The sequence below is a fragment of the Trichosurus vulpecula genome, chromosome 8 (assembly GCF_011100635.1).
Source record: "Trichosurus vulpecula isolate mTriVul1 chromosome 8, mTriVul1.pri, whole genome shotgun sequence".
Lineage (NCBI taxonomy): Eukaryota > Metazoa > Chordata > Mammalia > Diprotodontia > Phalangeridae > Trichosurus > Trichosurus vulpecula.
In genome coordinates, this window is record NC_050580.1 from 2,398,078 (window position 1) to 2,467,011 (window position 68,934).

General features: G+C 47.6%; 1 protein-coding gene across 1 annotated transcript; it reads left to right on the plus strand.

Annotated features, from left to right (window-relative positions):
- Positions 1 to 30,639: 30,639 nt before the first annotated feature.
- Positions 30,640 to 53,411, plus strand: BNIP3 (BCL2 interacting protein 3). Its single transcript, XM_036734736.1, has 6 exons — positions 30,640 to 31,040; positions 41,221 to 41,374; positions 44,858 to 44,942; positions 46,943 to 47,049; positions 47,990 to 48,139; positions 51,975 to 53,411. The coding sequence occupies exons 1-6, from the start codon at positions 30,992 to 30,994 to the stop codon at positions 52,018 to 52,020; spliced, it is 591 nt and encodes a 196-aa protein (XP_036590631.1). The 5' UTR covers positions 30,640 to 30,991; the 3' UTR covers positions 52,021 to 53,411.
- Positions 53,412 to 68,934: the final 15,523 nt, after the last annotated feature.

Here is a 68,934-nt window from a genome sequence, read left to right on the forward strand (position 1 = left end):
TGACACACAGTAAAGTGACTAATAATTGTTTGTTGATTGACTATTGAACGAACATTGGATTTGGAGTCAGAAGACCTGGTTTTCCAACCCACCTTTGTCCCTTACCACCTTGGGTGATCACAGGGAAAATCTCTCTGGGCCTCGGTTTCCTCTGTGAACTGGTGAAAATTGAGTTGGTGAGTCTGACTAGAACATAGAATGGAGAGTTGTGGGAAATCAGACATGAAAAGGTTGGAGCTAGACTGTAGAGGGCTTTAAATGCTAACTGAGGGCTAGGGGCAATAAGGAGTCCCTGCAACTCCTAAGGTAAGGAAGTGTTGCCTCAGAACTGCACTTTAGCAATAGCATGGTGACAGCTGTGGATGGGAAAGAATGGAGGTCGGAGAGACTGGATGCAGGGACAGCAGGTGATGAGGGACAGACTAACCAACCAAGCCCTTGCCTCCTAGAAGAGCCTGGTCTCCATCTTACACTGGCGAGCAAATGAAGATAGGGTTTGGATCCCTGGAGAAAGAGCCAAAAGGCAAACAGATTCAGGAAAAAACCATTTGAGTTTTCCTAGGGAAGAAAAACCACTTTGAAACCTAACCAGCCAAGGAATGATAACACAGTGGGGGCTTTCCAAGGAAGTGGTCTTATTAATTATTTCAAATCTCTTAATGGCCCATGTGAGCCACAGCCTGCGAAGGGACTATAAAACCAGGGGGAAGGAAGCAGACACCTGTTGCTCTATTGCCCCCTAGATAGCAAAGCTGGAGCTGAACCTTGGCAGTGAAGATTGAAACATCAGGACCAAGGACAGCTCTACTGTGCGGCCTCCAAAAGCCAGCAGACCCTTTGGGGCTTACACCAGCCCTTCTCTAAGCACTGGGGCATTGGGGTGAGAGATGGCTAAGATGTAGCCCTCTCGAACCAGTCTCCAGGTCCCCAAAGAGCCAATTTGGGGCGAATTAAACCTTAAGAGTTAAGAGCTTGGCTCACTCATAGGTGGTCTACAGACAGCTTAGAAGCAGCCAATCCCTCGACCTTACTCCCTTCACAAGTACACACAAACATACAAACACACACACACACTCGCACGCACATGCATGAAGCTATATACTCAACTCAGTCACTCCAAGTTTTTGTGTCTGCATAAGCATGAGCCTGGTCACCTTCAGTGGGATTATCTGACACTGACCAAAGACACACATCCTAGAACCCTGAGGACCTTCATAATAATAACTAACATTCACATCGCACTTACAATGATTATCTCATTTGATCCACACAAGAACCTTGGGATGTAGGAGCTACTATTATCCCCATTTTACAGGTGAGAAAACTGAGGCAAACAGGTGAAGTGACTTGCCCAGGGTCATATGGCTGGTATGTGTATGAGTCCAGATTTGAATCCAGGTCTTCCACAGCACTACATAGCTGTCTCTCTCTTCCCTAAGAATCACATCCTTGGCTTCCAAATAGTGGGGTAATATATCCTTTACTTGCTTTCTGATAAGCTCAATCAAATTCCACTTGAAAGTAGAAATACTAAGTGCCAGGAATTAATGACAAAATGAAGCAAACCTTCAACTTCTTGTCCCACTGAAATTCACTGAATTTTCCAAGCAAACACTGGAGGTTGTTTTGACCCCCGCGACATCTCATAAACATATTAAGTTTCACTCACATACTAATGAATGCTCCATATCATGAATCTTGCTTAGAAAAAATGTCCATTACAGAAAAAGTCAATCAAAACAAAGGTTTCCCTCATGCCCAGGAAACTGACAGAGGGACATCAAGACATCATCAATGCTGGAGAGGCAGGGAAAGCCAGGCACATTAATTCATTGTTGGTGAAGCTGTGAATTAGCTCAATTATAGAAAGCAATTTCAAATTGTCAAACAAAGTGGTTTAAATGCTCATCCCCTTTGACCCAGAGATCCCGAGATCCCACTGCTAAACATCTACCCCAAGGAAGTCACTGACAACAAGAAAGTCCCCAGAGACACCAAAATTCTGATAGCAGCAGTGTTTGTGTTAGCAAAGAACTGGATACAAAGTAAAGAACCCTCAGCTGGGAAAGGGTTAAACAGCCCTCTGTAGTGCCAGAATGTCCTAGAACCTTATAGACTTGATGGCCACAGAAAAGCCTGGGAAGACTTTTATGAACTGATGCAAAATCAGGAAAACAAGCCACCCAATGACTACAGTAATGTAAATGGGAAGGATGACCACCACAAAACGACTGAAAATGAATGCTTCCAAATTGTAATGAAGCAGCCCGGCTCCAAAGGAGAGACAGGAGAAGACCCCTCCCCTCATTCCTCTGCAGAGGTGGAGATCAAGATCAGGCACCGTTACAGTGCAGTTTTGTTTCATTACGACCAGTTTTGCAGAGTTTTTCTTTTTCTCCTTTTCTTTGAACAGAATGATACAGAGGAAAATCTAGGTAACAAGGTAAAAACAAAAAAAAAATCAATACAAATCTCTTACAAATAACAGGGGCTACTCAGGAGATGTTGAGACCCATGGGAAAACATAGTCATTTTCACCAAATGCTGTCAGGTCAGGGAAACACCCATCCGAAAGCCAAAAGGGCCTTTGGAGGCTAGTCAGTCCAACCCTTTCCTTTTATGGAGGAGGAAATCGAACTTCAAGGACATCCAATGATTCATTCCAAGTTGTCAAAGAGAGAATTTGAACCCAGTCCCTCTGGCTCCAGAGTCAATGTTTTCCCACTGTACCACAGGTGGTCTCAAGCCAAATAAGCTTGGCACGGAGAACATGTGGCCAAGGACTCCCCACGATTGCAGTCAACTTTGGTTTCCAGGAATTGGAAGTTGTGGCCTACAGTTGGGGATGAATGATGGGGTGGTTTGGGGTGGCTCAGCAACTCCCTGAAGACACAGCTCTAAACTCTGCTCTTCAAGAGGACAGGGCTCCAAGGGATCTTTTTGTAAGGAACATGACACTTACTAAACAACCCCAAATCAAGCTGTGCCAAGGTAGAAAATCCCCTTTGTTGTCTTTGGGGAACAGCTCAACTCTGTGAGGAGGTGAGCAGGCCTGCCCCTACCAGAGTGCAAAGAAACACCTCGTCCTCTGAGCCTGGGGAAGCCAGTCTCCCAGCATCAAGCCTATTAATAGAGATGCCCCAAAGTGCATCCGACTCCAGGAGCTGCAGTTCAACATCACAGAACCAATGGCCTAAAAGAGATGTGGGAACATCTCAAAGAGAACAGAGGAGCTGTCACCTTGGGGAGGCCTCCCCTCCTCTCTGGGAACCTCTTCTGACAAACAGGGAAGGAGGCCATGGCCTTTGAGGGGTCCACATTCTACCTTCCCCACCTGTCATTATTCAGAAGTCAACAGAGGCCCCCGATGCCCAGCCCTCAGACTGAACCTGACCCAACTAATCAATCCCCCCTCCTTGGATCCTTAAGAAATTCACTTAAGCAGAACCCCCACCCTCCCCCACACACACACCATGCTGCATTTCTGGCTTGTTTTTCTCCTTCCCTTCCCAGCAGGGATGGAGAACAGCCAGCCACCCTCGTCCATGTCCTCTCCATGTCAACATGTTTCCCTTGCATGTACTCTCAGTTCCCATTCACTCATTCCCCCCTATGCCAGGGAACGTAAGAATTAAGCATGAATCACCCCTGGCCTGGAGATATTTTCAGCAACCCTCAAAATCCTACACAAGAAACAAGGGCAGGCAAGGGACAAAGACTTCTTTTCTATGAAGTGTCCCCGTGCCTAACCAGCAAGAAGGGCCTGGTCAGGGGCCTGGGGCCCCAAGCAGCCCCTTTATTCTGCAGCTCTTCTTCCAAGGTTTCTTTGGGCCAGAACTTGAAATGGCAACCACCTATGCTTTAAGGAAATATCTCTGCCAGTCAGGCTAGGCTCCCAGCCTCCCAGCCCCCACCCACTTCAACCACCCCTATCGAGCTCAGTACAAACGACATTCCCAGAGCAAACTAACATTGGAAACCTTGCCTCCAGAGCCCAGAGACTGGAAAGGAACAAGGGACCTCAAATTCCAGGCCAGAAACCCACCTCTCCTACAGCTACGTGGAGCAAAGGGAGGGCAGAGGATATGAGCTCTCCCCCTCAAAAAAAAAAGCAACCCTGAAGACCCACTAAGGGGGGGGCAGCCATTCTGTCCCCTAAAATGCCTGAACAATGTTGGAGATAAAATGTGCTCCTTGGGCCTTTCTTCTTGGTCACCCCAGGAGAGGGAGACTAGGTTGGCACATGGACATGGGACGGATGCCCCTGCTTCCAAAGGTAAGCCCGAGGCAATGCAGGAGCTCTGGGGAGCCCCACTTTGGGGGTCTTTATCCCTCAATCATCCCTGGGGGGTAGGGAAGGATGGCAGTGGTAGTGGTGCCTATGTGTGTGTAGTTCAGGCTGCTAAGGAGCAAGCTCCTCTTCCCCATGTGCACATGCCGACAGACCCTCCTCTCCTCCCCACCCCAAGCCAAAGAAGGAGGTGAGGCAACCCAGCCACTGCTGAAGCTCAGAAATTGGGGGGAGGGAGGGGCAAGGAGGTAAGGATGGAGGGATGGAAGGATAGAGGGAGGGATGGAGGGATTCAGAGATGGAGGGATGTGGGGATGGAGGGATGGAGGGATGTGGGGATGGAGGGATAGAGGGAGGGAGGGAGGGATGGAGGGATGCAGAGATGGAGGGATGTGGAGATGGAGGAATGGAGGGATAGAGGGAGGGAGGGATGCAGAGATGGAGGGATGTGGGGATGGAGGGAGAGAGGGAAGGAGGGATGCAGAGATGGAGAGATGGAAGGATGGAGGAATGGAAGGATGGAGGGATGCAGAGATGGAAGGATGGGGGGATGGAGGGATAGAAGGATGGAAGGATGGAGGAAGGGATGGAGGGATGCAGAAATGGAGGGATGGGGGGATGGAGGGATGCAGGATGGAGAGATACAGGCTAGAGGGATGCAGGGATGGGGGGATGAAGAGAATGAGGAATGGATGGATACAGGGATGGCTTGATGCGGGATGCGCGAAGCGAAGCGTCTGGAAGGCAGAGCGATGCGTGCCGGCCCCGCAGCCCCGCCCAGGCAGCCCCGGCCTCCGCCACACAGCTGAGGCTGAGTGGTTCTGGGCTCGGGTGCCCGACGAAGCTGGGATCAGGACCCCCAAGGGCCCGCACGCCCTGGCCTTGCCTCTCCGTCGCCCCCCGCCCCCCACTCGGCCGCGCCCGGGGCCGCTGGCTCTCTCTCCATCTCTCCCTCCTTCTTGCCCTACCTCCCCTCCTCTCTCCGTCAATCCCTCCGTTTGTCTCTGGCTTACCTGGCCGGGTCAGGGTGCCCAGGGCTGCTGGGGGGAGCCGGGCGCCCTCATGCCCCTGCGGGCGGGCGGGGACGGGGATCCCGGGAGCGTCCCGGAGCCTTCCAGCGGGTCAGCTCAGGTCAGGTGAGGCCACCTCCCATCCCTGCTCTCCCGGCCCGGGGAAGGGGGAAGGCTCGGCCCCCGCCCCGCCCCGGCCCAGCCCCCTCCCACGCCCAGGGAGAGCAGTGGGCGGCCGCCTGGCTGAGCAACGTCGTTCAGTGCTTCCGCGGCTGCGGCTCAGGTTGCGGCTGCTGCACCAGGAGCGCCGGCACACCGTCCTCCCTCCCTGGGGCCGGGCTCCAAGCGAGCGAGCAAGAGGAGCCACCCCGCGCCGGGCGCGTCATCCCCAAGCCCGGCCCAGTGCCCGGCAGGCCCACCCTTCCGGACCCGAGGGGAGGGAGGGAGGAGAAGGCTGGGCGGGGGAGGAGAGGGAGCAGGCACCCTAGGGAGCGTCAGCGCTGAACCAGCCCAGCATCCCTCCTCCCTCCTCCCCCCTCCTCCTCCTCCTCCTTTTCTCCCTCCTCTTCTCTTCCTCGCCTTCAGGCTCACTATCTTACCCCTGTTCTCCTTTCCTCTCCTTCCTCCTCCCCTTCCTCCCCTCCCTCTTTTGCCCCCTCCTCACCTCTCTCCTCCCCTTCTTTTTTCCCCTCCTCCTCCTCCTCTCCTCCCTCTCTCATCTCCCCTCCCCTTCCCTCTCCTCCTCTCTCCTCTTCCTCCTCCCTCCCCTCCCCAGCCTTCATCCTCTCGAGACTCCATACATCTCCCTTCTCCTTTTCCCGTTTTCTCTCCCTTCTCCCTCCTCCTTCTACTTCCTCCTCCCTTCCTCCCTCCTTCCTATTTCTCCTCCCCGCTTTTCTCCTCCTTCCTCCTCCCTTCCTTCTACCTCCTCCCCGCTTTCCTTCCTCTTCCCTCTCCCCCTCGTCTTTCCTTTACCTCCCTGTTGTTCTGTAGTGACTGTATTTCAAGCATTGCCAGAAGGAAAGACAAGATGTTTATGCCAGGGTCCTTCATGAGGGAGAAGTCTGGCCTTTCGCAGCAGCCCCTGGGTGCTGGAAAGGAAGGAGGGCTTAGAGGTATACCAAGCGGTCAATGGGTCAGCCCAGCCAAGCCTGGGCCACATTGGTCCAATGAGTGGCTGTAGGCAAGTCTAAGTCCTGGGATGGTCATCCTTTCCTCTTGGTCAAATGAGAAGGTGAAGTGTGAAATGCTAGATGGTGGGGATTGTTCCCTTTGTATTGGTGTCGCCCAGGGCCTCTTGCAGCGCCTACCCAGCACAGGGCCAGGCACTCTAGAAGCTTAATAAATTGGTTGTTCCAGTATGTCCCCAGTGTGCCCATTAGGGGCCTCCCTCCTTATCCATGGAGCCCTGAAGGCACTCCTGCCCATATGAGCCCATTCTAGTCTCTTTTTGGATGGCTTCTTAGCCTGGGGGTTTGCATGGGAGCTGAAGACCCCGTTGGCCGGCCAGCTAGCTAGCTCCGCGAATAGACTGCTAGACTTGGAGTTAGTAACTGGTGGTGTTCAGCCATTTCAGTCACTCTGTGACCCATTTAGAGTTTTCTTAGCAGAGATACTGGACTGATTTGCCATGTTCCTCAGCTTGTTTTACAAACAGGGTGAAGTGACTTGCCCAAGGTCACCCAGCTAGTGTCTGAGCCCAGATTTGAACTCATGAGGATGAGTCTTCCTGATTCCCAGCCTGATGCTCCATCCCCTGCACCAAGGGACTGAGGCAGGGTTTGAGCTCAGAGTTAGAAATACTAGTTCAAATTCTGCCTCAGATGCTTGCTGATTCTGTGACCCTGTGTCATATGTAGGGGTCACATCCCCTTCACTGGAAAGATGAAATACAAAGTCGCCGGCATGAGAGGGCTTGTGAGAAAGCAGGGACATGCGCACTCTGGTGGTAGAGCTGGGAATTGGTCCTTCTTTTCTGGACCTCAATTTGGAATTAGGTGAGAGAAGTCACAGACAGTTCAGACTCACTGCCATACCAACCCCCCCGAGGAAGCCAGAGACAGAAAGAAGGGTGCCGGCACACCATCACAAGCCATTGAACACCACCGGACCTGTTAAGGGATTGTTCGTGTTAGCAAATTAAAAAGAAAAACAACTAGTAATCGAATCAGTGCCCATCCATTGGGGTCAGACTGGAGAAATTATAGTCTGTGACTAGAACGCATTGCACACCATGACCCTATGAGAAATGGCATGACCAGAGCAGAGAAAAATGAGCAGAACAAAGATGATGCACGCAGTGACTGCAAAAGGGAAAATGAGGGGGGAAAGGAGCCCCACCCCCACCCCATTGTCGGGAGAGAAGCTGGCAGCTGTTGAGGTCAGAGTCAGGAGAGTGGTTCCGGTGTGAAAGAATTCACTTACACTTCTCTTTTAGAAGTCAGCAGCTTTATTTACGTGAAAGTACATGGCCCCTTTACTGTAGCCACCAGGATGAGTAAAAGGTACTAATATTTGGGTGCTAGGCTTATATAGACAGAAAACTACACAGCCTATGGAATTTTAGGGTCTTATGATGATTGAAGATTAAGGCTTTATAGTTGGTTAAAGATTAAGGACAGGGTGGGAGTGGGTGGGGGACACAGGTTAAAGAGTAAGGACAAGGGGGGCATGGGATAAGGGAGACAAAAGCAATTCTTTTGGTGCAGGTTAAGAAGTTTTATGGTATTTCAAGACAAGGGGAAAAGGACTTTAGGACACTATCAAGTTACAGGATGAGCTACAGAATGACTCCCCACCCCCCGCAGGAGGGGCCTCACAAAGTACTGGAAAAGCAACCCTTAATATTCTTCTTAACCCTTAGGGTATTTGTATCCACATCAGCAGCCACAGATGTAGACCTGTGCTCACTACCATGGGCTCTGTGCAGAATGGAGAGGAGGGCTGATCTCAAAGAATCACCGATATCAAGAACAACATGCACCAATAAAATGATTAAATGATGGGTCATTTCATTAATGAGACATGGGTCCCAGGGCCCTCCATAGAGCCCAGGCTCACATGGAGCAGATCCAACCCAGAAGAAGCTATTCTTCTCCCTCTAGTTCATTATCCTAAGTATTGCTTCCATTTGGCTTGTGTCTAGAGGCAACATGATATAACGGCTGAACCACTGCGCTTGGAATGTCAGTGATCTGGGTTCAAAGGCCTGCCAAATACTCTTTGACCCTATCCAAGTTGCTTAACTATTCTGTGCCTCAGTTTTCTCACCAGTAAAATGAGTAGGTCTCTGGCTTCTAAGGTCCCTCCCAGCTCCAAATCTAGCACCCTGTGATTTCTCCAGATGGGGAAGGAAAGGGTCCCAGCTCCCCTCCAGGCACTGGAGCTGACAATGCATGGAAGACAATCCTCATTGTCCACAGAAAAGGTGGAGTCCATGAGGGATCAACAGGGAGGAGTCCATGAGTTGACAGAGAAATGAAGAAAGAGCTTGATCAGCTCTCCTCAAAAAAGGCCTGAAATTGGGGGCCGCCATCAGAACCCCACCCTTTAACATTCTGGTGTCTTCCTAGCCCTCTGATGGGCTGCTTTCTGGATTCATGGGATTACCTTGGGGTAAGGAGGCAGACACACTTTGATGCTGCCAACAGCCCAGGGGCTTCTCTGCAGCAAGACAGTTCCAGGCCAATTTCCTCTGTGGCTTCCCACCAGGCCTTTGTCTGGGGCAGAATCTGGGGATGGGAGGGGATTCAGCAGGTATTACCTCTGTGCACAGAGCCTACAAAGTGAGGAAATCTAGGCATCCAAAACCTGCCTCAGCCCCTGAAAAGTGTCCAGGATTATGCAGTGGCCAATTAGGGGCTAACATAGACCCCACCCTCAGTGGGCAGAAGCTGCACCCAGGTGTAGTAGCTGAGTGGAGGGACCTCAACAATCCTTCAATCCATAAGAGTTTAGCTTCTGAGCTTCTCTTCAATGCACTCCCTTCTCTCCCCTGGCCCTCACCACCTCACACCTGGACCATTGCGGTAGGGAGAAGGGATCTGCCTCTCTCTGGTACATCCTCCATTCTGCCACCAAAGCCTGGCCATGTCACCCCCTCCTCAGTAAACTCCAGTGGCTCCCTATGGCCTCCAGGATCAAATGCAAAATGCTCCATTTAGCATTCAATGCCCTTGGCAGCCTGCCCCCTCCAAACTTTCCAGGCTTCTTACACTTTATACCATCTTCGCACATGTAATCTGTGATGCGGTAACTGGCCTCCTGGCTAAGCCTGGAGCAAGAGCCTCCATCTCATGACTCCGGACATTTTCCCTGGCTGTCCTTGAATCCTGGAAAACTCTCTCTCTCCTCATCCCTACCTTCTGACCTCCCTGGCTTCCTTCAGGTCCCAGCTAAAAACCCTCCTTCTAAAGGATGCCTTCCCTGATCCTCCTTGATTCTGGGCCTCCCCTCTGTTGGTTATGTTCAATTTATCCTGTCTAGGAGTTTCCTCCACTGGAATTCGAGCTTCTTGGGAGCATGGATTGCCTTTTGCCTTTCTTTGAATGCACAGAGCCCAGAACACAGCAGGTGCTTAATAAGTGCATGTTAGCTGACTGGCTGACTGAAGCAGCCTAATCAGGAAACCCTTCTACAAAATCTCCCCCAAGAGCCATCTCTCTTCTGCCTGCAAACCTCCAGAGAGGGAGTGACCATCCCCTCTTGAGGAAGACCCTTCCACAAATGGGCAGCTCTCACGGTTTGGAGGTTTTTCTTGCCATCCAGCCGACCTCTGCCTCTGCTTCTTCCACCCTTAGAGAGACCCAGGCTAAGGCCTCCTCCCCAAGATGGCCTTTCAGAAAGGCCCCATTCCTTTCCAGTGACCCCAGCTCCCTCCCCTGGACACTGTGCTTCAGGACTCTTTGGAAACAAGCTACCACAAAAAGCTCTGAAGCACAGTCCACGATGGGGCAGGGTAAGAGGCAGCTAAGAGTCTAACAGGTGTCTGCACCACATCTCTGGGACTCCTGTGGGCAAATGGAGTCGGTGACAGCCCTGAGGGGGAGCTCAGGGTGGGAGGATGGGGGTGGGGTGAGTGTTCTGGTGAGGGTGAGGATTCACTCCACATTTGTGCCAGTGTTAGATGGGTGGTTGGTCATTCTATTTGGTACAAGGGTGGAGAGATGCTGCTATTGTGCTGGGGCTGAGAACATCTACTGTGCTGGTGGTGGCTAGAATCTCCCTCCTGCCTCGGTCTACCCGGAGGCCAGTGGTGGGAGACCTGAGATCACTGGAAGCCAGGTCAGGCAACATGGTGGAGGCTGTATGAGCCTGGGGAACGGTTCATTGGGACCCAGGTTCAGGAAGAAGAGTCATCAGTGGGTGAGAAGGGGGCTGGGAAACAGCCCTGCTTCCCCGGGCTCTCGCACTCCCATCCTCAGTTCTCCCTCGCTCTCAGATGCGCACATTTTACTATGTTGTTTGCATCCTTTGACTGGAATTCAGAAGCCAGGCAGCAAGGACTGCACCCCCTGGAAGCTGCTCCCTGGGAGAATCATCAGAAACGCTGGTGAGGCCAGTCGGCTAGTAGCGCCACCTGCTGGGAAGATTATGCATCACTCTGCTGAAAGATGTGCTCTCCCTTTCTGCCCTGACCCCGATGGAGATGGAGAGGCAGCGTTGACAAAGTGCTGTAAGGTTTTCCTCAGTCTTGTGAGCATTATCTCACTTGATCCTCAAACAGGCCTGGGAGACTAGGTGCAAATACTGTCCTCTTTTTAGGGACGCAGAGACTGAGGGGGAGAGGTGATGTGACTTCCCGGGTCACAGGGCCCAGACCTTCTCTCTGGAGGGCTCTTTAATGGGCTCTTCTAAACCCTGCATTCTGCCCCCAGACACAGTCCTTAGCCTGACCTCAGTTCTCCAAGTTCTCCACAAACAGGCCTCTCTCTGTGCCCTACGCCAAGTGGACTCTTTCCGAGGAGGGGCAGACCCAAGGACCAGCACACGAGGTTGCTTCAGTCCCCAGGCCTTCACTGAGGGGCTTCATCCTGCCACGAGCACAGGCTTGGGCCAGTCCTGCTTCCAGGCTCAGTCTTAGTCTGCCCTTCTGGAAAGGCCAGGGCTCCTACAGAGATGAAATTTGTGGAAGATGCCCCCAAGAAGGACAATCAGAGCTGTGGGGTGGGAAAGGGGTGTGATACAGCCTGGCCTGGCCAGGGAAAATGTTTGGCAACTAGAGCTTAAAGAAGTAGGCCCTAGAGGGGCCGAGATGAAGGGGGTGGGGTGGGATCAATCAACCAGCCACCCAATCAATAATCATTTATTAGGCACCTACTATGTGCCAGCACTGAGGTAAGTGCTGAGGACACAAAAAGGGGCAAAAGATGGTTCCTGCCCTCTAGGGGCTTACACGGAGGAGACAACATGTAAGTAAACATGTACAAAGCAAGCTCTATGAAGGAAAAATAGGAAATAATTAGAGGGAAAATCCTGGAACTAAGAGAGATTGGGAGAGGATTCTTATAAAAGACAGAAGAGGTGCTGTGCATAGTATGGACCTATGGGTTCTCCCTCCTTGACGGGGAAATGGGGTTATGAGAGGGGAGAGGAAAAGCCCAGAGGTTTCACTGACCAGCCTGGACCCCTGCCCATTTCCTCTGAGCTCCATGCAACTCTTCCTCACCTCCAAGAAGTCACCAGTGGCTGCCTCTCAAGTACTGAACCCTGAAGACTTTGGGCAATCTCTCCTGCTCAGAGGCTAGGGCAATGAAACTGAGGCTGAGAGAGTCAGTGGGTACTACCTCCACCTGCCAAGCCAAATACCCCTTGGAAAATATAGACTAGAACCCATGATGTTTGGGTCCTGGGTCATCTGCCTATGTGTCTCACTGAGGCTTCCAGGAAACCAGAAGTGACAACAGGGATCTCTGGCTAGCAAATACTGACAGTCCCCTGCAAGGGCTATTGGCCTGAAGCCAGAAAGAAGGTGCCAGGTTTGGAGAATGCAGAATGTGCCAGTGTTGGAAATGCAAAAAAGGCCAGGTTTCCAACCCCCTTTGTACAGATCTTAGAGCAGCCCTGGCTCCTCCTCCCCTCCTTTCCGCCACCTCCCTTAGCCAGGCTGAATCCCATGAAAACGTTTGCTCAGCAGGCACTTCAGATGGGCTTCTGGCCTGGCAGTGACCTCCAGGGCCAGCAGCTGACACCCAGGTTGCTGTGAAGCCCTGGAAACATGTTCAATCTGGAGTCAGGGAATCTGAGTTGAAAATTAGTTCTTTGATTTACATCTCTGTGACCTTGGGCAAGTTGGCCAGATTCTCTGGGCCTCGGTTTCTTCACCTGCAGAAGGAGGGGTTGGACCACGAGACCTCTGAGATCTCTGCCAATTCCTGATCCATGAGCCTCACAGGCCATCTTCTTTAGCAGATCATGTTCCAAGACAAGTATTGGCCGAGCACGCTGCCCAGACTGACTAGCTCTTGGTCTCCTCCCAGCACAGCTGCTTTCTGATCCCTGGCCTCACATTAATTTGGGAAGAGTGGATCATGAATCACCTGCTGAGGAGCTCCCAGTGGTTCATGGGAGGGAAAACTACTGGGAAGCATGAGGATCCCAAAGCATCTTTTGAACATGTTCTGGTCTCTATGGTAATGTTCCATCTGTCAGGACCTTGGTCTCCCCATCACCCAATCAATGCCCCTAGTGGCCTCCATCTTCTGGTCCTGGGGCTACTGAGGCATTTTTGTGGGAAAAGGGTCTCTCCCCATGAGTCCTGGCCCAGCCAGAGGCTGGAGAACAGCATGGAAAAGGGCTGGCCATGATGCTGGCCAAATCTACCAGTTAGAAGGGGAGGCTTAGAGAGCTGCCCCCCAAGGCCAAGGTGGGAGACAGAGGGAAGAAAGGCCAAGACCAGACTCCTGCCCCCCAACCAAACTAGCACTCACAACTGCCTCCCCTTCCTCCCTCCACTTCCATCCTTCCCTTGTTCCTCCTTCCTTTCCTTCATGCCTCCCTCCTGTCTACCCCTCCTTCTTCCTTCATTCCCTTCATTTCCTTCCCTTTCTTCTCTCCCTCATCTTCCACACTTCATCCCTCCCTCCCTCTCTGATAATGAGGTTGATAACATGCATTGCCAGAGCTAGCTCAGTGTTTGGGAGGCTCAAAAGAAAGTGTGGGAGAGAAGAAGTATCAGACTGCCCACCAAACTGAAGGTCTAGAGAGCCGTTGTGCTGACCTCATTGTTGCATGCCTGTGAAACCTGGACAATCTACCAGTGCCATGCCAGGAAACTGAATCGTTTCCATTTGAATTGTCTCAGGAAGATTCTGAAGATTGCCTGGCAGGACAAAGTACCAGACGCTGAGGTCCTTACTTGAACTAAACTGCCAAGCATTCAAACTCTACTGCAGAGGGTGCAACTCCAGTGGCCTAGCCATGTTGTTCAAATGCCAAACGCCCTCTTGCCTAAAAGACTGTTTTATGTAGAACTCATAAAAGGCAAATGCTCAGAGGGTGGTCAGAAAAAGCAATACAAGGACACTCAAGTTCTCTCTGAAGAACTGTTGAAGATGCTGGAACAGGATCGTTTGGTATGGTGTGCCCACATCAAAGAAGGTGCTGTGTGAGCAGAATTGCAGCAGCTCAAAAGAAACACAAGCTGTGCAAATTTAGAGACACCTCCACCCCAAATGTTTGTATGGACTATTATTGCCTGACTTGTGCTAGAGCATTACAAGCTCGTGTTGATCTGACCAACTGCAACTGGATACACTGTAACTTGAGCCCAACATATGATGCCATTTGGTCCTCTTCAAGAAAGAAGGACAACAACCAACCTTCCTTCCTTCCTTCTTTCTCCTTCCTTCCTTCCTTCTTCTCTTCCTTCCTCCCTTCTTCCCTCCCTCTCTCCATTGGTCTAGGCTACTTTCCTGATCTATGATGTGGTGCCTTCTCTCCTTTCCTCTAGCAAAACCCCCTCCCAGGGAAGTCTCTGAGAGCAGCTTCAGGAGTAAAGCCCAGCATAGACCAACATCTTACACCGTATACCAAAATAAAGTCAAAATAGGTTCATGATTTAGGAATAAAGGCTGATACTATAAGCAATTTGGGAGAGCAAGAAATAGTTTACCTGTCAGATTTGTAGAAAAGGGAAGAATTCGTGACCCAACAAGAGATAGAGAGCATTACAAAATGCAAAATGGATAATTTTTATTATGTGACATTGAAAGGTTTTTGTGTAAACAAAACCAATGCAACCAAAATTAGGAGGGAAGCAGAAAATTGAGAAAAAATCGTTACAACCAGTGTCTCTGATAAATGTCTCATATCTAAAATATACAGGGAACAGAGCGAAATTTATAGGAATACAAGCCATTCCCCAATTGAGAAATGGTCAAAGGATATAAACAGGCAATTTTCAGAGGAAAAAATTAAAGATATCTATAGTCAAATGGAAAAAATGCTCTAAATCTCTGTGGATTAGAGAAATGCAAATCAAAACAGCTCTTAGGTACCACATCTCTCCTGTCAGATTGGCTAAAATGACAAAACAGGAAAATAATAAATGCTGGAGAGGATATGGGAAAATTGGAACATTATTACATTGCTGGTGGAGTTGTGAACTGATCCAGCCATTCTGGAGAGCAATTTGGAACTATGCCCAAAGGGCTATAAAAATGTGCATACCCTTTGACCCAGCAATACCACTTCTAGGGCTATATCCCAAAGAGATCATACAAATGGGAAAGGGACCTATATGTACAAAAATATTTATAGAAACTCTTTTTGTGGTGGCAAAGAATTGGAAATCAAGGGGATGCTCATCAACTGGGGAATGGCTAAACAAAGCATGGTATATGAATGTAATGGAATACTATTGTGCTATAAGAAACGAGGAGCAGACGGACTTCATTATAACCTGGAATGACTTATACGAACTGATGCTGAGTTAGGGGAGCAGAACCAGGAGACTATTATACACAGTTACAGACACATGGTATCTGTAAGGACTACCTTTGATAGGCTTGGCTCCTCTCATCAATGCAAGGTTCAAAGACAGCTCCAAAAGATTCGTGATGGAAAAAGCTATGCACATCCAGAGAAAGGATTATGGAATATGAATGCAGATGGAGGCAAACTATTTGCTCTCTTTCTTTTTTTTTCTTTTTCCTTCTCTTTTGTTTTGTTTCTCCTTTCTCATGATTCATTCCATTAGTTATAATTCTTCATTACAACTGGACTATTATGTAAATAAGTTTAATGTGAAGGTATATGTAGAACCTACATTGGATTACATGCCTTCTTGGGGGGTTGGGGGGAGGAGTGGGAAGCGGGGAAAGTTTGGAACCCAAAACGTTGTGGAACTGAGTGTTGTAAACTAAAAGTAAAAAAAGAGTAAAGGACAGGGGTCTCCCATAGGTCCTATCCTGTAGGTCTCCTCTCACTGAGGACAAAGCTTAGATTTGGTTCAGGGGGGTCAAGAATTTCATCTATGGATTCCATGGCTGATGGGGTAGGGGTTGTGGGGATGTAAAACAGAAGGAGAATGACTCACCTAGACCCTGGAGTCATACCCTGGCATCCTACCTTCATATCAGATCCACACTAACCTGGAGCTTGTTTTATTTTTTAATTTTATTTAATTTGGTTTTTAATTTATGAAATAAAGCAAGCATTTCCATAACAAAGTAGAATTTTTAAAAAGATGATTACAATGAAACTTCAAATCTATTATGTACAGCTTGCTACTCCTATTAAATATATAATGAAGTTATCATGTAAATTTCTTTTTTTCCCCTTTTCTCTTCCCTCCCCCTACTCCGCCCTGGGGATGTCTACCATTAGACGCAAATATGTATATGTGTGTATGTGTGTGTAAAACCATTCTATATACATATTTCTGTTTATCAGTTCTGTGATGCAAATAGCATCTTCTTATATCCTTTGTAGTTAAGTTAGGAATTTGTCATAGTCAAAATGACTTTGTCACTCAAAATTGTTCTTAAAACAATACTGTGGTTATTGTATACAATGTTCTCTTGGTTCTCCCATTTTGCTCATTATTTCATGCAAATCTTTCCATGTTTTTTTCTAAGATCATTGAGCTCATCGTTTCTTATAGCACAGGAGTATTCCATCACAATCCGACACCACAACTTGATCAGCTATTCCCCAATTGATGGGCATCTCTGCAATTTCCAGTTCTTTGCCACCACAAAGAGAGCTGCTACAAATATTTTAGAACATACAGGTTCTTTTCCTTTTCCCCAATCATCTTTGGAAAGAGATCTAGCAGTGCTATTGCTGGTCAAAGGGTAAAAGTAGTGTAATAATTCTTGGGGCATAATTCCAGATTGCTCTACAAAATGATTGGATCAGTTCACAGATCCACCAACAGTGAGTTAGCGTCCCAATTTTTTCACATCCCCTCCAACATTTGCCACTTTTTCCTTCAGTCGTTTTAGCCAATCTGATAGGTGTAAAATGATATCTCAACGTTGTTTTAATTCGCATTTCTCTACTCGATAATGATTTAGAGCATTTTGTGACTGTACATTGTTTTGATTTCTCCATTGGAAAACTGCCCGTTCATATCCTTTGAGTGCTTATCACTTTGGCATTGACTCGTATTCTTACAGAATTTACAAAGATCTTTATATATTTGAGATATGAGACCTTTATCTGAGAAACCGTCTATAAAATTTCCCCCTTAATTTTCTGCTTTCCTTCTGATCTTGGCTACATTTGTTTTATTTGTATAAAACCATTTTGATTTAATGTAATCAAGACCATCCACTCTACACCTCACTCTGCTCTCTGTCTTTTGTTGATTCATAAATTGGTCACCTAGCAATAAACCTGGTAAGTAACATGCTCAATGTCCTTCAAGTTTTCTTGTAATATCTCTCTTTGTATCTAGGTCATGTATTCATTTTGACCTTATCCTGTAAATGGTGTAAGATATTGGTCTTTGCCCAATTTCTCCCATACTGCTTTCCAGTTTTCCCAACAATTTTTTTTTACCAAATAATGAATTCTTATCCCCAAAATTGTCAAATACAAAGTTACTATATTTATTTGTTGCTGTAAATTGTATGTCTACTCTGTTCCATTGATCCATTTTTCTATTTCTTAGCCAGAATCAATTAGTTCTGGTTACTACTTTATAATTTAATCTCTGGTACTGCTAAATCTTCCTTGACATTTTTTTCATTAGTTCCTTTGATGTTCTTGAATTTTGTTAATATTTTTTTCTAATTCAGTCAGATATTTTTTGGTAACTTAATTCAGATGGCATTGAATACATAAATTAATTTAGGTAAAGTTGTCATTTTTATTATATTGGTCCTGCTTACCCATGAATAATTAATATTTCCCCAATTATTTAAGTCTTATTTTATTTGCATAAAAGGGGTTTTTTAATAATTTTGTTTATATAATTCCTGGGTTAATCTTGGTAGGTATACTCCCAGGTATTTTATATTGTCTAGAGTTATTTTAAATGGGATCCCTCTTACTATCTCTTCTTGCAGGGTTCGTTTGTGATATATATGAATGCTGATGATTTGCGGGGATTTACTTTACAACCTGCTACTCTGTTAAATGTATTGATCTTTTTGTTAAGTGTATCTAGTTTTGAAGGTGGAAGATTAAAGTTTCTCACTATTATACTATTACTATCTATCTCTGCCTGTAACACATTTAGCTTTTCTTTTAAAAATTTAGATGCTACAGTATTTGGTGCATATAGCTTCAGTATTGATATTGCTTCATTGTCTAAGGTACCTTTTATCAAAATGTCGTTACTCTGTTTATCTCTTTTAATTAAATTTATTTTAGCCATAATGTTCTCTGAGATCATGATTGTTACCCCTACCCTTTTTTGCATCAGGTAAAGCATAATAAATTCTACTCCAACTCTCCATTTTAACTCTGTGTGTATCTCTCATTCTTAAATGTGTTTCTTGTAAAAAAAAAAATATTGTCAGATTCTGATTTTTAATCCATTCTGCTGTCTCCATTTTATGCATGAATTCATCCCATTCACATTTAAAGTTATGATTATTATTTGTGAGTTTCCCTCCAGCTTATTTTTACTCACTCTTGTCCTCCCCAACCTCTTTTTTCTCTATCTTTTGTTATCTTATCCTCTCCCCTAACCCTCCTATTCCTTGTTCAACCTACCCCTCTAAGAGTCCCTCCCTTATCCTCTCCCCCATGTTAAACCTGAAAATTTGGTTGAAGGAAACAACAGAGCTAGGTGATAGAAAAATCCATGTTGTTTATTATTTTCCATTAAAGCATAGCAGAGCTAGCTTACTTGTACGTACAAGGAATCAGAGTATAAACTCTGGCTGCCTGAACAAAGCAATGAGAAAACTTATATACATTATTTTAGCAGAGATAGCAAGCCTGTATGACCTCATTTTTATGACCCCCATGTATGTTTAACCCTGATACAACAAGAGGATTTTCCTTAACGGAATAGAGTTGTAAAGCATGTTGACAAAAGTCAGTTGAAACTTCAGCCCAGCGTCTCTGTGTCTCATTACATTCCATAACATAGTATATACCTGTAGAATATTAAGCAAGGTAATCCCTCTTGGGGTTAGGGTAATGTCCTTAATGGCTAACAGGTAAGAATGTCTTGTTGACAGAGGTAAGGGTATTTCTTGAGCAAACTTTGAGAGAGAACAAAGATGCCCAGGTCCTGGATCTTCATCCAGTTACTCATTAAATCAGCCTCTGGGTCTACTTGAAATTAGAAATGACATAAAATAGTATAATATTTTCCACACCCATCTTTCTAACTCTTAATCTACATACTTTTCTACAAGTACCTCCCTTAGTCTTTTCTCTAGTCCTCTTATTTCTTTATAAATTTTGAAGATTCTTATGCCCTTTTAGACGTATGTGTTATTGCCTCTTTAGCCCAGATCCAATAAGAGTAAGGTTCCAGAAGCAGAGCCAAGATGATGGAATAAAGTCAGGGACTTGCTTGAGCTCTCCCCCAAACCCCTCCCTCCCTAAACCAATTGTAGAGCAGTGGAAGCCACAAAAAGATGGAGCGAGACAAGTTTCCAGCCCAAAGGAGGAGTCAGGAGCAAAACTCTTTTGAAGAAGGACAGGCTGAGAGGAGAGAGAGAATAGAATAAATCAGGGTGGAGGGTGGGAACAGGATGGAGGGAAATACAGTTATCGATAGTGATAAACATTATAGTGATCAACTGTGAAAACAATTTGTAAGCGAGTTTTTCTGATAAAGGCCTCCTTTCTCAAACATAGAAAACTGAGTCAAATTTATGAAAACAAGAGCCATTCCCCAACTGAGAAATGACCAAAAGATAGGATCCGTGTTCAGATGAAGCGATCAAAGCCTATGAAAAAATACTCTAACTCCTTATTGATTGGAGAAATGCAAATTAAAACAATTCTGAGGTGCTACCTCGTAGCTATTAGATTGGCTAATAAGATAGAAAAGGTGAACGCAAATATTGGAGGGGATGTGGGAAACATGAGACGTTAATGCACTGTTGGAGGAGTTGTGAATTGATCCAACCATTCTGAAGAGCAATTTGGGACTATGCCCAAAGGGCTAGGAAACCCTGTGTATCCTTTGATCCAGCAATACCACTACTAGATCTGTATCCCAAAAAGAGATAAAAAAAAAAAAAAACAAAAAGGAAAAAGACCTATATGTACAAAAATATTTATAGCCGCTCTTTTCTGGGTGCAAAGAAATAGAAATCGAGGGGATGCCCATCAGCTGGGGAATGGCTAAACAAATTGTGGCATGGGATTATGATGGAATACTATTGTACTATGAGAAATGATGAGCCTGATGCTCTCAGAAAAACTTAAATGAGCCAATGCAAAAAGAAATGCCCTGTGTACAAAGTAAACAGCAATATTGTAAGACAATCAACTGTGAATGACTTAGCTATTCTCAGCAATACAATGACCCAAAACAATTCTGGAAAACTTATGCTGCTATCTGTCTCTGGACAAAGAACTGATGGCGTCTGAAGACAAATTGAAGCAGACTTTAAAAATTTTTTTTCTTTATTTTTTGTTGTTTTTTGTCTATGTTTTCTTTCACAACATGACTATTATGGAAATGTTTTGCATGACTATATATGTATAACCTATATAGAATTGCTTGTCTTCTCAATGAGGGGGGTAGAAACGGGGGAAGGGAGAGAATTTGGAACTTAAGTTTTAAAAATGAATGTCAAAAATTGTTTTTACATATACCTGGAGAAAAATAAAATAATAAAATAAATAAATAGGAAAAAAAGAGTAAGGTTCCAGCACTATCACCCCTCCACTCCCACCTACTTTGTCTGTATCAGTTCTTCCTTTTAAGCCCCATTCGTATGAGACAGTTGCTCCTTTTTGCCTTTACCTTCCCAATTTGTTTTTTAGAATCATTCTGGGACAATGAACTCAACCTGGATCTGTCTTTCAAACTACCCTAGTAATGATGATGGTCTTAAGAATATTGATAACATTTCATATATAAGAAGTAAGCAGTTTGACCTCAATAAGTCCCTTATAATTAGTCTTTAAAGTCTTCCTTATATTTTTTCTGGATCTTACTTATCAAATTTTCCATTTAATTGCAGTCTTTTTGTCACAAACACCTGAAAGTCTTTCAGTTCATCAAATGTCTTTTTTTTCCATTCAGGATTATACTCACCTTTCCTGGCTATTTTTGGTTGCATATCCAGGTCTTTTGCTCTTCAAAATATAATGTTCCAAGATCTACAGTCTTTTCATGTAAAAGCTGCTAGGTCTTGTGAAATGCTGATTGTATCTCTGCGGTACTTAAAATTGTTTCTTCCTTGTTGCTTGCAATATTTTCTCCTTAACCCCAGACTCGTGCACCCTGCGTCTCACTTGGACTCCCATGGGCAGTCTTCACGGCTCTCTGGGAAGGGAGCAGCCAGGGCCCATCGGCTCTAGTGGCTTCTTTCTCTCAAGCATCAAATAGTCCAATTTAGTCCACATCAATTCACTCAGTGAAGATGTTTTGACCGTTGTCTGACTGGGATTCAGACAATATGACAGCCATGTGTTACTTGACAAGTTTGGGAGCAGAGAGGGGATGCAAACAAGAACAGAAACCTGGCCTTACCACTCAGGGTGCCCCTCTACTGTCCAGTGGGGCAGCTAAGACTGGGCTAAATGTGCTATGGAGAATGCAGGCCTTGGTTTCCCAAGGCTTGGCATGATTCGGGATTAGAAGCCCCAGGGCTAGAAAAGACCTTGGAAAGCCTACAGAGATTGAAGCTGGAGAGAGCAAAGGGCTGGTGCAAGGATACACAGGCTCTTGCCTCAGCAGAGCCAGGATTTGCATACAAGGCTTCTGACTCTTTCCAGATCTTCCCTCCCCTTTGCTTAAAGGGCCCACACATTTGTCAGGCCATCACATGCTGAGCTTACCCTCAATGGACACAGGCTGGGGTCTAGGGCTTTCAGCTAAGTCATTTTCAACTGTATCCAAAGCATACAGTCCCTGGCCTGGCTCTTTACAAAATTATTTTTCCTGTGGTTTATTAGTGCTTTAAAAAAAGAATAATACATTTCCCCACCTCCCCCTCACACCCCACAGAGCCCTCCCTTTTTACAAAGTCCTCCTAAGCAAAGCACGGCCTGAGAGAAGAGGCATTTTTCATCATCTGTCTGCTGGAGTCCAATTGATCTGTGCTACAAGGGACCTCAAAGGCCACCTCCTTCAATCCATTTTACAGAGGAGGAAACTGAGTCTGGGGAGGGGGAATGAAACCATTTACCCCAAATGCTGAGAATCAGACTAACCTTGAAAGCAGATCCTCTGCCTCCAGTTGGTGTGCTTCCCACTGAGCCACACTGCCTTCCTTTGTGGTCAGTGTCAGGCTGTTCTCTTGGCTTTCCAGCTTCTGATGTCCTGGCTGCACATGTACTTCCACTCCCGTGGGCAGTACGAGGTTCGCCTGTTTGCTCCATCCATGTTACTGTGTATTTTGGGCACAAGTCCTACATGGAGTGGGAGGCTCCAAGAACTTGGTATCACAGAATGGGAGAGCTGGAGAGGACTCTGGGGGCCTTGCAGCTCAACTCATGCCCCGGAGACCCTGCCAGAATGTCCTGACCCATAAGCCTCCCTCTAGGCAGCCCAGTATGCTCTGTGATCACCTTGGCATTAGCATTTTCTTCTTGACTTTAAGACCAGATTGGCCTCCTGGCCACCTCTCCCCACTGCCCTGGTTCTGCCTTCTGGGATGAAGGAGAACAAATCAAAATGTCTCCTTTACTGACAGCCCTTCAAATACTTGAAGACACTGACTCCCTCCTCCCCCTAGTTTTCTTATATTCCAGATAAACTTGTCCAGTTCCTTCAACAAGTCCCCACCTATATGTCTTACATGTGAGGCCCTTTCTTGACTTGGCTGCTCTCCTCTAGAAACTCCTCAATTTATCCAGGCCCTTCCTATACCATAGTGGCCAGGGCCTCACAGATTATACCAAGGGATGCCAGACTACAAGCAGAGAACAGAAGCATTGCCCCCTCCAGAGCCCTCGTGCCTCTGCCCTTGCCAGTATAGCCCAGGACCACTTGAGTTTTTCCCCTACATCACCCTGCTGCCTCATACTGAGTTTGCAGTCCACTCAGACCCCCAGATCCCCTTCAGAACACCTGTTTTCTTTTCAGGTCTTATATTGAAGGAATTGATTTTTTGAATCCAAGGAAAATACTTTTATTTGTTTCTACTGACTCTCATCTTACTAGATTTAGCTCAGTGCTCGGGCCTGGAAAGATCTTTAAGACTCTACTTTGTCAATCAGAAAAAAAGGGGGGGAGGGGGGGAAGGAACCTATTTGTACGAAAATATTTATGGCAGCTCTTTTTGTGGTGGCAAAGAATTGGAAACTGAGGGGATGGCTGAACAAGCTGTGGTATGTGAATGTAATGGAATACTATTGTCCTATAAGAAATGATGAGCAGGCAGATTTCAGAAAAACCTGGAGAGACTTGCCTGACCTGATGCTGAGTGAGGGGAGCAGAACCAGGAGAACATTGTACAAAGTAACAGCAACTCTGTATGATGAAGAAACGTGAACAACTTAGCTATTCTTAGCAATACAAGGATCCAAGACAATCCAAAAGGACTCATGATGGAGCATGCTATCTGCTCCAGAGAAAGAACTGATGTCTGAATACAGACTGAAGCAGACTACTTTTTCACTTTCTTTCTTTGTTTTTTTTTTTGTTTGCATCTTCTTGTATGAAATGATTAATATGGAAATGTTTTATATGATTGTACAAGTATAACTGTGTTGGATAACTTACTGACTCAGGGAGGGAGCAGGGGAGGGGTGGAAGGAAGTTTGGAATTTGATAATCAAAATTTTTTTTAAACAATGTTAAAAATGGTTTTAACATATAATGGAGAAAAAAAATAAAATACTATTTTTTAGAAGATTCTACTCTGCCATCCAGCATTTTGACTATCTGTCCCAGCTCTGTGTCATGTGCGCATCCGACCAGCTGCCTTCAAGGCCTTTACGCAAGGCACTGACAGAGTGTTAAACAGAACAGAACCCAGGACAGATTCCTGGGGCACTCCACTGGAGACCTCCTGAATGATTAACAACTCATCTTTCCAGTCTAGCTGGCCATCCAACTAGGTCTGAATCCACTAGATTGTCCTATCTTCTAATCCCCCTCTTTCCTCCTCTCCATCTTCTCCACAAGAGTAGTCTGAGCAATACTAAAACCCAAGCAAACCACATAACCAGGGCATTCCCTTTATCTTCTCATTTAGCATATCAGTTATTAAGGTGGGACTTTTTTTACTGTTTTCTCTTTTGGAGCATTTATTTAATCGAGTGTCCTTGATGAGTCTGGCCTTTGTTTCTTTGATTAAATCGGCAGTCTTTGATGACCTGCTTACCTCAAAGGAGAGCCTAGTTTACATGAGTTTGAGTCCCATGTTGTGATGCCCTTTGAGGCTGAACTGGGCATATAAACTCAGAGGTTGGTGGTTTTCCTTTTCAGGCTCTCACCCACTGGAAGAGTGGTGGGTGACTCTGGGCAAGCCATTGTAACTGCCCCCCGGTTTTGCTAACCCAGACCTATTGGTTCTTTGGTAACTATTGTGATTTGGTCAGACAGATAAGAGGCCTGTCTGTTGATTTGTGTTTATTTGCTCTGTTTATATAATGTATACTTGTAATTTCTATTTGTATTTGCTCCAAAGTTTGGGTTGCTGGTTTTTCCTCCTGAACTCAGTGAATGATATTTGTATGTTAGGTTAAAGTGAGATTGTTAACCCCTTAAAGTTACTTTCCTCAGTGAAGCAGATCACAGAACCCATGCTGGCATCTCTTGCTGCTGGTCTTGGTGGGTCTTACACCTCAACAGCAGGTGCTAGCTGGATTGTTGTTACATTTAGTAATCGTGTCAAAAAAGGAAATGAGATTAGTCTGGCCTAACTTTTCAAACCATTCTATCCCCTTTCCTGACCCAACTGCCTGGTCTCAGCTACTCTTAGGTCTCCTCCAGTGCTAGGCACAAGGCCAGGAAGCCCTCACCACTTCAGGAGCTTCCCTAAGGACCTTCCCCAGCTCCCCAGAGTCCTTTCTTCTCTTCATGTCAAGCCTCAGGGGGAGGGGCTGGCACCTGGAAGTCACATGATACCTGACCAGAAGATGCTCACAGACATGACTGAGTAAGAGAGTCTCTTTTGATTCTGGTCCTGATTACTCGAAGTCCTCTCATTTTGGAACAAACAAGTAGTTGCCCTGCTAGAGACTGCACAAGAGGCCAAGGCCCTGCCTAGCCCTGCCTAGCCCAGTCCAGTGAGGTCAGCCCTGGGTGTCTGGAGCCCACAAACTTGAAGCAGGTTCGGGGGGTGGCAGCTGCATTAACTTTCTCCTTGGTGGACTTTCAGTTTTGAAATTCTTGGCCCCCTGCCCAAGGTCTTGTAAAAGAAACATCCTCACCCCCAATCCCATGGAGGGTGGGGCAGGGCAGTGGTGATTTGACTGGCCTTGGCACAGAGTGGGTATGAGCTGAGAGACAATTCTGAGTGTTTCCTCACAACTCTGGCTCCTAAAATTAGATTGGGCTTAGTGAGTAAGGGGACTGCCTCCTTAGTTCAGAGAAAAGTTAATATATCCCTGGAAAGAGGCAGAAACCCCTGTGCAGGATGTGGCCTTCCCTTTCCTGGAACTTTGGGTACATTCCTGCTTTGAAAGAATGCCTGGGAAGGAGGTGGGGAAACTGAGGCAATACACAAGACTTTGTCTCACCTGAATTTAATAAAGTGTGTTCTTTTCTTCTATGACCAGAGAGAGTCTTAAACAGAGAAGGGCTTGGTAAATCTTTTGTCAAAATGAGGTAAAGAAATGAGGAAATTCTGCATTTTAGGGTCCAAGTATTCAGCTTTATTCCTGATTTAAATACATATATATGTTTGCCTTGGAAAGGCGACTTTTTGTTATTAAAAGAAAACTTTCAAAGGGGTACAGTGGAGGAGATTCTGACCCTGGAGGCAGAAGATAAGGTTTCAAATTCTGGCAGTTACACTTCCTATCCTGATGACTTCAGGCCTACTGTGGTCTGTTTCTGGGCCTCCTTGGCTTTAGCTATTAAATGAAGGCTTTGAACTAAGAACCTTGAAGCTATCCCTCTAGATAAAATCCTGTGATTTGGGGAAATACTTGGGCAAGGGCAGAATTGGAATCTGTGCCACTGGAGTCAGCACTCACTGCCGTGTGATTTGAGGTCCACTGAAATGAGTCATCTGGGCCTGAGCAATGCCAGGCTCACTCACAGTGATTTCTGCTCAGATATGTCCCCTGAAATGAAAGGGACATTTAGGCTTGGATCCACTGAGAGCCTCGATCTTCATTCACTCTAGGTGAGCAGCGACTTGTCTTGAGTCAATCTGCTCCTCTGACAATGGCTTTCTACAGTTGTTCCTGTCACAGGTTTCCGTAGGCTCCATTATTGGAAGGAATCTGTGACACCTTCCAGGTGACCTCCCTCAACTTCTATTAGTAGGAAATAATAGATAACTGGGACAAACTACAGTTTATTTGGGGCGGGGGGGGGGCAGTTGGAATGGCATTTTAGGAAGCTCGGTTTAATACTGAATAAACATTCATATAGCACCTACTACATGCCAGGCACTGTGCCAAGCCCCCTATGAGGTAGATGCTGGTATTACCCCCCATTTTGCAATGAAGGAAACTGAGCCAGACAGAAGGTAAGTGACCTGTTCCAGGATCACAAACGCGTCCACAGCTGAGCTGACTCCAGGCCCAGAGTTTTTTCACTGTGCATATCTGAGTCCAGACAGATTAGAGTGCGGAGAGCAGTGAAGCAGAGGGAAGATGGGGGAAGAGGGTGCTCTTGGTGAAATGAGGCCTCAGGTAGGAGAAGGCACAGCCAGTGCAAAGGCTTGGAGACAGGGACAGTCTAGCTGGAGTTGAGGGCTCTGGAAGAGTTGGGGTGGGGATGTTGCTTGGAGGCAGCTTCTGCTAGTGATTATTAAAGGGAATTCTCTGTCTATCCATCTAGAAATCCAGGGAGGAAGAAGCAGTTACCACGACAATCTCCCTGGTCCCCTCCCCCTTTCACCCGAGGCCATCCAGATCAGTGCAATTTTTTCAAAGAGTGTGGCCAGGTGCAGCCCTCTGGCCTCACTCCTAATCCTACAGGATCCAAATCCAGGCTGCCGTCTGCTGGTGCTCCCTTCCCTGGCTGTGGTCCTGCTCCTTCTTTCTCCTGCTTCCTTCCATTCCCCATCACACTCTTCTCTGCCCTGCCCTGTCTGGAATTCCTGGTCTGATTTTCATAAAGTGCACTTCCATGTTAGGCCTAGACTGTCAGTCCCTGGGGGTATTTATTATTACCTATGGTTCGTATACAACAGTTCCTCATTTGTATGCTGCCTTTGGCTCTCCCCCCCCCCCCAAGGAATAAGTTCCCCCAGATTGGGACAGCTTGTCCTTTGATCCTGCCACAGGCATCAGACCACCAGGTGTTGGGTGGGCGGGGAGGTGACCAGGGGTAGACGGCAATCGCTTAATAAGTGCTGGTGGATTGATTCTGCCGTTAGACCTGGATTCCCCCAGACTCAGAATTCTCAGGGGCCCAGGGGTAAAGAGCCAATCAGGGTTTCCCAATATCACCTAGATTTCACCTTGCCCCCTTCAGCCCCCACTGCTGTTCCCAGGGGGGCCAGGAGATCTCCCAAATAACAAAAGCTAGAGTCGAAACCATAGGCATTTGGGCAGGGGAGGTGTGCAGAAGGGGGAGGCAAATGGATTGGAATTCAGGGGCTCAGCCTTAGATTCCCCCTCCCCCCCACACACACCCTTGGGCAATTTTTCCTTCTGTTTCAGAGTCCCAGCCTCCTCTTTGGGAAATTGGCAGCTTAGAGGGCACAGGGAAGGGAACACTAGCCTGGGAGCTCCAGGGTTCAAACTTTGTCTTTGACTTTTACTTGCTATGTGACCCTGAAGCAAGTTCCTAGACCATTTCCAACCTCAGTCTTCTCACAAATAAATTGAGGATAATACTTATCTTTCAAGGGGTTTGTGTGTTTGTGTGTGTGGCCCAAATGCATAATTGAAAGTCAAGTGTTTTAAACACTCATATTGATGAGGCTGACTTCTGCCCAGCAGCAAAGGGAACCTTAGTAGCTAACTTTTCCCAGAAACTGAGGGCCTTGTGTAAATCTGCCCTGTAACTGGGAGCTCCGTCAGATAACAAAAGCCTTGCTTCCTTAGCCCATACTCTGTGTGCAAAATTAGCCCCCCACACTGGACCGAACGTTGGAAACCAAATTTCTTGTTTTGTGATCACATCATTGAATTGTACCCAGCATGCCTGCTTCCCTCCTTAATGCCTTTTCCCTTTGATTAACTACTCAGTAGGAACTGGTCTAAGCGCCCAAAAGTTGTGTATAAAAACAAGCCTGTCTCTCTGTAAATTACTAGTCCTTCCAGGGCCAGCCCAATGTTTTTGAATCACTAAAGGTCTCTGTCAGACTAGGAGAAAACCTGCCTCCTTTATTCTTTGAGGACTCAGCTCCTGAACCTTATCATCCTCTTCAGTATCATCAATTGAACTGGGTCTCCTCAGCTAGGTGGCTCAGTGCATAGAGTCCTGGGCCTGGAGTCAGGAAGACCTAAATTCAAATCCAACCTCAAACATTTACTAGCTGTGTGACCCTGAGCAAGTCACTTAACTTCTATTTACTTTAATGCAGTATCTTTGCCAAGAAAACCCCATGGGCGGTATGGTCTGTGGGGTCATGACTGGACAATGGAACAGCGATAACAACTCATCATTGTGGTCTCTTTGTTTCTGTCTTCTTGTTCCTGAGTGTCCTCTTTGGGTGGAATGTAAGCTCTAGGAGGCACAAGTCCTCTCTCCCTTGGCACCCTTCTCCTCCCTGATCCGTTGGCAGATTCGGGGTAGCGCTTCCTCTGAGTACAAGTAGCCCAGCAAGATGGCCTGTGTTGTACCGACAGCGAGCAAGACACGTCACAGAGTAGACGTTTTAATTGGAGAATTTATTAGCCGGCGACCGTCCGGGGCACAAGCAACCCAAATCAGAACGGCCCCACTCAGGGCTCAAGGGGACACATTTATACAAAAAACCAAGGTGCAGTGGTTAATTATCTTTTGAAACTTATGGGCCAGGTCACAAGGTCCAGGGGAACAGGATCAAAGACCCTGATGGATCAAAGACCCTGACAGGTTATCTTTGGTGGGATAATCTTATCTATTGACACTCCTTGGAGCAGTCATGGAGCCCCAGGGACATTTGCTAAATGCCAAATGGCAAAGTCTTAGTCCATTCTTTCTTATGCAAACTGGGGGTTTTATCAGGGGGCTAGTAGTCAGCAATAACTGGTTTCTCAAGTATCACACCTGTATGTTCCAGGAGGGCAGGACCTAGCCCAGGCCTGGCATTCAGTTGTTTTTTGTCCTTTGTTCTCAGAGGACCTTGACATTGATGAGGGCACAGTCTCTGGGAACCCCTTGAACCCTTGAACTCTCCTTGAATCTTCCCACTCAACCTGGCCTTGGCCTGAGGCTATAACCATTAAGCCCAAATGCCTACCTTGCCCAGTCCTCTATTGTCCAGCTGTTTCCCACCCTTAATCTTGTTTCCCATCCTTAATCCTGATTATATATATATATATATATATGATCTATACCCTAGCTCTGTTACCCTAGCCCTTTATGGTCTGTCATTTCCATATAGCCTTCAGCTATTTCCCCCACCCTGGAGTCTGACCTCATCCCAGTCCCTTCAAGCTACTCCCTAGACCCCTCCTCTGGTCACCCCAGACCACCCCTCAATCCTTCCCACAACCTTTGTGTATAGAATCTCCATCTTGCCTCCATGAAGGTGGTCAGATCCAATCTAGCTCAGATGGGTCTGGCCCGCTTTCCTTACAGGCCTCGCAAGGGGTGGGATGTCTTGGGGCAGGCCTATTTGTCTAACTCTTAATAAACTTTATCTTTTCCCTTGGCTGAGAAAGCTTGAGTCGAATTCTTTCGGCAGGACCCGGTGTGTCGGTACATTGGGGTGTTCAGCACCTCTCTTCCCAAACCCTCATCAGCTACATCGCATCACATCTCCCACTTCCGTGGTATTCAGTAGGTGCCTAATAGACGCTGGCTGAGTGGATCTGAGTAGGGTATGCGCTTGGTAGCTGGGACCCTTTTTCCTCCTTTGCTCCTTTCCTCCTCCTCCCCGAAGAGCCACGGGCCTGCTGAGGTGTAAAGAGGACCCCATGGTGGGTTCGCCCCCAACACCCGTGCTCAGTGACCCAAACTACCAGGAAGAGGGGAGGCTCCCCTGCCGACAGATCAGTGCTCAGACCCTACGCCACCCCCACGCCCCACCCCGGCCTCTAAGATCTCAAGCTGTCTGAGGGCAGGGGGCCAGGCCTCGTTCTACCAGAGCCCCCATCTCCAAGTCCAAGGGCCCCCCCTTCAGTGTTTACAGAGACACCCCTTCCCGTAGCCCCCGAGTGTCCAAGGCCTCCCCCCAGGGTAGGCAGAGCCCCCTCTCCTGAGCCCCCAGGGCGATGCCAGAATCCAAGGCGGAGAAGGCTAATGTCTGACCCTGCGCCCAGCCCCGGGGGGTTGGGGGGGCGGGGGGCGGGGCGGGCAGCCCTAGCAGCTGCGCTCCTGCCTCCCCCTCCCCCTCCCCCGGCCCGCACGCTCCCGGGAGGCCTGGGGGGCGGGGCGGCCGCTTAAAATAACCCGGCCCCGCCGCGGCCGCAGGAGTGGGGGCGGGGTGGTTGTTGTTGTTGTCGTCGCAGTTGCTGCGGGGGGTGGGGGGAGGAGAACGCGTGACCGGCCCCGCCCCCCCCCACGCGTCCGTCCCGCCCCGCCCGGCCAATCCCCGGCCCAGAGCAGCCAGTGCGAGCGGCGTTCACGGCCCTCCGGAGAGAGAGCGGACCGCGGCGGACCCGGCGCAGTCAGGGTCAGGGTCAGGGTCACGGTCAGTGTCGGTGGCTACGCCGGCCGCAGCCCGCCCCCTCCGACGTCACCGCGGCCCAGCGGCGGCCGCTGCAGCAGCAGCAGCCCGGACAGAGGCGGCCGCGGCGACCCCCGCGGTCCCCCGCAGTCCGCAGCCCCCCGGGCCCGCCCCCCGTCGGCTCGCCGCCGAACCCGCAGACCCGGGCCATGGCGCAGAGCGGGCAGCCCCCGCCCCCACCCGAGGAGAACCTGCAGGGTGAGTGCCGGGCTGGGCCCCGAGCCCTGCCCCCCCCATCTGCCCCCGCTCGTGGAGGGGCGGCTGGAGGACCGGGGGACCGGAGCGTCCGCGGGCAGGGGTGGGGGCGGGGTGGAGAGGCTTCGGTCCTTGGGGTTTGGAGCCTGGGCCCGGGGCCGGTGGGCCGCCCAGGTGGCTCCAGGGGCCAGCCCGGAGGCCCCGGAGGCGTGGGCTCCGGGAGTGGGTGGGTGGATGTCTGCCCGCCCACCATTCAGCCCGAGGGTTATGCTAGGGTCCTGAGGTCAGCTTCTTCCACTGGCGTCCCCCCCCCCCCGCCCCAAGATTTGTCGGCTAAGGCAAGTCCCTCCCCCTCAAGAGATGAGATATGATGGAGGGGGCCGAGGCGGCGTGGCCCCCCCACATCAGACATTGTATGATCACTCCCAGGGTCCCCAGGGAGTCACGCCCATACAAACGGATTGTGGAAAGTGAAGCAGACGCTGTCCTCTTTTAGCCTCCAGTGAGGTCCAGCCCGGCTTCTGTAAATAAATGGTTTTCGTGCCCATTTCTCGGTGCCTCCCTTTAAACAGGCAAAGGAAGAAGCAAGCCCCTGGTACTGTGGCACCGGGGCCTGCTGCTGGGTGGGCGGGGTAAGATGACAGGAGCCTGCTTGGGGTTCTCCGGAGGGGAGGGAGGCCTCGCCTCCATATCTGCCTGTGACTTTGTTACCATCGCGAATGGTTCCCCGCAGAATCTGAACCTGAGTGTTGGGGGTGTTACTTAGTATCCTCTGTTAAAGGCTATAAAGCAAACGCTCTAGGACTCGCGCTGATTGTGGCAATTGAGTTTGCTCAGTGGGAACATCTTGGACTCTCCGGGATGAGTAGATTGGGCAGAGTCCAGGTGAGGACCTTCCCAAATGAGACCTTTAACCAAGGAGGAGCCCAAGCCAAGCCATTGGCCAGGACTTAGGGTACTTGGGCCAGACTTCCACACTGAAAATGGGCTGTTAGATTAGCCTTGGTGTGAGGGACACATTCCCGAGGAGTGGCTCAGGGAAGGAAGGACCTTTCCCAGCTTCCTGGCTGATGCTTTTTTACTTCACGAGGGCTTAACGATTGAACTTTCTCAGCATCTCAGGTCCGGGGGAGGAGGCTCTTGTTTTCATCCTTTGGCCAAGGAAATTCATGGTCCTGAAGATCCCCTTTTGAGGAGGAAAAAAATCTAGTCTTGACCTGAACACTAGGAAGAGTTGATACTGATTTCTCTGGCCGGTACATGGAGAGAGTGCAGTCATTGGAAACTGTCACTTTTGAAGTTTGTTGAAGTTTCAAATGATTCTCATTCCTTCTTTCTCTCTCTGTCTCTCTCTCTGTCTCTGTGTGTGTGTGTGTGTGTGTGTGTGTGTGTGTGTTTAATGCATTCAGCCTCCCTGGGCTTTAGCAATCATTAACCAAGAAGGGCCAGGGCTCAGCTGCTGCTATGGGCTTGCCCTTGGAAAACATCACCCAGGTTTCAGGCCCCCCCCCCCCCAAATTGGTCCCCTTAAGGTTGGAAAGGGGCCTCTGAAAAGGCTGCAGGAAAGATGATAGAAGCCCCTCTGTCTCTTGGGCTTTAGGGGTGGGTTTGGGGAGAGAATCTGGCTGTAGATTAGGAATATTCATAGGTAACTGTTCTGGGGTACTGAGTCTTCTTGGTCTGTAAACCAGAGGTTGGAATCTAGGAATATGGCCCCCAGGTTCCAGACTACCAGGATTTCCTTTATGGAAATACATTTCTAGCCCCTTCACCCTTGGATAACTGCCCTGCCTCGCCCTCCCCCAAAGTGAGGACTAACTTGCTGTTACCACCCCACCCTTTGGAAAGGAAATGTGGCCTTCACACCATATCAAGGCTACTTAGAAGACCCATTGGATTAGATTGGGTAATAAAAAGGCAGTCTGGCATAATTCAGTTCAACTAGCATTTCCCATATTGTGGGAAGGTCTGTGCTAGGTCCTGGGGATAGATTTTAAAAAATTACAAGTAATGTCTCCATGGAGGCAGCTAGATTGCTCAGTGGTTAGAGAGAGGCTTCATCTTCAAGGCCAACCTCAGACACTTGACTAGCTGGATGATCCAGGCAAGTCAGTGAAGGGCCTGACTGGATGACCTTGAAAGTCACTTCCAATTCCAAATCTCTAATCCTATAAGGAATTATAAACCATTACTATTCCTTAAAAACTTGACCTCTGTAAAACAGCACTTAGGGGAAGAGACTGGGGTTAGAACTGGGAGGTGATTTTGTTGCCATTTGAGGGTTGGTGCACCCTCTCTGTGGCTGAGGCTGGAGAAGGCCAACTAGCCCACCAAGGGGTGGGGTCCAAAGCTCTCCATTTCTGAAGCCCCCTAGCTAGTGCTTCTAGGATCACCCTCACAGGTAGAGTGGTGGCCCAGTATGGGAAAGCCTGGCTAGGTTACTTTACTTACTCACTTACTCGATGTGTGTCCTGGTCAGGGCCTCAGCCCCTCCGGGCTTCAGTTTGCCTGCCTGTATAAATGGAGGTCTCTTAAGTCCCTTTCAGTTTGAGGCTTTTCCCTAACTGATCCAATCTTAGGCCCCTGGACTCATAGCTGAATGGGACCCTTAGGGCAGCTAGTTCCAGCTCTGGCTCACTTGGCCCCACTCACACAGATAAGTGAGGGGTAGAGCTGGGGCTGGTATTGCAAATCACTTGCTGTTTGGATGGTACCAGGCTGCTCTCAGACTTCCCTCTAATTCCAGCTGGCTTTTTACTTGGTCTTCGTTTGTATGGCTTTTTTGGCATTTTCTCATAATTTAAATCTGTCATAGGTAATGGGCTTTTAAAATCTTGTTTAGCTCAGTCATCTTTCCTAGCAACTAAATTCCCTAAGAGCTTGCTTGCGTTGGGCATTTTGCCTCTGCATTAAAATCTAAATTTAAACTCTTTGGGAGCACACAGTGGGGACCTCCTAATGCCCCGTTAACTTCCTGCTGCTCATTGATGTCTGAACCAAACTGCTGAATGGGGGGGGGGGAGGTTGGGGTCGGAGGATGGACTCACTAGTTGAGGACTTCAGATGGGGCTGGTTCCCTCCACCCGCATTATTCTACCTGGAACAAGCTGGTGACACATGGAAACGAGTGGAAACTTGCATCCAGCCCAGCCTGTGTACGTGCAGCTTAACACTCGCAGCCTCCTCCAGGGCTCAGTTGTTGTTGGTGCCATCATGTGGGAATAGGCAGTTGCCCCACAGGAGCCCGGATCACTGGGCAAAGACAGTAGTGACTGCCCAGTTAAAGTTTGTACCATGGCAGTGCTCCTCTTCAATCTATGCTGTCCTAACGTGACCGCCTCTGGCTAGCTCACGGGGCAGAAAGCTCGGGCCAGCAAGGTCCAGACAGTGCCAAGTCCAGATGCTTCCCTGGTTGCTCTCCTAGGACCAGGATTCTCAGAGAGCCCCAGCAGCTGCTTCCATGGTTTTGAAGGTTCCTTTTCTTTCCTCCTGCCTTCTGAAAACCATGATGGTGAGGCTTTGAGGGAATGATGCTGGGATTGGTTGCCTTTCTTCTTACCCCTCCAGACTTCTCACCCCCTGAATGGGGTGTCTCAGGGACAGCATTGGGAACCAGAGAGCAGCTGGGCTCCCAAGCATTCCTCACCTTAGAGGTGGAAGAGGGACCCTGTGGGTCATCTAAGACCCATGGCTGCTGGGGGCTGCCTCCTCCACTGCTTCCTTGTGGGCCTCTACCAGCTTTACATTCTGGAGGGCCTGGACTGTGGGTTTTTATCTTAGCCTCTGCAGCAACTAGCACTGCATCTAGCAGACAATAGGTGCTTCATAAGTAGTTGCTGATGGGCCAGTGGAGTCCAGTTCCCTGTTGTGAGAAACGTGGTTCACTGGACTTCCCCAAATTGTGAGAACACTAGGCTTTGGGGATCATTGGACTTCCTAGGCAGGGCAAAAGTCCTGAGGAAGAACCCTGTGATAATCCCTAGGGAAGGCTGTACAGACCACAGGACTCCCAGAGGAAGACCAAGTGGTAGCCCCCCCCTTAATCTGTGGGGATCACAGGGCTTCTAGGGGTCAGACCCTAAGGAGGACCCAAGTGATGTCCCTTTAGAACGGTGGTAAGATCACAAGGCTCCCGAGACAGGGCCAGAAGTCCCAAGTGATGTCCCCTTAAGAAGGCTGTGCAGACCACAGGGTTCCCCAAGGGAATCTGGAGTGGTAGCCCTCACACCGCAGTGGGGATCACAAGACACCCCAAGACAAGATCTGGGAGTAAGCCCGGCTAGCTTCCGCTGCCTGTTGCTTCCCTTCACTTGACCTTAGGAAGATCCATATGATTTGCCCATTCTTACCCAGAGAACTCAAGACCAGAGTGGGCAGAGGAAGGTATTTTATTAGGCTTCTCAAGAGAGCTGCAGGAGCAGATTCCCTCCACTCCTGCTAGAGTTGTGGTTACTTTACAATCCTTATTTTTTTACATAGTTTTCCTAGGTAATACAGTTTATATAGATAGGATAATAAGGATACAGAAGCAAAAGTGAAGTTAATTAGATTTTCCTTGTCTTAGTTTAGGATTAAACTACATTCTTTTACTTCCCCTACTTTCCCTCTTTAACATATGCAAATTATGCAAATCAGTAGGCCTGGATTCTTGACCAAGACCAGACCCTAGATAAGCTTGAACAGGTTCAAGTGGGTTTGGCCTCTCTAATTCCCCAGACTGCCTTCTCAAAAAGCATGCACATGCATGCAAGCCTCTGACCTCTCACCTGACCAACCTTGAGGCCTGGTTTCAGCTAAAGCTGGGGTGGGGGAGGGCAGGGAAGCACACCTTTGGTTCTGTGGAAACAAAACTCCCCCCATTTCTTACACCTGTTCTCCAGTTAGGTAACTTGGGGCCTCCCAGATCCTCAGTGGCAGGATGAGCTCAGGTCCTCCACTTCCAGGTCCAGCATTCTGTTTATCAGCCCACCTTGCTGCCAGTGCTGTGAGCAGCATCTATGAATTTCTCCTTGTAGGAGATAAGATTTAATAATAATGATTTAAATAGTAAAATAATAACTCACTCTGACTGGTATTGTGCCTTAATGTTTATTGACACATTCTTCATACAAGGCATTATGGTGGTGATGGGGAGAGGGGTCCGTGAGAACTGGCTTCAAGTATTTGAAGTGTTCTCTTGGAGAAGGGGCTAATGTCTCTTCCTCCAGCTGGCCGGCCAGAAGAGGGGAGCTTGGGGCCTTGTGTTGAAGTGGCCTAGAGGCTTGTTATCAAATCAAACTTTCCCCCCCTTAGAGCTTTGCTAAGGTGGCCTGGGTTATCCCAGGAGAGACTGGGTCCTTTCTCTCTGAAGGGCTTCAGGCAAAGGCTGGACAATTACATTCCAAGCTTGAAGCCCTGGAGATCCTTTGTTAGGCAACATTTGGACTAATTGGCCATGGAAATCCCTTCCAACCCTCACCTTCTGTAGAATAGCCTAAGCCTGGGGAAGGAATATGGAGGGGAGAAAAATAAAAACATACAAAAACCCTTGTTTCTTTTCTTCAGAATAGATGGGAAAGGGAGTCATAGAATGTCAGAGTCAACATAGTCTTTAGAGATAATCTAGTCTGTCCCCTCAGAGGAGTAGGAAAAACCAAGTGAGACCAGAGAGGGTAAGTCACCTCAGGCCCAGGTATACTTGAGAGAAGAGGGAAAGACTCCATCCTTTTCAAGGGATACAGCTATCCCCACCTTGCCCAGCCCAGCCCCGAGACCTCTGGCAGCTAACAGCACAGCTTAGTGCCCAGGTCTTGCCCTTAGGGGCCACAGAACCTGGGAATGCCACCCCCAGATAACCAGAGTGCCTGCAACTGCCCTTTGCTGCTCCAACTAGGGGGCTCCTGACCTCCCTGGGAGAGCAGTGGAGGTCAGCCCTCAATTTAAAAATTTTCACTTATGTAACCCCAAATAAATGAAGCATTTCCATTTGTAAAGGAGAACAGAGGAATGCAGAGGAGCCTGCCAATCCCTTTTAGATCTTTTTCTTTAAGTAGGTGATAAATTTAACAATAGTGGTGAAAGTCTTCTTCCTTATCTGTTTTCTTCTGGGCATTAAAAAAAAAAAGTATGAATGTCCCACTTTTTCTTTTTGGGGGCAGCCTTAAACCTAGACTACCTTTTCCTTTCACCAACCCTCATGGATTAAAAAAAAAATACCCCTGTCACATAATTATGCATAATCAAAAAAAAATTCCCATATTGGCCATATCCAGCAGTGTGTTTCATTCTTCACCTTGATGCCATCACCTCTGTGTCCCGAGTGGAATAACAAGTTCTGGCATTGGTCCTCTGGCATTGGGGTTGGTTGCCACAGTGATTGGAGTTCTTAAGTCTTTCAAAGTTGATTCTTTTTTACAGAGTTGTTTTTGTATAAACAATATGTTTTTGTTGCCTCTGTCCTGCTCACTCTGCTTCTTGTACTCTGAATCATTTCCTAAAAGTCTTTCCAGATTTCTCTGAACCTCTCCCCACTCTCCTTCTCATGTGCCACAATAATATTCAGTTACATTCATACACTATGGTTTGTTTAGCTAGTCTCCAATTTCTGGGCACCTTCAGTTTCCAGTTCTTTGCTCTAAATTTATGGTTTATTCACTCTGAAAAAGGCAAGTTATTAAGTGTCTGCTGTGTGTTCGGCACTGGGACTATAAAGACCAAAATTTTGAAATAGTCCCTGCCCACCAGAACCTTCTATTCTCCTGGGGGGATACACGAGGTAAATAAATGCAACAAATATTTTAGAGTTGGAAGAGATCCCAGTGACTACCTAGTCTAGTCCCTTCCCGAAATCCCCTCTGCAACCTAACCAATCAACAAGCATTTCTGAAGCATGTGCTATGTGCCAGATGCTGTACTAATCACTGAGGAGACAAAAGCAAGCAGCGTTCTGTCCTCAGGGAGCTTCAGTTCTGATGGGAGATAACACCTTCATGTAAAGCCTTCTTTGAAGGTACCTCCTGGGCTATGTAATTAAATCCCCATTCAGGGTATTCCAACCTCTATGTGAAGCCCTCCAGTGGTCAGGAAGCCATTTCTCCAGAGCGGCACATTCCACTTGGGAAATGGCTCTCAGGCTTAGGAAGCTTTTCCTGGTGTCCATCTGAAGTTGGCCCCTTGTGCAGCTTCTACCCACTATTCCTCATTCTGCCCTCTGGGGACAAACAGGACCCATCTAACCTTGTTCCACAAGAGAGCCTCTTCTGCCATGTGCCCTTCCATCCAACTCCTCCATCCTGTCTTTTTTCAGGTCCCAGAGTACAGCACCTCTTGTCACGTGGGAGGGGGGCAGAATCCCCAGATTTCTTCAATGCTGAATTTGTCCTCTAATTGAGAGCTTCTTAAACTATGGGTCATGACTCCATATGGGTCCATTACAGTCTACTGGATGGGTTATCAAAGGATGGGAAAAGCATTCTACAGAAGTCAAGCCAGTAAGCTCAACAAATGTCTACTATGTGCCAAAAACTGTGCTGAGCACTAGTGATTTACAAAAAAAAAAAAAAAAAAGGCCAAAGGCAGTTACAGTTTTCAAGGAGCCCAATGTGATGGAGACAACATACAGACAACTCTGTAAAAGTGAGATCTCTATGGGGTAATCTGGAGATCACTTTAGAGAGAAGGCACTCTTATTGAGGGAGACCAGGAAGGACCAGCTGAGACTTGAAGGCAGGAGGGAGAGCCAATGAAATTGCCTGCCTGGGGTAGAGAACTGATTGTTCTGTGCAAGGAACAGCAATTAGGCTAGTGGGGATGGGATCACAGAGAGAGTGTGGGGAGGGGGGGAATGGGACAGAGTAATGTGTAAGAATACTGGAAAGGTTGGAAGGGGCCCATTGGTAGAGGGCCTAGGGGAGCTGCCAGAGTTACTGAATAGAGGAGGTAATGCCTCTAGGAAAGATCCATTTTATAGATGAGTGGAATTAATTGGGGAAGGACTGGAGGCAGGTAGTTTCTCTAGCTAGCAGGCAATTGTATAGTCTAGGTGCAAGGTGAGGAAGGCTGGCACCAGGCAAGAATTTGGGCAAGAGCCTCTAAACCGAAACCCAATGTTCCTTCCACACTTGTTGAAAAATTGGGAGGGTTGATCTGTATGTAAAAATTCCGACTGTATTTCCAGTTCTTCAGCCTCTCCCTTGTCTTGCCATAAAACAGCCATCTTTAATAATCCTCCCCTTGCCCATAAGGCCAAGCTTCAGTTTCCTGAGCATCTGTGTGTGTGTGCCTCCTTGCCCATTGTATTCTGAGATGCTCATTTGGAAAGCCAGGCTGGTCCTTGGACATTTTCCCCATGTCTGGACTAATGTGGGAAATGTGGGAAAATTTTCAAACTAGCCGTGCCTTCAGGGATGTGTGTGGGCATTATAAAGGGCCGGGCTTGGGCTCTCGCCTGTAATCAAGTTTGCTTATCCATTCTCCAGGCTCCTTGAATGAAATGGGCCGTTGGCTGGGTTTTTCTCACAGACATGACATATTTAGAGACAAAAGACTCCTTGTGAGCAGGGCTCTGGGTCCCTCAGTGCCTGGCTTTCCTCCCTTTGCAGGGCGGCTCACTCTGGGCAAAGGCAGCTACTTGTGCTGGCTGGTTGTACTGCTCTTGGCAGGAAACACTGGGGACACAGGGTCCAACTCTTTGCTGAGCCCATAGGTATCTGGCCCTTGGATCCAAGCCTCCCGGGACCCTTAGGCCACCTAATCCAATGCCCTGCCTTTCTAGATGAGGACAGCAAGGACCAGAGAGGTGAAGGACTCTCCCAAGGCTCATGAGTGGTTAAGTAGCAGAGCCTGGTATCTTGGCCTTGCTGAAAGGCAAGTAAAATGGTCCCTGTGTGGTGACAATGACTTCTAGCTTCAAGCTGTGCATTTCTGAAGTGCTTTGTCATCAGATTAACCCCCAAGGAAAAGAATTTAGCAGAACTTAGTGACTTTTCCCCATAAGAGCACACACCCACTCTCTCTCTCTCTCTCTCTCTCTCTCTCTCTCTCTCTCTCTCTCTCTCTCTCTCTCTTCCCTCTCTCTCTCTCTCTCTCCTCTCCCTCTCTCCCTCCCTCCCCTCCCTCCCTCCCTCCCCCTCCCTCTCTCTCTGTCTCTCCTGCTCTCCCTCTCCCCTCCTCCCTGCCATTGGTTCCTGTTCCTCAATTCACAGGCATTCACTTTGTTTCTAGGTCTTTGGGCAACAGAGGATTTAGGGGAAGGCCAGGAATTTGCACTCTCATTGTGAACTCCACCTTTTCATATGTGCTGTAAGTTGTTCTTCCTTGTGCCCCGTGAGGACTGGAATGACATCACAATGTCAGGGTCAAGGTTCAGTGTGTCCGACTGTGGCTGATCAGACCAACACTAGCTCTAACACAGAGTCTGTGTGACCATTTGGAGGGGAGATGGCCCTAAATCTGTGTGACTCATATTTCTCAGCAGTTACAGAAATCATCAATACTTTGCCTTTCAGGGCTTCTTAACTTAGTGAAAACCTCCATCCACCTCTGTCATATTGCAGGCTTTGGGCTAAGCCCTTCACAAATATGTCAAAGCACAGCTGACCAGCTCCCTGCCTTTGAAGACTTACTGGATCCGGGGCATCCTGAAGCTCCCTGGGGGACCATGCAGTCTAACCCCCAGTTTCTAGAGGAAAAAATTGGGGCCATTCCCTAGAATGCACTTACCCAAAGTGACTTGCGCAGTCGCAGAAGTGGAGTTGGACATGATTTGGGCCTGTTGCCTCTCAGATGACTGAGGCCCAGAGTGAGGGGGAGACAGGAGCCTGAATGGGCACGGGGTCCCAGGACCACTTGACTCTGGAATTTTCTTCAGTTGAATTTCCCATGGATTTGTTTTGTTATTTCCATCAATGGTATGAGAGAAAACCGTTTTGGTGAATCAAGGGCTTAGCCCGTGTCAATCACTCCCATATTGATAACACTTGATGCTCTACAAAGTGCTTTCTCACCACAACTCCAGGAGGCAGGATGTGTATGTATTAGCACCCACATTTTACAGATGAGGAAACCGAAGCTCCGGTAACTTTGTGATCCGCTTAGGCCACAGAGACATGGCTGAGCTCTTGCACGTGGGTCTTCTGACTTGTGTCGCACGTGAGGGCAGGCTGGTCAGCATCCTCTAGCTTTGTCCCTGGCTTTGTCCCCACAGGCTCTTGGGTGGAGCTGCACTTCAGCAGTAACGGCAATGGCCACGGTGTTGTGCCAGCCTCAATCTCAGCCTATAATGGCGACATGGAAAAGATTCTTCTGGACGCGCAGCATGAGTCTGGACGGAGCAGCTCCAAGAGTTCTCATTGTGACAGGTAGGCATTCACTGCCATGGGTGGGCTTCTGCCCCTTCCCTTCTTCATTGGCCAGAAACAGGAGCCAACTCCACTGCCCAGCCTGGGAGGAGGAGGGATGGTGTGGGATGGTAGGAGCTGAGGCAGTAATGGTAGCCTAGCAGGGGTCAAATACCCAGTTCTAATTCCAGCTCTGACACTTGGGAAAAGGTGACTTTGGGCAAAGGCTTTCTTCTCTTTGGGCCTCAGTTTCTTTTATCTGTAAGTTGATGGGACTGGAAGATTTCTACAATCTTGTGAAAAAATCACATTTTCAAACCCTTTTGCTGAATCCCTGGCAGTGTTCTTGCCTTCAAAAGAGAGAATGTTATGAATTCCCCTATGAACTGTGGGCAGTCAGCTAATTGGAGATTTCCTCTGACTGTCAGAGGTATCTGGCCTGGATCTCTTCAACCACATAGCCAACAGCTGGTTCCATAGCCTCTAGTGAGGGGAGCCTGTTACCTCCTGAGTCAGCCCTTCCCTTTGGAAGAGTTCTTTCTGACATCAAGCCTAACTTGATTCTTTTGCACTGTCCATGATTTGGTCCAAGCAGAAGAACTTTGCTTAGGATTGCTTTCAGCTACTTGCTTGTGAATGTCTTGTTTTCCTGAATCTTTTCTTATCCAGGATAAACATAATCTAGTTCCTTTAATCCATGATCATGGTGTGATTTCCAGGTTAACAGGACACTCAAATGTTCCATTAAAGATGGTGACAACTGGATTTCAGGGGGAGGAAAAGGATCTGAAGTGGGGGGGGGCAACCTTTATCAGGAGGTTGGAGAGGAAAGATTGTCACACATGGGAGGAAGAGAAGGAAAAGGAAAACTGTATACTTGGCACTAAATACAAATTTGAGGCTCTTTGAAGAGGAGGGAGCTGAATCTTCTGAGAAGGAAGCATCTATCTGCTGGCAGATTGGAAGGAATGATAATGCAGAGCCCCACAAGTCCTGAGGAGCTGGAATCCCTTAGTAAGAGTCAGAGGAAGAAGAGTACAGTGACTGGTCAGAGAGATTGAGGCAGCTGTCAGCCAACTGGAGAACAATAGAGACAGATGCCTGTTGTCTTTGCTGGACATGTATATCCATGATGGGACATTCTCAGTGGCTAGCGATGAAGATGGCTCTTGAGAAAGGAACATAGACTTGTGGAGCAGGGATTTTAAATCTAGGTGTGATAGACTCCTGACCAAGGATGGAGTGCACCTACTCTGGGTGGGGAAAGATGTAGCTGTCTGGTATCTTGTAAATATCATTCAAAAGTCTTCAAACTAAAAACACTAAAACTGCCCAGATGTCTCCACTCAGTCTGCCCCAGGCAGAGGAACTACCATGAAGGAAAAAGAATGATTGCATTGGGGGGCACCCAAAAGTTCACAGGAGGCAAAATCCAAGAAAGGGGCCAGAAAATCAACCAAAAGCATTTATTAGTTACCTTCTGGGTGCCAGACACTGGGGATTCAAAGACAAAATGAGGCATTTCTTGCCTTTGTGAATCTTACATCCTGTAGGAGGAGACACATTAAGTATATGCCTAAGATACTCAAGATAGTCAATTTGGGTAGTTTGGTGGGGCTAATCAAGGAAGGCCTCATTCATGTAAGAGGTGTTTGAGCTGAGCTTTGAAGGATTCTAAGAAGTGGCAGTGAATGGCCATGATAAAATAATGCTGGGAGATTCCAGTTAGGCATCTGCTGGAATGAATTCTCTCTCAAAGCAGGGCAGCCAGTAATTTCTTGACTTGCCTAAATGATAATTTCCTCTTTCAGAAGGGAGAGGAACCATCAAGGGGAGGTAGTATTTTGCATCTGATTCTCACAGACAGGGAGGCCCTGCCTGCTGGAGTGGAAATGAAGGGAAGAGACCATCCTACCTAGAGCATGTGAAGAGAAGAGAGGAAGTCTGGCCCAGGCTATGGCAGGCACCCTAGAACTGGGGAGAGCAGGTTTGAAAGGGTTTTTTGGCAGATAGAAAGGATGCCATAGACTAAAATTCTATAGGCAAAGCCAGTGTGGGAGAATTGGACAGCTCTGAAGAATGAAATTCCAAGGGTAAAAAAAGAGCAATTCTACTGAAACTCCCACAATGGGAGTTTTCCAAAGAGTTCAATGTGACTGCGTAGGAACTCACCAGTCAACATAGATTTTTAAAAAGATAGCTGTAAAAGGCAGAAAGAAGGAGGGAAGGAGGAAGGAATGTAGATAACAGATAATGGATATGAGTGTGGCATAGACTTTTAAACGGTATCAGGAGTGCTCAAGCCCAAGGTGAGCTCAGGAAGGCAATGAGGAGGAGAGTAGAGGAGCTGAATCTTGGAGGAAAGAAGGGATGGGACCCCCTGCTTGGACTCAGGAGACAGTGCTAATTGGCCTCAGAGAAAAGACAAAACTGTTCGGTTTTTGGTTTTTCCTGTTTTCTCTACAAGGTGCTGGAAATGATGGAACGGTGATGAACAGAATTCATAACCAAGATAAAGGTGATAGTAAAGGACCTCTCCTTGGTACTGAAAAGACTGATGATCATGACTTGTGTGAAAGTCAGAGATGTGGGTGAGACAGGAGTACAGTTTGATGGATTTGGAAATGGCTTTAGATGCAGAACTCAAAGAATGTGTCGATGGCTCCATGTCAGCTTGGCAGAAGGTCTCCAGTGGAGTGCCCCTTGGATCTGTGCCATCTAGCCTTTTTATCTATGTTTTGAGTACTTATATGGATGACAGGAAGCTGGGAGGGAGAGCCAAAACTGGATGAAAGCTACAACTCACAAAGCTCTGGACAAGCTAGAATTAGTCTAAGAAAATGGAATTCAGCATGGATAAATGCTCCATGGTGGGGTAGGAGGAGGCATGGTGAACAGTCATCTGAAAACTTCCAGGGTTTTAGTGGCTCTATGTCTAAAGGGAGTCAGCAATGGGAAGAAGCATCCAAAACGGCTTCATTTGGAGAGGCTGAGCTTCCAGGAATAGGGCAGGGGACAGTCCTGGGGTCCTGTGCCCACCCCACATCTCACCTTGAGGTCTATGTTCAGTTCTGGTGCCATGAGTCAGGAAGAACGTGGATATTCTGGAGAGTGTGCAGAGGAAGGAGGCTGGGATATGTCATGAGGGTGATTTCAAGGACAGAAATGCACAGAGGGGCAAGGGGCTGGGTTCAGTTATCTGAAGGGGGATCAGACTTGTTTTGTTTGACCCTAGAGGACAGAGCCAGCAGTGATGGGAGAAGGGGCAGCACCAGCTCCCTGCCTGGCTGACTTAGCAGAAAGGGTCTCAATACTTGGAGCATAAAGGCCAAGTCAGACCCTCCAGGCCATATTAGGGGTGGGATTCTGACCCTGTGGCTATGTCTTCTACCTGCTCATTCTAGAATCATCCATCTGTAGCTTTACTCTCTGCCGTCTGGCATCTCACACTGAAAAAGGAATGCTAACATGATGTCTTTGCCCCCAACCCTTGTTTTTGTTAAGTCCGCCTCGTTCACAGACACCCCAAGACATTAACAGAACTTCTGAAATGGATACTCACAGCATTGGAGAAAAGAACAGCTCCCAGGTAAGAGGGAGGGCATGTCAGAGGGTCTTGAAGGGTACCTGATGGAAGAGGTAGTGGGCGATGGGGTCCTCCTCCCTGATGGGTGTCCCACCTGGCAGCTGCTCCCTGTGGCATCTTAATTATGTGATCAAGGGCCCCACTGAGTGGACTCTTTTGCCCTGGCCCGAAGGTTCTGTTGGCACTGGGTGTTAGCAGGTGGCTAATGTTTCTGTAGCTGTGACCAAGCCCCGAGGTCACTTCAGGATTGATACGAGTCACATGCAAAGAGAGAACACGATTTAGAGAATTTGCAAAGCTTGCCACCAGAAGTTTATTTATACATCAGTTGCGCTAAGATGTGAGTGCCCAATGGCTCCATGCTTTCACGGTATGTGGGCACTCCTGTCGTCTGCCCAGGCTGCAGGACTGTGTTTTGGGAGTTGGGGTCCTTGGCTTCCTAGCTCCCTGCAGGCGTGTCCCACAATCTCTCCTGCCCTCAGTTTGCCCATTTTTAAAGTGACTCTGACTTCTGCTAGAAGGTCACTGGGGCCCTGGAGAAATTCCTGGAATCTGCTTGGTCACACACCAACTTGGTGGCAGCTTTGGGTTGTAGGGCCTCAGACAACACTACCAGTTCCACAGCGTCGCTGGTGCTGTGCCCTCCCCCTTTGGGCATGTGCTCCAGATGGGCAGAGATGCAGCCTCTTTCTCTCCCTGCCCCCCCAAGCCAATCCCCGATCCTCTGTGCTGGAAGCAGACTGCCCATCCCAGGGCAGCTGCTACTTCCCTCTGCTAAGATGGCTTTTTTTAAAAACAAATTGTCATCGCCATCTTTTGTTGTAACATGGTCCAGATTTGCCAACATCTCCCTCCCCTCCCAATCAGTCATTGAACATTAAGCCCCGTCTCTGTTCCAGGCACTGAGCCTTCCCTCACAACAAAAAGTGAAGAAGGGGAGGGCACAACTCAGCAAGACTAACCAGCATGTGCAAGTCTGGCATCGACTGCCCCATTCCACAACTATAGCCCTCCCCCTCCACAGAGAAGGGGGAGAGTGGATGGCAGCTTTTTTAAACCATACCCTGAGTTGTGGCCATCACTCAGTCTGTTGTCCTGAGTCCTGTTCCTCTCCTGATCTGGTCCAAGCTGAACTGCCTTGAGCAGAAGCAGCAGCTCTGTCCTGGCCCCTCCAGGCAGGATCCTGGTCACTCCCGGGATCCGTTGTGTCCCCAGCCATCTGAGCTTTGAGTGACAGGATCTGGAGAGGGGAGGGACTGGAGGTTACTGAGTCAGGTCCCTTGTTTTACAGATCAGGAAACAGGCCCAGATAGGAGGGCATTCTTAAGTCCCCTCCTCCACACAGGGGCAGGCATACCCACAGCAGGATTTCTCCTGCTACATGCTTAGACACTTGCCTAACCCTCGGGGTGCTGGGCATCAGGAGGATTCCTCTCCATAGGACACAAGATAGCAGGTTTCATTTTTGTTCCTGAGCCTCCCCTCAGTGATTTATTCCAGAGGTTGATGGCCCCACACTTGGAAGTTTCCAAAGCCCTTCCCTCCCTATAGTCCTGAAGGGGTATGTGGATGAGTATTGGCCCCAATTTACAGATGAGAAGGTGGGCTAAAAGAAGCAGCAGCACCAAGCAGGCATCTGAGGCAGGACTTGAACTCGGGTCATCCAGCTTGAAGCGGTGGTTTTATTGCAGCTGCAGAAAGTTGCTCTAAGAGTGAGCTGATAGCTAAGCCCCTCACACTGGGCACCTGCCAGGGACCTCCTCCGTGAGATCCAGGGGCCCCACCCTTCTGCCCAGCCTCCATCCCCTCACAGGAAGCTCTAAGTCACTAAGACACTGGCCAAGAAGCCGGCCGACTCAAATCCTTAAGGGAATGCCTGTTCAGGGGCCTCCATGAGGACTGCCCTGAGGGAGGGTCTGGACAGGAAGGCTGAGGCAAGCTTTGGTTTCCTCGAGGTGCCCAGAGGGGCCTGAGGGCTTCAAGTAGATTCCATTTTGTTTTAGTCTGAAGAAGATTATATGGAAAGAAGGAAAGAAGTGGAGAGCATCCTGAAGAAGAATTCAGACTGGATCTGGGACTGGTCCAGCAGGCCTGAAAACATCCCCCCAAAGTGAGTGTGGGCACCTCTGCACTGATGGTAGATGAAAAATTGAGGGAGCGTTGCAGGGGGGATGGTAGAGGTAGTTGGGGTGGAGTGAGGGGCAGAAAGTGGGGGGGGGTGAGGGGTGGAGGGAGGGGCAGAGGAGGGAGGGGGAAGGGCAGAAAGTGGGGGAGAGTGAGGAGCAGAGGGGGTGGGGGGTGGAGGGAGGGGCAGAGGGTTGGGGAGCAGAGGAATTGGAGGTAGGGGTAGAGTGAGGGGCAGAGGGGGTGGAGGGTGAAGTGAGGGGCAGAGGAGGGAGGGGGAAGGGCAGAAAGTAGTGGAGAGTGAGGAGCAGAGGGGGTGGGGGTGGGGGATGGAGTGAGGCATGGAGGGGCAGGGGTGGAGTGAAGGGCAGAGAGGGGGAGCACAGGGGGTGGGGGGTAAAGTGAGGGGCAGAGAGAAGGGGAGTGGAGGAATTGGGGGTAGGGGTGGAATGAGGGGCAGAGGGTGGAAGAGCAGAGGAATTGGGGGTTGAGTGAGGGGCAGAGGGTGGGAGATGGAGTGAGGGGTGGGAGGGTGTAGTGAGGGGCAAAGGAGGGAGGAGCAGATGGGGTGGGGGTGGAGGGAGAGGCAGAGAGGAGGGAGTGTGGGAGTAGAGTGAGGGGCAGAGGGTAGTGGGGTAGAGTTGAGGGGTGAAGGATGGAGTAAGGGGCAGAGGAGGGAGGGAGAGTAAGGAGCAGAGGGGGTGGCGGTGGAGGGAGGGGCAGAGAGGGAGTGGGAATAGAGTGAGGGGCAAAGGGTGGGGGAGCAGAGGAGTTGGGTGTAGGAGGGGTGGAGTGAGGGGCAGAGGGTGGGGGAGCAGAGAAATTGGGGGTAGGGGTGGAGTAAGGGTTGGAGGAGGGAAGAGGAAGGAGAGAAAAAGGGGCTGAGGAGGGTGCTAATCCTTGCCCCACATTTCCTTTTGTCCCAGGGAGTTTCTTTTTAAGCATCCAAAGCGCTCGGCCACTCTCAGCATGAGAAACACGAGTGTCATGAAGAAGGGAGGCATCTTCTCGGCAGAGTTTCTGAAGGTTTTCCTCCCGTCCCTGCTGCTCTCTCACTTCCTTGCCATTGGGTTGGGGTGAGTGCCTTTGTGTTAGTCTGGTGTGGCTGTCCTGGGATGGGGGTGAGCCTTGGGCAGGAGAAGGCATCGGCCTTCGTGGCTGTGAGAATGGAGCTACCATGTCCAGAGAGAGTGTTGTTTGGACAAATGTGTGGAGAAATGGGATTCAGGACATCCTCAAGCCTTCCATTTAACAGAAATGAGAATGCAGGCCAGATGAGGCAGTGAGGAGAGAGCTGGGAATTGGCGATATTTATGGGATCACAAAACCACAGAATTGTAGAGGAAGAAGGAGCCCCAAACTTGGCAAGAGAAGTAATAGTGGAATGTAGCCATTTTATCATCTGGTAAAAACAGAGCATCTTGACCTTCAGAACCCAAGTGGAGAATGGATTCTGTCCTGAAGCCCCTCTGTGTAGACCTCTTTCTGTCTCATCAGTTGGGGGCTCCACTGGTCTAGAGCAGTCACCAAGTGTTTGTTGCGTGTCTGTTCCCCTCTTGTGTAATAGTGCTAAGTTCTGGGAATACAAAGAAGGGCAAAAGCCAGTCCCTGCCCTCAAGGAGCGCTCAGTCTACAGGAGACAAGATGCAAATGACTAGCTCCGGACAGGATACACTGGAGAGAGTCCCTGAGAAAGGCACTGGCATAGAAGGTGAGATTTCAGCTGGGACGTGAAGGAAGCCAGGGAAGCTGAGAGCCAGAGATGAGATGTTCAAAGGGAGAATCCCCCAAACTTGGGACACTTCCTCGTCATCCCCAGCTGACTTCCCTGGCATCCTCCAAGGCTCTGCTGATGACCCACCTTCTGGGGTGGTTTCAGAAACAAGACAGCCTATCTCTCGACTCTGGGCAGGTTTGGGGCTGATGCCCATTTCTAGAATGCTCCTTCTGTAGGTGGAGTTGTGTGGAGTGTCAGGAAGGCCTGAGCTCACATCTGGTCTCAGATACTTGCTGTGTGACCCTGGACAAGTCATTTAAACTGTTTGCCTCAGTTTTCTCTCCTGGGATCAGAATGAGATCAGGTGTGTAAAGCACAGAGCCTGGTACTCAGTAAGTGCTGCATAAATGTTAGTGATAAATCCCATATTCTCTAGGAAGTCTTCCAGACCCTCTTAATCCTAGTGCCTCACTCTGGTCCTGCTTCTAGGTTGTTGGTGCATGTTCATTTGCTCATTGTCTCCCCATTGGAGAGCAAGCTCCTCAAGGGCAGGGACTGGCCTTTGCCTCTTTTTGTATGCCCAGCATTTAGCATAGTGCCTGGCACGCAGTAGGTGCTAAGTAAGTGCTCTTTGGCTGACTGACTTGTATGAATTGAAGTGAGGAGAATAAGGAGAACACTTTATACTACAACAACAATGTTGTAAAGACAAATAATTTTAAACACTTAGGAACTCTGGGCAATGTGATGACCAAGCACGCTTCTAGAGGACAACTCAGGATGAAGCCTTTGGCCCCCTCCAGATAGACTCCTCTTCCTGAGAAATACCTAGAACACATCCATCAAACATGCAGACCACACTCCCAAAAGAGGCAGAAACCAGATTAAAATACAATTGGGGACTATTTAACAACATAAATAATATAATTCAGAAATGGAACACACATAATGTTAACATGTGGTTTCTAAGTCAGTGTGCTACCCACTGGCCATGGCCAAACGATCAGGGAGTTCTGCGTATGGGTTAGTGGCCCATTTCTTTTTGAGCTGGAAGGTAAATATTAAGAGGGGGCTAGTGAACCTCCAAGAAAGGTGAGCCATGACCAAGTCTGACATCAGCCAAATAGTCTTTGCTATTTTTGATAGGTTTTTTCACCTGGCCAACAGAATTTGCCTAGGAAGTGTTGGACAAAGGTCTCTTGCTTTTCTGGTGGATGGGATGGAGGAGTGGGCTAGACCGCGTGGCCTACAGACCACAAGTGGCCCCTCAAGCACCCCAAGTGTGGCTATGGCCTGCACTGGGAAACGCTTAACAAAGTAAATAAAAACACAATACAATGTAGTTAATGTTAATATGTGGTTTCTTAGTATGCAGCAGTGGGGCTTTCTTGAGTTTGACACCACTGGACTAGACAAGAGTATAGTTGAGGCATGGCTCACTGCATAAACCCAAAGAAGAGTCATTAAAACGTGGGTGTCATTTTTAAAGCTTGCCAGAGGATTGTCAGTCAGTCAATAAGGATTAAGCACCTACTGTGTGTCAGTTCTGGTGCTAAGCACACATTAGGGCTTTTTTCTTGACCTGAGTAAAAGCATAGGTGGAGTCCTCACCAAATCTGCAGGTGACTGAGTTGGAAGGGACATGTGCTACACTGAATGTCAGTCAAGACCCAGGTTGGAGCAAGATGAAATTGAATGGGACTTGTGCTTTAAGTCACCGATGCCAATACTGTACAGCTTGGGTGGGAATCAGAAACCAGACCCTCTTGCAGAAGCCGTGGGCCTCAGGATTGCATGCTGAGGCAGGTTTAAGCTCCTTTTAGGGGAGCCCTGACAAAGCCAGAGGAGTGACTTAGCTCTGTGGCTGGCTGGCCTACATCTGCAGCACCAGGTTTTAGGGAGGACAGTGACCAGGAGCTGGCAGCCAATGTGGAGAGGTGAGGGAATTAGGGATGGTTTACCTAAAGAAGAGATTCAGTGCAGAGGAATAAATGGGATGTTGTAGGGCTGTCATATGGAAAGAGATCCCTGAGCAGACCTGTGGCAAAAGGTGGGAGTCTGGGTGTAAGGAAAATCTTCCCAACACCCTGGATTCTTCTGAAGGGGAATGGGGTGCTCCGGCTGCTGGTGAGCTCCCCATCACACCACTGCCAGGTTCTGGAGGCTGAGAAGCCAAAGGTGAAACCGTCCCTGCTTACATCAGGGAGCTTACTCCGTAGTACGGGAAACAGCACCTTTCATTAGTACTTAAGAATGCATACAAAGTAAATGCAAGGGAATTGAGGTAGGGAACTAACTATTGAGGATCTGGAAAAACATCGTGGAAAAGATGGTGAGTGTGTGTTGTTGCTGAGGAGGGAGGGCACGCCTGGCATGGAGTGTGGCCAGTTCAGAGACATGGCGGGACCAGGGGAAGGACAGTTTGGCTGGATCTCAGCCCATGTTTACTGAGGCTGCGAAGATGGATGGCTTTCACAGCTAAGCTGAGGGAGGTGTTTATATCTGTGGACTGAGCAAGAGAGCCCCGTGCCTGGACTTAAGGAAGGGCCCTCATGGAGAGGCAGCTGCAGTAGTCTGGTAAGAGATCAGGGGGCTGGGAGTTAGATGGGAGAGACACACCAGAAATGTCCTCGTTTGGCATCTCAAAGGACATGTGCAATACTTCAGGCTTGTCTGAAGTTGCTTGAAATTCTGAGTCTTGAAACATGCAGCTCCCTCCACCTTACCCAGAAACAGCTTCCCAGAGCCTACCTGGTGGGGTTTTTTTCATGGTTTCAAGTCAAGCTTTTGTTAACATCAGTGATTCCTGACTGGCATTGTAACTTCTGACCCAGACTGATGTGGTTTGAAGGAAAAAGAAGCTTACCATTTTCAAACGGGTCTCTGCAGAGGGCTTTAGCAGAATCTTGGTGTTAAAGGGGTCGGGGTTGGAAAGGAAAGAGCTCCAGGCCCAGATATGAGACTGTCCAGAAGTTGGGGGGCTGTGAGCCTCAGAAGTGTGAGGCAGCAGCATGCCACCTTTTGCCTCTCTAAAGAGAGGTGCTAATGCCTATCCTGGGCACCACACCCTCCAGGTACCTTGAGAGGAATCGAGAGTGCTTGCAAAATAGGAAATCCCTGCTTTCCAGGTCTTCTCACACCCCTCATTCAGCTGCTGACTGCCAAGCTCTGACTGTCACTTCCTTTTCCCTCAGGATCTACATTGGAAGACGCCTCACCACTTCCACCAGCACCTTCTAAGGCAGTGGGGCCAGGAGTCTTGCCAAGCAGCAGGCTACTGTCTGATCATGCAGAATGGTTACTGGAGGAAGTCCGTCCATTCACCCGTGATGGCTCCTGTGACTTGTTTTCATTTGTTGTGTAAATGTCGTGTTCCTAGTTCAGTAGAATGGGAGGGTAGATACCCGTATTCACACCTGGGCACCAGCGTAGGGAGCCGATCAGACTGATTTACCTTTCCTCTTTGTAGCTCTTTGATGACCACCATTCCTATCCCAATCTTGAGGCTTTCTGGACTTGGATGAAATCCCCAAACTTCCAGGTTCCCCTAAACATTGCTACTCCTTTGAACAAGTGAATCATGTCGTTACTAAAAAGCATTATGTTTAGGGGCTTGTTACACATGGTCCCAGAAAACCCCCTGTGCCTGTTTGCTCTGGCTGGAGCAGCCACTTGTTGAACTCCCCTCTGTTTTGCTGGGTGGTCTTTCTGGGCAAATGAGAAGAGGATGGAAACTCTCATTGTGGCCGACTCAGCTTGAGCCAGTCCATCCATCACTGACATTTGATGTCTCCTTCGGCCTCCTCCCTTTGCCCCAGAACTTGATTGGTTTCCTGTGTAGGGCCCCATGTGGCCTGTAGCAGTACCAGATGACTGCTCCTGCTAGGCCTGCTCACTTCCCCATGCTCTCTGCTAGGCCCATGCTCTATGCTCCTTTACCCTGCTCTTTATCTAGTTCAGCAACTGAAACCAGAATGGGAATAATTCTTTGTTTGCCAAATCCTCTGAGATGGCCTGTGTTTAGGTCCAGTTCACCAGAGTCTTGTGAGCCCAAGAGAGGTTCACATCTTCTCTGTTTTCCTTGAGGCAAATATTTTCTGAAAAGAGGCCATGTCTTTGCTGTGCTGGACACACTCAACATTTGTTTATATTTGCCTCTGACGTTCCTCCCTACCCCCCCCCCCCCTTCATCTGGACTAAATAAATGCAGCCTTCTAATTTGAAAAGGAAAATCTCTCCTTATCTGCCATCAGCCCCTTCTTCACATGGAGAAACATGGCCCACGTTGGTTATCATCCTTCTCAGTGTATCCACGTTGGCTCCCCTTCTTTGGCCATGCCATGAGCAAGCACCCTCTGAGGCAGGTAGCACAGCCCCCACAGAGTTTGCCTCAGAGACTCGGCCCTATTTGCTAAGATAAGGAAGAGAGGTTCCATTCTGTGGCTAGACCTGTCCTTAGCCACCCTGCCGATCATTAAGCTAAGTTAACAGTAATTGCCATGTGCCCAAGCACCTTAAAAAAATGAAGGATCTTTTGTTTTTATATCCCCTTTACTACTGAGCAATTCCCTCTCCTGCCCAGCAAACCATTTCTTGTAACATAATAAAAGCATTTCAGCCAAATTAACACATCACCTGATTCTGATGGTGTCTGATGTTCAACACCCCTAGTCTATGACCTCTGCAGATGAGGGCAGATGGCCGCATCTCTGATCTCAGGAAGGGGCAGGGAGCTGGGGACTCCAAGTCAGAGCCAGGGAGTAGAGCACTGGGCTTGGAATCTGGAAGATGAGTCCCAATCTCACAGCCGACCTTGGACAGCTCCCCCAGCCTAAGGCCTCACCCTGGTGAGCCTATCCATCTACTCCCTGTATCACCACCAATCTTGGCAATCTGGCAACTCTCTGGGGCCCGAAAGGCAAGTGAGAATGTCTCCAAAGTCCAGTTCTGACAGTCCCAGCTATAACCAAAATGTCTATTATGTTCTTACAGTGACCACTGCCTTGAGAAATTGAATGAATGAAAAGGCATTAGGGACCTACTATGTGCCAGGCACTGTGCTAGCCACTGGACATACAAATGTGAAAGATATTCTACTGGGGGAGAAAGTTGTGGGTGGCCCAAGAAAAACTTGGGTCTAGGGAGTCCCAGGGATTGTCTTGCCCCTTCTGGCAGTCATGGTAATGAATGATAGCTAGCTATCAAGGAGGGATGATGGAAGCTGGGGAGCATGGACTGGGGCTCCAGGCAGTAAGTTGGGGGGAGTTTGCTCAGCCCCAGGGTAGAATTCCAAAGCCTATTTGATTCACTAGCGAGTCTGGAGTATCACTGTTCTAGTAGGCAAGGAGTGTAGCAGATCAGGTAACCACAAGGTACTCAGCTTGGTTGGCAGGTCATAGTTTTAAAATGGGGTCAGATAATAGCTGTGGCCTTCTGATAATGCCAAGGAGAGCTCACCAGGCAGGCTTCAAATATCTCCAAGCATCCAGAGTCACCTTCAAAGTAGGATGAGGCACCCAGCAAGGACTAGTCTAAATGCAAACAATCCTCCCCCCAACCCCCGCAGACATCAGCCTTTTAGCCTCTTACTGACTTCATCTCAACCTTATCACTGTACAGAGCCCACCACACGTCATCCACCATTCAGAAAAGCCCCAGCTTCAGAAGAGCATCAGCCCTGGAGATCTCGTACCAGCTGTCATTTCCGAAGACTAGGGCATTGCCCCCATGTCCTACCCACCCCAGGACTACTAATGGTCTAGCTGACACTCCAGAGTGTGATCAGTTGGGAAGTCCCAAGAAATGTGCTGACAGGCTCATCCTGATTCCCAGCTTCAGTCAGGGCAGGCACTCTGAAGTATACCACACACATTTCCGTTTTGGAGGCTCAACCAGCATCGCTGATCGTTTTGAGGACTCCTGCCCTAACCATGTGTCGCCCCTGCACTGCCCTGCTCCCTCTCTGACTCTTCCCTACCAAACACTACCTAAGCAAGCTGCTCAGGTGGAGTTCACCCCATTCCCCAGGGTCCCTTGCCCTCCAATCTTAAAGATATCACTGTGGCTAGAAGCCAGAGGGGAAGGAATTAAGAAAGTTGACTTCTAGACATGTGGAGCCCACATCATTCAGTACAAGTGAAGGCCAAAGCCCAGTTCTCTTTTCTCCTCCATACCTCCTTGCTGCTCCTCACTCCTGCTTCTGTCCATTGGGTCTAGCAGGTTGGTCCTGGAGCTCTTCCAAGGCTCTGTCACCATCCTGGCTGCATGCCTGAAGTTCCCAGCTTGGTGCAGAAATTCTGTACATCTCCACTGGTCCCCCTGCCATTTGTGGCTGCCTGGTTCCCTGGAGGGCCTTTGTGACTGTGCAGTCTTCCTTTCAGGGAACCAAGGTCTTGGGCATCTAACTGGCTTCCCTTCATCTGACCTCACTGCTCACCAGTCTGCCTTTATCCCTTCTCTCTATGTCCTATTTTAAAGGCTTAGTCAGTCAATAAGCATTTACTAAGTAGGTGGCTAAGTGAGAAATCACTAGACCACCTGCCCTCTCTCTATCCCTACATCTCTGCCATCATTGTGGGGAGCAATCCACTAATGGGACAGGCAGGAAGCCCCCGAGGAAGTGAGAGGTTAGCACATGCCAGGGGCTTATCACCCAGTGTCATAAACTCTCCTTAGACCCTGATGCAGACAGCCCAGGAATAGCAGGTCTGCTGCAGCCCTGTAACACCAGCTCCTGTGGCTGTACTGGAGAGATAGGACCTGGCAACAACATATACAGGTGCTTGGGGGCCTCTGCCTGCTCAGCCAGTCCTTGGCTTTCGCTCCAGGCACTGAAGACTGAGAATGGAAAGCTCTCACCACCAAAGACCTTGGCGCCCTCAGACTTCAGCACAGAAAGGAATATGACTTGGGGTTATACGGCCATTCCACCCCAGCCTGTGCCTGGGCGTAACCCTCCAACTCCACCCCACCACACACACTTCTTCAGCTTTCCAGCCAGGGAGTATTGCCTAACACCCTGAGAGGACTTCCACCTTGAGGCTGACCCCCTGGCAATGTGGATAACCCACCTGAATTCTTTCCTCAATGATTAACAAACCCCATTCAGTAGTTCTGAATTGGCTGTCTGTTTTAATCTTGTTCCTCACCTGACTTCTCCCATATCCTCCTCCCTTCCCCCTTCCCCCTCACTATGACCCATTCTAAAGCTCCCCTCCCCTCCCCCTTCACTATTCTCTCTGGAATGCCTGCTCCATAGGTGACAAGCTGGCTTTCCTCTTCCGTGTTTCCCTCCTTCTGGCTCTTGCTGAGACTTGACTCTCTTGATGATATCCTTTCCAGAATTGGCTGCACGTTCACTCTCACTTCCTACTCCTTGGTCATGGAGGGGGGAGTTGGACTCTTAACCTGAAGAGGACCCACTCAGTCCATTTTTACCATCTAATCAAAACCCTGGTAGCCATTGCCAACCAACCTCCAGGACCCTTTTCTCCTCAGAGAGGTCAGTCTTTCTCTCCAGCACTCATAGCAGAGGACTTAATCATATATTGATGGCCCCTTAACCTCACACTTCCTCAATGCTCGCATTTTTCAGGATGTCCTCTTTTACCTCTCCTCAGCCCCACTCTGAGATGGTCAGCCTCTAGATCTAGCTCTTACCCACAAGGGTTTCCACTCTGAAATCCCCTTCCCTGAGTTGTCATCCCACCTCTCACTGCCTACTAAGCCCAAACCCTGTTCTTTATCCTCAAGGTGAGTTAGTCCCCCCAAGCTTTGGGTCTTCCTCAGACCATCAGCTGTGCACTGGCTACAGTCTCCTGTCTTCGGCCCCCAGAGAAACTATTCAGCTCTCCACTGTCTTCTTCCCTCCAGTCTCTGGGCCCCTGCCCCTATCAAGGAGTTTGCCCTGCTGAGCCTCAGCCTTGGGTCACTCCCTCCATGGCTCCTCTTTGCTGCTGAATGAAAAATCATGACAGTGTGTTGAAGGGCATAATTAACAGAAACTGTCCTGAGAGCTGGGGATACAAAGAAAGGCAAAATGCCAGGCTCTGCCCTTAAGGAGCCCACAGGCTAATGGAAGGGGCAACATGCACAGGATGAGCAGGAGCTTTCTACACAGGGAAAGCACTAGCATTACAAAGACTTGGAAAAGCCTTCTTGGAGAAGGTGGGATTTTAGTGGGAATGGAAGGCAATAAGGAGGGGAAGATAAAGGAGGGAGAGAATTCCAGGCATGGGGTACATGCAGGGAAAATGCCCAAAGCCAGGAATGTCATTCACTGGGAATAGCAGGGAGACCAGTATCACTGGATCAAAGAGTACTTGAGGGTAAAGTGTAAGAAGCCCAGAATGGTAGGAGGGGGCCAGGTTGGAAAGGCTTTATGTGTCAAACAGAGGATTTTAAATTTGATCCTGGAGGTGATGGAGAGCCACTGGAGGTTACTGAGTGGGGACATGGCATGGCCATACCTGCACTTGAGGAAGGTTACTTAGGCAGCTGACTGAAGGATGGACTGGAGGCAGGTGGACCCACCAGCAACTGTGTCTGTCCAGTGTCTGTGTCTGTCCAATTGTCTGTCCAGATGATGAGGTGAGAAGGGCAAGTAACAGGGTGGGGGCAGAATGTTCAGTACCTGACAGCAGATTGGATAGGGGAGGGAGGGGGAGGTAGAGGTAAGAGAGAGTGAAGAGTCCAGGATGACCCCAAGGTTGTGAGCCTCAGGGAAGGTGCTAGTGCCCTCAACAGCAACAGGACAATTCAGAAAGGAGAAAGCCTCAGAGGAAAATTTAAGAAGTTCATTGTTTGACATGCTGAGTTTAAAATGTCTATAGTACATAGGTCAAGATGTCTAATAACCAGTTAGAGATGCTAGTCTAGAGGTTAGGAGAGAAGTTAGTGCTACATCAGTAGCTCTGACAATCATCAGTAAAGACATGAAAATTCAATCCATGGGAGCTGATGAGATCACCAAGTAAAACAGTATAGAGGAAGAGGGGAAGAGGGACCAAGACAACATCCATCCAGAGGGAGACCCACAGTTTGTGATAATATATATTCTTGAGGTTGAGCCAAGATGGTAGAGTAACAGGAAGCAGAGCTGTGAACTGCCCCGCCACACCCCCCACCCCGCTCCAAAAAAAACCCCCTCCAAACAGATCTAGAAAATACACCAGAGGAATAACAAGCTGTGGTATATGAATGTAATGGCATACTGTTGTGCTGTAAGAAATGAAGAGCAGGCGGACTTCAGAAAAACCTGGAAAGACTTGCATGAACTGATGCTGAGTGAAGGCAGCAGCACCAAGAGAACACTGTACACAGTAACAGCGACACTGTGTGATGATCGACTGTGACTGACTTAGCCCTTCTCAGCCATACGATGATCCAAGACAATTCCAAAAGACTCTTGACAGAAAACACTGTCCACATCCAGAGAAACAACTGATGGAGTCTGAATGCAGATCGAAGCAGGCTATTTTCACTTTATTTTTTGTACTTTTCTCCTTTTGTCTGGAAATATGTTTGATATGATTGCACACATATAACATATATCAAATTGTTTACTGTCTTAGGGAGGAGGAAGGGGAAGGGGGGAGAAAAATTTGGAACTCAAAACTTATAAAAAAAGGAATGTTAAAAAGTGTCTTTACATGTAATTGGAAAAAATAAAATACCCTTAAAAAGGAAGAAAACTCACCAGATCAAATCTTGGTGGAGAAATCCAAGAAAAAGCTACGATGGGTCATTTTTCCAGACCAGGTCAGTACAGAGAGACATACAGAGGTGTGCCCTTGCTGGGGATCAGGCTTGGTTTACGCACTCTCATACCAAGGTGTATGGGAGGGAGAAGTCCCACACTGGGGCCCCACCGGGACACTTCAGTGGGGACAGTTTTGTTGTCTACTACCCAGTGTTGGGTCACAGATCCAGAGTAGACAGGTGAGCAGACCTGTGCCACCCCTTAGTCCCTCAGGGGTCTCAGGCCCTGGGCTGAAGCAAGCAGCAGCAAGTGGCTCTGACCTCAGGAACTCCAGATCAGAGTCTTAGCTCCAGCCTCCAGCCCAGGTTGAAGCCTGCAGAAGAATAACCAGGGCAGGAATCCCAGACCAAAAAGGAGCTAGGGAGCCTGAAATTCTGTCACTCTGGACCAGCAAAGCTTCCCAGCTGGCTGATGGAGGCCTGGCCTAGCAAGCTTTTTGCTGTTCAATCATTTTCAGTTGTGTGACTCTTCACTACCCCATTCGGAGTTTTCTTGGCAGAGACACTGGAGTGGTTTGTTACTTCCTTCTCCAGCTCATTTTACAGATGGGGAAACTGAGGCAAACAGGGAGACGTGACTTGCCCAAGGTCACACAGCTAGTCAGTGTCTGAGGATGGATTTGAACTTCCTGACTCCAGGCCCAGTGCTCTGTGCACTATGGCGCCACCTAGCTGCTCCAGCAGCATCTACAGATATAGGTCAGGAAAGAGCCGACCTCAGACCAGGGTGGATAGCAGAAAGCAGACCTGACCTTGAATGAGACCACTATGGGAGCACTGACAGCTTGCAGGTCCTGAGCCTGAGCTGCCCTAGCTGAGATCCTAGCACAATACAACACTCCCCCCAAGAGAACAGCAAAGTGCACAGAGCCTAGCCCTAACATCAAGTCTGACATCAGGAAACTGACCACAAGGAAGAGGGAACAGGAGCTTTGCCATAAAGAGCCATGGTGGCGGCAGGGATTCTCAAAACACACACCCAGAAAAGAAAGATAGCAGAACACCAGCCAGCAAAGCCTCAAAGGAAAACACAGTTTGGGCACAAATTTAGCTAGAATTCCTGGAAGAGATGCAGCAAGAATTTAAAAATGTTTTTGACTATTAAATGAGGCACTTCAGGGGAAAAATGGAAAAGCGATGAGAGCCTTGGAAGAAAAAATTGGAAATAGAATGAACAGCTTGGCATGGGAGCTGCCCAAGCAACCCCTTAAAAATGAGAATGGGCCAGATAGAAGTCAATGACTCCATAAGACAAAAAGAGATATGAAAACAAAGTAAAGGAAAAAAAAAAGTTTTACAAAAAAAAAAAAGAAAATGTAAAAATATCTCATAGCAAAAGCAATTTAATTTAAAAAAAAGATAGAGGAGTAAAAATTTAAGAATCATCAAGTTATCAGAAGGCCAGAGCCCCTTAATATCTTACTTCAAGAAACCTTAAAAGAAAACTGCCTAGGCTTCTTAGAACCAGATGGCAAATTGGAATTAGAAGGAATGTACTGATCACTTTCTGAAAGACACCCCAAATGAAAACTCCCAGTTACATTATAGACAAAATCCAGAGTTTTCAGATCAAAGAAAATACTTTGAGCAGACAGAAAGAAAGGATTCAAGTACCCAGGAGCCACAGCAAGGATCACACACAATTTAGCAGCCACTACCATAAAGGAGCAAAGAACTTGGAATATAATATTCCAGAAGGCAAAGGATATGGGACTATATTCAAGAATAACTTACTGAAATAATAACTTACTGAATATAATCTTACAGGGAAAAAATAGACTTTAATGAAATAGAGGCTTTCCAAGCATTCCTGATTAAAAAAAAAATCAGAGCTGTGTAGAAATTCTTAAGTTCAAACACAAGTTTAGAGGAATATAAAAAAGTATACATGAATGAACAATGATAAAGGGCTAAACAAGGATAAACTGCTTCCATTCTAATTTTGGGAGATGATGCATGAGTACTCTATCAACCCCATCATCATCAGGGGTCATAGAAGAAGTTTAATTAGACAGAAGGCCTTGAAGTGGTTCTATTATGTCTTAATGATCTTAAAAGAGGAGCAGAAAGGAAAGGAAAAAGGGGAAGGGAAAGAAACGTTAGGAAAAATTACCTCGCATAATGAGGGTTCACAAGTAGAATCTATACAAAAAGCAGGAGGGATAGGGAGGACAGTTGACACTTGAACCCCATTCTCATCTGAACTGGTCCAAGGAGGGAAGAACAGACACACACACCCAGAGTAGATACACAAATACATTTCACTCAGGAAAATTGGAGGGAAAGAGAAGAGAGAATTGAAGTGAAGGGAAATTAAAGGATGGATTAGTCTTAAGCAAAACAACTCTAAGGATGTACAAATATATGTACAGGTGATTTTTTTGAGGTAGCCCAGTATGGGAATCCAAGGGTAGTCCTCATAAACTGGGGGACTGCTGAGCAAGCTGTGGTTCCTAAATGTCATGGGATACCATTGTAGTGTAAGAGATGATAAAGGAGTGTGGTTTTAGAGAGACCTGGGAAGGCTTGTATGAACTGATGAAGGGTGAACAATGAACACAAAGACAACAATATGGTAAAGATGAATAGTATTTAAAGAATTAGGAACTCTGACCAGTATAATAACCTTGGGTGGTTGTTGTTCTTCATTCTCGAAGAGGACCAAAATGACCTCACTATGTTAGAAGCAAGCTTTGGTGTGTCCGACTGTGGCTGGTCAGACCACTATGAGCTCAGGATGCTCTGCCATGTGCACATTTGGGATGGATCCTCTAAATCTGTGCAATGTTTCCCTTGAGCTGCTTTAATTCAGCTTTGCTTACAGAGCACAGCACCTTCTCTGACGTGGGAATGCCATGCTGAGCAGGTCCTGTGCCAGTGTCTCCATGTAACACAATCAATTCCAAAGTTCTTTAGAGAGACCTTGACAGTGTCCTTGTATAAATGATTGCCCTGTATGAGTTCTCCATAAAATAGTATTTTAGGCAAGAGTATGTTTTGCATTTGAACAACTTGGCCAGCCCATTGCAGCTGTGCTCTCTGCAGCAGAATTTGAATGTTTGGTAGTTTAGTTGAGAAAGGACCTCAGTGTCTGGTAGCTCATCCTGCCAGCTGATCTTCAGAATTTTCTTAAGACAATTCAAATGGAAGCGATTCAGTTTCCTGGCATGGCACTGGTAGACTGTCTGGGTTTCATAGGCATACAACAATGAGGTCAGCACAACAGCTCTCTAGACCTTCAGTCTGGTAATCAGTCTAATACTTCTTTTCTCCCACACTTTCCTTCAGAGCTTCCCAAACACTGAGCTAGCTCTGGCAATGTGTGCATCAACCTCATTATCAATGTGTACATCCCTGGAAAGTATACTGCCAAGGTATCCACAGTACTCAGAATTTCTCCATTTGCTATAACCAATGGTTCCATGTATGGATGGTGTGGTGCTGGCTGATGGAGCACCTGTGTTTTCTTGGTGTTAATTGTTAGGCCAAAATAAGCACAAGCAGTGCAGAATCGATCCATACTTTGTTACTTCTCATCTTCAGAGGCTGCATTGAGTGCACAATCATCTGCAAACAAAAAATCATGCACCAACACTCCCTCCAGTTTAGGCTTGGCATGACCTAGCACAATACCAAAGGCATAGTGATGAAACACGTCCCCAACTCATGACAGAGAATTAACAGACTCAGCAGGATGAGATAAACTGATAGTTTTTTAATCAGCTTTTTCTAAGTCCTCATTTTAGATCTCTACAACTTTTGACATCCTGGGTCACTGTCTTCTTGATCATTTCCCTACATTTCTGTGACACTCCTTTCTTCTTGCTCTCTCCCCACCAGACTGCTCCTCAGCAACCTTTAATCAGTCTTAATCCAGGTCATGGCCACTAATGGTGGGTGTCTCCCAAGGCTGGTCCTGTGCCTTCTTCTATCCTATTTTGCCTAGTGATTTCATCAGCTCACATGGATTTTATTTTCATCCTTATATTTATTCTGAAGTCGGTTTATCCATACCTAACCTCTCTACTGACCTCCAGACCCACATCTTCAACTGCCTAGTGGACATTTTGAGCCGGATGTCTTGTAGACACCTTTTAGTCAACACGTACACAACTCAGCTCATTATCTTTCTGCAGTCCTCCTCTCTTCTTAACTTTCCTATTACTGTTGAGGGCACCACCATCCTCCCAGTCACCCAGGCCATCCTCAACTCCTCACTCTCTCACTGCCCCCACCCCCATCCAGTCTGTCAGTTAAACCTTTCTTAAACAGGCTCCCTTGTCTCTTCAAACACTGCCAATACCCTGGTGCAGGCCTTCATCTTTGCAAGACTGAATTATTACCACAGCCTATTAGTTGGTAGTCAGCTAGTTGGCATATTGGCTAGAGCACTGGGGCTGGAGTCAGGAAGACCTGAACTAAAATATGGTCTCAAATACTTGCTATCTGTGTGAGCTTAGGCAAGTCACTTAACATTTGTCTGCCTTGGTTTCCTCAACTGGAAAATGGGGATTCTAACAGCACCTACCTTACAGAATTGTTGTGAGGATCAACTGAGATCATAATTGTGAAGTGCTTAGCTTAGTGCCTGGCACCTAGTAGGTGTTCTATAAATGCTCATTCACTTTCTCTCCTTTCCCACCCCCCACCTCAAGTCTCTCCCCACTCCTCACAATCCTCAACTGTCAAGTTAATCTTCCTAAAGCTCAAGTCTGACTGTTCACCCTCTAATCAACCAACTCTAATACCTCCTTATTACCTCCAGGATCAAATATAAAATCCATTGTTTGGCTTTTAAAGCCCTCTATCACCTGGTCCTTTCCTACCTTTCCAGTCTTCTTATACCTTATCACCATTCCCCTCTCCACAGACTCGTTGCTGCTTCACAAACCAGACACACCATCTCCCAACTGGGTGCATTTCCACCTATTGATCCTCATGACTGGAACTCTCTCCCTCCTCAGGTAAACCATTTCCCCCAGTTTCCTCCAAATCTCAACTAAAGTCTCATCTTCTCCAAGAAGCCCTTCCTAATCCCCCATAATGGCTGTGCCTGTGTTGATCTTCTCCAATCACACACACACACACACACACACACACACACACACTTATTTATTATTCAATGGTTTTCTTGTTTTTACTAATCTCTCCTTTGATTTTCATGCTAATTTTGTGTTTAATTGGAGATTTTTAATTTTTTCTTTTTCTAGTTTTTTTTTTAGTTGCATGTCCAATTCATTGACCTGCTTTTCCTCTACTTTATTGCTGTAAGCAATTAGAGATGTAAACATTCCTTTATATACGGTTTTCGCTGCATCCTATACATTTTGGTATGTTGTCTCATTGTTGTCATTGTTTTAAGTGAAATTACTGATTGTTTCTATGATTTGTTCTTTGACCCACTGGTTTTTTTTAGGACCAGATTAATTTCTAATTAATTTTTAATCTCTCTTTCCATTATCCATTACTGAATGTAATTTTATAATGCATCATGATCTGAAAAGGATGCATTTACTATTTCCGCTTTTCTGCATTTGGTTATGAGGTTTTTATGTCCTAATATATGGTCAGTTTTTGTGTAAGTGCCATATGCTGCTGAGAAAAGGTATTTCCTTTCTATTTCCATTCGGTTTTCTCCAGAAATGTATCATATCTAACTTTTCCAGAATTTTATTCACCTCCTTAACTTCTTTCTTGTTTATTTTTTGGTTCGATTTATCTAGTTCTGAGAGGGTAAAGTTGAGGTCCCTCACTAGTATAGTTTTATTACCTATTTCCTCCTGTAACTCATTCAACTTCTTCAAAAATTTAGATGCTTTACCATTTGGTGCATATATGTTTACTATTGATATGACTTCATTGTCTATGGCACCTTTCAGCAAGATATAGTTTCCTTCTTTGTCTCTTCTAATTAAATCTGTTTTTGCTTTTGCTTTTTCTGAGATCATGATTGCTACCCCTGCTTTCTTTGCTCCAGCTGAAGCATAACAGATTCAGCTCCAGCCCCTTACCTTTCCCAATCTCTCTGCTCCAAATGTGTTTCTTGTCAACAACATATTGTAGGATTCTGGTTTCTAATCCATTCTGCTACCCAGTTCCATTTTATGGGTGAGTTCATCCCATTCACATTTATAATTATAACTGTATTTCCCTCCATGCTATTTTTCACTTATTTATCTCCCCTCTCTCTTACCCCTCCTTGCCTCCTCACAAGTGTTTTGCTTCTGATCACTGCCTTTCCCAATCTATCCTCCCTTTTATCAGTCCCCCCTCCCATCCAGCTGAGTGTGTGTTATTCTGCCTCTGAGCCAATTTTGATGAAAGGGGATTTACACTTTGCCCCGCCTTCCCCCTCCTCTTTTATGTGCGATAATTGACCCCATTCCATTTGCCCCCTCCTTCCAGTGCCATTTTCTTTCTCACCCCTTTACTTTATCATCCCATCAAAATCACCTTATATCCACACCCTCTGTCCACATATATTGCTTTTAATTGCTCTCATAGTCATAACGTTAAGTTACAAATCTTACAAATATCTTGCCATATAGAAATATAAACAGTTTAACCTTATTGAGTTTCTTATGCTTTTTCTGTCTTGTTTGCTTTTTTTTTTTTAACCTTGCTATGTTTCCCTATAGTCTTGTATTTGGAGATCAATTTTTTTACTTAGCTCTGGCCTTTTAATTAGAAATGCTTGAAAGTCTTTTATTACATTAAATGTCAATTCTCCCCCTCCCCTGAAAGATTATATTCAGTTTTGCTGGGTAGGTGAGTCTTGGTTGTATTCCTCACTCCTTTGCTTTGTAGTATATCATATTTCAAGGCTTCTGGTTCTTTATTGTGGAAGCTACCAAATCCTGTGTAATCTGGATTGTAGCTCCACAATATTTGAATTGTTTCTTTTTGGCTGCTTGCAATACTTTCTCCTTGGTCTATGAGCTCTGGAATTTGGCTATGATGTTCCTGGGAGTTCTCATTGTGGGATCTCTTTTAGGCAGTGATTGGTGGAGTCTTTTAATTTCTATTTTGCTCTCTGGTTCTAACATATCAGGGAAGTTTTCTTTGATAATTGCTTAAAAGATCCAGGCAATTTTTTTTAAATTATGGCTTTCAGGTAGTCCAATAATTCTTATATTATCTCACCTGTATCTATTTTCCTGGTCAGTTATTTTTCCAATGAAAAAATTTTGCATTTTCTTTTTTGATTTTATCATATCTTGATGTCTCATAGAGTCATTGGTTTCAACTTGTTCAATTCTAATTTTTAAGGAATTATTTTTTTCAGTGAGCTTTTTAATGCCCTTTTCCTTTTTGCCAATTGTTTTTTAGGAAGTTATTTTCCTCAGTAAATTTTTGTATATCTTTTCCCATGCTACTGACTCTCTTTTTCATGATTCTCTTGCATCACTCTCATTTCTTTTCCTAATTTTTCTTCTACTTCTCTAATTTGCTTTTAAAAATCCTTTTTAAGCTCTTCTAGGAATTCTTTTTGGGCCTGAGATTAAAGTACATTTTTCTTTGAAGCTTCACATGTAGCCATTTTGATACTATTATCTTCTTATAAGTTTATGCCTCCCTATCACCATAGTAACTTTCTATAGTCAAGCTTTTTTTTTCTTGGGGGGGGTCATTTGTCCTACCCTTTTTTTTTGTGACTTGGTGTTTTTATGTGAGAATTGGGCTCTGGTCCTGCACTGTCCCAAGCTTTTTGTGCTTGGACTCTGGGTCTTACTGCTCACTTTCACTGGACTTCAGGGCTTAGCTGGAGGGTAGGCTTCCCTTCTGGCTTGTGCTGGGGGCTGGAGTGGGGGGTGCTCCTTTTTGGCCTCCCCTGGGTGTGGGGTTTAGCTGCTGGCCCACTCCGTGGATGGGGCCTTGCTGCTGGGTTGCTATGGAAACAGAGCCTCTCCGCTAGCAGGCCCTAGAGGAGAGATTTTGTTGCTGGTCTGCCCCAATGGTGGGTGGGGTCTCGTGGCCAGCCCAGGGCAGGAGCTTCGCTGCTGGTCAGCAATGGCATCTAGGCCTGGCTGGTGGTTTGCACTGGGGGTGGGGGACCTTGCTCACTGTCCTGGGGGCTGCCGGTTTGAAGGAGAGTGGGGCCTCACTGATGGATTTCTCTAGGTTTGGAGCCTTATTGCAGACTCCCTGCTGTGAGGGTGGCTTCTGCCACTGCTCTTGGACCTTGCTCCCCTCCCACCCCAGTGAGACAGACCTTTTCTGCTAGGCTGGTCAGCTGCTTTCCTGCTCCTAGACCAATTCTGAGGTGGGTCTCTAGCTGTTTGGAAGGAAATCCAGGGGGGCTTCAAAGAATGCCTTTCTCCCTCCACCATCTTGGCACCCAAAGTCTAGTTTTTGTTTTTGTCTTTGTTAAGCTTCCAGCTTTTACACTCTCCCCTTTCACCCTCATCAAGAGACTTCCCAATTCCTCCTCACTTTCCGCCATCAGAGTGGTATCATCTGTCTATTTGAGATTGTTGGTATTTCTCCCAGCAACCTTAACTCCGGCTTTTCAGTCATCCAGCCTGGCATTTCAGATGATGCACTCTGCATATAAGTTACATAAATAAGGTGACAACATACAGCCTTGTTTACCCCTTCCCCAATCTGAAACCAATCAGTTGTTCCATGCTCGGTTCTAACTGTTGCTTCTTGGCCTGATTCGGGTTCCTCAGGTGACAAGCGAGATGATCCGGTGTTCCCATCTCTGAGGACTTGACACATTCTGCTGGGAGCCACAGTTAAAAGCTTTAGTGTAGTCAGTGAAGAAGAAATAGATGTTTTTCTGGAGTTCCCTTGTTTTCTCCATAATCCAGCAAATGTTGGCAATTTGGTCTCTAGTTCCTCTGCCTCTTTGAAAACCACCTGCTCTTGTGGGAATTCTGAGTTCACAGGTGGCTGAATCTGAAGCAGAACCTTGCTGGCCTGTGAAATGAGCCCAGTTGTTCGATAACTCGAACATTCTTTGTCAATGCCCTTCTTTAGCGTTGGGACGTAAACTGATCTTTTCCAATCCAGTGGCCACTGCTGAGTTTTCCAAATTTGCTGGTATAGTGAGTGCAACACTCTAGCAGCATCATCTTTTAGGATTTTAAATAGCTCAGCTGGAATTCCATCACCTCCACTAGCCTTACTGTTAGCCATACTTTTGTACCCTCACTGTAATAGGGAAATTTGAAGGGAGACAGGATTTTGGGGAAAACAATGACTTCAATTTCAGACAGGATGAACTCAAGATATGTACTGGACATTCAGTTCGAGATGTCTGAAAGGCAGTTGGAGAAACCAGATTGGAGGTCAGCATATAGGTTAGGGCATGGAGATGGTAATTAAATTCTTGGAAGCTGATGAGATCACCAAGTGAAGTTGTAGAGGGAGAAGAGGACCCAGGACTGAACCCTGAGGGACACCTACATCTAGAAGGTGTGATACAAAGGAAGCAGAAAAGGACCGGTCAGAGAGGGAGGAGAGCCAGGAGAGGGTGGGGTATCCTGAAAACCTAGAGAGAAGAGAGGCTCAAGGAGGAGAGTGATCAAAGGCTGCAGAGAGGTCAGGGATGATAAAGATTGAGCAAAGGTCATTAGATTTGGCAATTAAGAGATTGTGAGTAATAACCATTAGCTAGCCCCCTGTTTTATTGAAAAACAAGGTTAGCCTCCTTTTCTACTTGTGCCCTTGATCCCCTCTCCTCTTCCTCTGGGAGGCTGACCTCTCAAACACTTGCTTTTTCTCCTCATCAGTCTCTTTGTATCCACTGGGGTTTCCTTCCTTGCTGCCATACAAACATCTCTTCTTTCTAAAACAAAACTAAACAAATCAACACCAAAACAAAAAACCTTGCCTTGACCCTGCTGTATCTCGTCTCCCATTCGCAACCCATATCTAGAGTTCTCGGCACTAGATGTTCCCATTTCCTGACCTCTCCTTTATTTGTTAACTCCTTCCAATCTGGCCTTTTGACTTGACTTCAAGTCCTCCCGCTAAGGTCACCAACAATCCGCTAAATCCACCTTCCCTCTTCCATTTCATATTCTAGTAATTCTCTCTGCTGTTTCTGACATCACGGGACATCCGTACCTTCCTCCCTTGGCTCCTGAGACACTGCTCTCTTGATTCTCCTGTCAATGATCACATCTTCATAGATATAATTCAACTGAAATTTGACAAGCATCAACGAAATGTCCACCGTGTGCCAGGTTCTAGGAAAAGGGAAAAACACACAGGATAGTAGACCCCCGGACATGGAGTCGAGAGCCTGGCTTCAGATACTGCCTCTGCTACTTGTTACTGGAGTAACCCTGGGTAAGTCAACTGAAGCCTCTCTGGTGCTCCACTTCTTCAACTGTAGCAGTAGCAGGTTGGACTGACCCCAAAGGTCCCTTTTGTCACTAAAGTTAT

Coding starts and splice junctions, on each gene's coding strand:
- BNIP3 (XM_036734736.1), top strand. CDS start 30,992: ATGGCGCAGAGCGGGCAGCCCCCGCCCCCACCCGAGGAGAACCTGCAG. Junction 47,050..47,989: donor CCTGAAAACATCCCCCCAAA/GTGAGTGTGGGC, acceptor CTTTTGTCCCAG/GGAGTTTCTTTTTAAGCATC. Junction 48,140..51,974: donor TTCCTTGCCATTGGGTTGGG/GTGAGTGCCTTT, acceptor CTTTTCCCTCAG/GATCTACATTGGAAGACGCC.